The sequence below is a fragment of the Anser anser genome (genome assembly GCF_964211835.1).
Source record: "Anser anser genome assembly, chromosome: Z".
Lineage (NCBI taxonomy): Eukaryota > Metazoa > Chordata > Aves > Anseriformes > Anatidae > Anser > Anser anser.
In genome coordinates this window covers 73,109,026-73,180,741 of record NC_139723.1, presented here as the reverse complement: position 1 = coordinate 73,180,741, position 71,716 = coordinate 73,109,026, and the positions used below count along the sequence as shown (strand labels likewise).

General features: G+C 40.6%; 2 protein-coding genes across 5 annotated transcripts; one reads left to right on the top strand and one right to left on the bottom strand.

Moving 5' to 3' along the window:
- The first annotated feature begins 7,870 nt into the window (after window positions 1–7,870).
- On the top strand, window positions 7,871–31,626 carry C7 (complement C7). 2 transcript variants are annotated; one of them, XM_083819076.1, is made up of 18 exons: window positions 7,871–8,092; window positions 8,410–8,465; window positions 9,177–9,252; window positions 10,233–10,374; window positions 11,104–11,245; window positions 12,068–12,206; window positions 13,151–13,285; window positions 14,226–14,469; window positions 15,593–15,706; window positions 16,343–16,509; window positions 17,496–17,724; window positions 18,336–18,507; window positions 18,885–18,972; window positions 20,304–20,436; window positions 21,109–21,300; window positions 24,338–24,434; window positions 29,106–29,290; window positions 30,977–31,626. In XM_083819076.1, exons 1-18 carry the CDS (start codon window positions 8,087–8,089, stop codon window positions 31,162–31,164), a joined length of 2,505 nt encoding a protein of 834 aa, XP_083675202.1. In that variant the 5' UTR covers window positions 7,871–8,086; the 3' UTR covers window positions 31,165–31,626. The 2 variants fall into 2 exon arrangements, with proteins under 2 accessions (XP_083675202.1, XP_083675203.1); XM_083819077.1 differs by having other exon boundaries at window positions 7,878–8,092; window positions 30,980–31,626.
- A 12,710-nt stretch (window positions 31,627–44,336) lies between these two features.
- Window positions 44,337–71,303, bottom strand: C6 (complement C6). 3 transcript variants are annotated; one of them, XM_083818421.1, is made up of 19 exons: window positions 71,213–71,303; window positions 70,890–71,066; window positions 69,466–69,623; window positions 68,567–68,723; window positions 66,003–66,147; window positions 65,136–65,277; window positions 64,078–64,216; window positions 61,235–61,435; window positions 57,153–57,393; window positions 55,984–56,106; window positions 54,883–55,049; window positions 54,436–54,661; window positions 52,011–52,182; window positions 51,001–51,112; window positions 50,305–50,437; window positions 49,134–49,325; window positions 48,687–48,777; window positions 47,521–47,762; window positions 44,337–45,588 (listed from the first exon to the last, which is right to left on the bottom strand). In XM_083818421.1, exons 3-19 carry the CDS (start codon window positions 69,621–69,623, stop codon window positions 45,407–45,409), a joined length of 2,823 nt encoding a protein of 940 aa, XP_083674547.1. In that variant the 5' UTR covers window positions 70,890–71,066; window positions 71,213–71,303; the 3' UTR covers window positions 44,337–45,406. The 3 variants fall into 3 exon arrangements, with proteins under 3 accessions (XP_083674547.1, XP_083674549.1, XP_083674548.1); XM_083818423.1 differs by having other exon boundaries at window positions 70,890–70,988; window positions 71,213–71,301; XM_083818422.1 differs by having other exon boundaries at window positions 70,890–71,103; window positions 71,213–71,299.
- Between the last annotated feature and the right edge of the window lie 413 nt (window positions 71,304–71,716).

Here is a 71,716-nt window from a genome sequence, read left to right as displayed (position 1 = left end):
TGTCTCTGTTCACATCAGAAATGTCATAAGTTTAATCACGCTCATAATGGCTTTTTAACCAAATAACCAAAAAAAAAATGGGTTTACAGGTTAATTAAGAGCAAATACTATCTCCAGGAATGCAGATTCTTCCAAAAATATTTAGTTATACGGTCTTCACTACCAGATGAAAATTTTCCAAGTTACATTTGATGCAGAGACAGGTCTAAATCAACTTATTATATACCAATCAAAAATGGTACATAACAATAATTGCATGGCTTGATAAGTAGAAATTGTCTGAGAATTTTATATCTGGATTAAACAAAGTACAACATTAACACTAGCACAAAAGAAAATACATATCCACCTACCAAAAAAAGGAAAAATAAAAATCACAGCAGCACATTGACCCTGTGCTTCAGTGCTGCTCCTTTGAACACAGCTGTGAGTACAGAGAGAAAAAAGAATAATTTGCAAAAGAACATCATATTCATTTTAAGGATTTATACATTGGTTGTGGAAGAGATAACAAATGTTATTGAGCACAGCTGAATGTCACTGGAGCCCAGGTGAATCTCTGCAACTATATTAGTCCTTTGTTATCACTGCTATGTGTTTTCATTTATTGCAGTCTGATGATTGTTTTATATGCTCCCACCCCAGAATCAGGGAAGGCAGAAGTCAACCACATTTCGGTTTGGTGCTGATAGCATAATGCTCTACATCCCCATTGCCTCACTGAAAGTTTGCAAAAGCTTGCATTGGCTGTCAAACTTTCCTTCCAGCTAGAAGGTGTCTACAAAAGCTCATTCCAGGAAGTTTCACAGTAGCAATTAGGGTTAGCTACTGATTTGTGGAGTAAGCTGACAAAATTATAATGAATTTCAGATGATCCAAAAAACACTGTAGTTCAAAAAGACATCCTAATAAGATCTGTTTCTTTGAAGTCCTGCCTTAATTTTCTTTCCTAACTCTCTTCTACAAGAAAGGAATCTTTGTTCTGCTTATTGAAAAATGTTTTTTAGGTTTTAATTTCAAGATGCTCAGAAATTTTCAGAGGGAGGCTGATGGATTTTGATGAAAGATTTCTGTTCAAAGTTTGCTGCTTGAAGCATTTTACCCTTCCAACTAGTTACAGTAATAATTCTAAACTATTTAATACACATGTGCCAATGAATTAGAAAGAAACAGAAATATAAAATCCTGGGCAAGGTTGCTAATAGCTGATGTTTGACATTCTACTTGCCCTACAAAGAACAATCAGACAGTATTTTGAAAAGCGCTAAGACATCAGACTAAAAGAGACTTTCTGGATCATCAGCGCTAAATACTGCTGTCTCAGGCAGTCATATAAAATGATGGAAAAATTACAAATTTATTAAACTATGAATTAAATTCACACTTAATGTAGAAGAATACAAGAAAAAAACTTAAATCAGTGGATATTTATGAAACATTGAATTTGTCTGCTATTGAGGATAAATTGCTTAGAACTGACTCTACAGTCCTCTGGGTGATTTAATCTCTGAGACACGCCTTTTTTTGCTCTTCTTTGTCACTATTATCACAAATGCAGTAGTACTTCCACTTTAGCCTGTTTCATGTGACTTTTTCTGTATTAGCTTATTTAAAGTGCTAAAATCATGAGACCTCTGTGATTCATGAAATACACCTATTTTATATATGTGTGAGCCTCTGTTTCTGGGCAGGTTTGCGAGAGCATATGGATCTGTTGCAGTCATAGTACTTCTGGTTCTGAACACAGTTGACAGGTGAGTTCTCAGAAGAGTTTGTGCAGAAGCCATGATCCCTGTGAGCTCAGTGGGCATGGTTTTCAGGTTGAGAGGGACTCATGGTGGACCTCAATTGTCTAAATTGGAGACACACAGGTTTGATAGATGGACCACTTGTTGGGTAAGGAATTGGCCGGATGGTTGCATTTAAAGAGTTGTAGTCAATGGCTCAGTGTCCAGGTGGAGACCAGTGATGAGTGGTGTTCCTCAGGAGTCAGTATTGGGACCAGTGCTGTTTAAAGCCTTTGTTGTAACAACGGCAGTAGGATCAAGTGCACCCTCTGCAAGTTTCCTGACAACACCAAGCTGTGTGGTGCAGTCGATATGCCGGAGGGAAGGGATGCCATCCAGAGGGACCTGGGCAGGCTTGAGAGGTGGGCCTAGGTGAACCTCATGGAGTTCTGCAAGGCCAAGTGCAAGATCCTGCACCTGGGCTGGGGCAATCCTAAGCACAAATACAGGCTGGGTGGGGAGTGGATTGAGAGCAGCTCTGAGAAGGAATTGGTGATGCTAATTGATGAGAAGGTCAACATGACCTGGTTTTGTGCACTTGCAGCCCAGAAAGCCAACTGTGTCCTGGGCTGCATCAAAAGCAACATGGCCAGCAGGGTGAGGAAGGTGATTCTGTACCTATGCTCTTCTCTGCTCTCGTGAGACCCCACCTGGAGTCCTGCACCCAGCTCTGGGGCCCCCAGTATAAGAAGGGAAGAGAAGTATTAGAACAAGTCCAGATGAGAGCCACAAGGATGATCAGAGGGCTGGAGCACCTCTCCTATGAAGACAGGCTGAGGGAGTTGGGGTTGTTCAGCCTGCAGAAGGCTCTGAGGAGACGTTACAGAAGCCTTCCGGTACCTAAAGGGGGCCTGCAGGAAAGCTGGGGAGGGACTGTCAGAATTGTAGCAATAGGACAAGGGGGAGTGGATTTAAACTAAAAGAGGGTAGATGTACAGTAAGTATTAGGAGGAAATTCTTCACTCTGAGGGTGGTGAGGCCCTGACACAGGCTCCCCAGAGAAGCTGTGGATGCCCCATCCCTGGAGGTGTTCAAGGCCAGGCTGGATGGGGCTTTGGGCAACCTGGTCTAGTGGGAGGTGTCCCTGCCCATGGCAGGGGGGTGGAACTGGGTGATATTTAAGGTGCCTTCCAACCCAAACCATTCTGTGATAATGCTGCTTCCAACCTTCAGTGATGGAAGTCATTGAAAATTTCACTCATATTTCCTACCAACACTTCAGTCGCAGTTATCTCCAAAGGCTGATGCGTGAAACCTTAGCATTTTTTCAGCATGAAAGAGGGATGTCTTAGGGAGCCAAGTATCCGTAACTGTAGGAGAGAGAAATACATGTTCGGCCTCAATCAACAACTAAATCAGGCTTATCTATGCATCTGGTCACTTGATAAGGTGGATTCCACCCTCATGTCCAGCAGAGTACCATGAAGCAATGAGCTGCAGGGTGGTCTATAGACACTAGCCTAGGATTAACAGCAACCAGAATAATTTGTGTGAGGTCATGGATTGCAAGCACTTGAGCAGATGCAGTGTCTGGCTGGATCTGCAAGCAGAAGGTTCTCCTTCTGTCCTCCCTTCTCTCTCACACTTTCCACTTCTTTTCTCCTCTCTCTCTCCTCCCTGGCTGTACATTGCCATCCTCTTTCTGGCTCTGTTGCCCACAAGACCTTCATGGCAGATGATCTAACCCATTAAAATAGCAGAAAACCATCCACATTATTTGCTGGATTTATTTGTAATAAATTAAACTTTGGTCCTCCACAGACAGGACCAAAAATGTGCCAAACCTAGCACCAGATGTGCAGAAGAAACACATGGTGATGACTGAAAATGACAGCAGGAAAAGAGGTGGAAATGTGAAATAGTAACTCACCATTTGGGGCAGTTTCAAGCTGTTAAATTTGTTCACCATGTCTTGTATTTTAACATCAGAACATAACTCTAGAGAATAGTAATGATTCGTTTGCCCAGTAAAGACCTCTGTGTACCCGCAGGCTGAAATGTCTGTGCTCTAGATAAGTTTGATTTATTACTTAACTGCTGCTAAAGCCCTCTGAATTTTGAATTATAATGACATGAGCTCTTCTCTTCTGACCCAGTTTGTTCAAACCAGAAGTCTCACAGCCCTTGTTTGTGTGGCATAGTCTCTGCAGCATATGCATTCCGGTATCTAAGGCAATATCTTTCTACAAGGTCCCTTGAGAGAGGATCATTTGTATTACAGTTAGCACAGCATTAGTGCTATTTGACATATTTTATAGAGACACATCCCAAGGCATTGTCATTAATCCTTGAAATATGACAAATACTTTAAAAGCAAACTAGGCAATTAAAACACTTAAAAAAAAAAAAGTTAGATGGCATTAGCAAACAGAAACAAATCCAAAAACTCTTCGAGTCAATTTCACCATTTAAAACCATAATGGCTAGATGTTCTTTCTCCACTCGGTTGTCACTGGATCCTTGGCTTTGCAGCAATCACGGAGCACAGACTGTCTTTGGGGCCGTAATGCATAATGAACTTGGACAATGAAGACACAAGACTATTTAAAGCTTGGTAAACTATTGAGTAACCTTAGCATCAATCCTATAAAAGGCTGGAAGCCTACAGGGAAATATCGCTGATATAATTATATTCTGGCTGACCTTAGTGTGAAGTAAAATACAGACAATAGCATTTCATGCTGTCTCCAGACCAGGCAGGATATCATTAGCCCAGCAAGTGAAGCATTGCATTAATCATTCTTGTGCTAGAATGTGGTGCAAGACAAGAAATGCTTTGCCTTATGGCTAACCCTTTGTGCCTCTCAAGCTACTCCTCCTTTACTTCTCCCAAACTTCCTTTTTAAGCCTGAAGCCAGTTCATTTCTGAATAGACAGTAGAAATGTTTAGCAAGAACTGAAAGTTGCTATGATAAACATACTTTTACTGAAAAAATGTTAATAAAGGAGTAAAACATTGCTGTTTTCACTAACAGTACAGAAAAATCAGCCTTATCTACTCTGAAAGTTACACTGTTCCTCACTAGCGTGCACGCTGGGGGAGTAATTGGTGACATCCCCCAGTCAGACCTGTGAGTAATATTTTCTCTTATTGTAGAAGTACCTACCAGTCATAGCCTGGGACGGTGCTAGGTGCTGAATAGTCCCTCATCACAAAGTGATAATGCAAGATTATCCCACAACTGCACAGAGGCTTATACTGCAATACGATGCAAAAGTAGAAAGCTATCTAAAAGGTTCAGAGCCTAAGTGCTGAGTAGAAAAAGGTTCCTGTAAGTACCCTATGAAATGGAAGAAGAATCAACCATTCACAGTCCCTCAGTAGAGGAGACTGAATAGCAATCCACTGCAAACCGGCCACAGGAGCCATGGGCTTGCAGTCCTAGGAGGGACACAAGTTTGCCTCTGCCTCCTACTGCTCTGCACCTTGCCAGCTCAGTCTCTTTGATTTCATTACTGCTGAAGCCACAGTCAGTAAAAAAGTAGGATCCTGCTTCCAAATGTAGGAAGGTAACATCTTTGGGTTGACGTACCTTAAAATGTATGATAACAGGACTACATTGTACAGTAGAATACAGCATCTGCAAAGCAACATTTTTGTTGGGCCTAAATGATTCTTGCAAGAAGACATTCCATCAGTATTAACTCATTTGAAAAAGATATTCATTATCAATAGCTTTACTACCCATTAATTAAGATCAGACCCCCACCACACACACATTCTTGGCTAGTTGTATTTGGCCTCTATTTGTTTATTTGCATGTGTTGTCTGTGAGCTAATTACAGCATATCTTTATCTTGAAGGTTGTTATAGCTAATGATGCATTTACAGAAACTGAAATTTCTAGAAGTGATGAAAGCATATGAATCACATGAAAGACGTTCATAGTTACTAAATGTGAAAAGTACAGTGGAGGTGCCTACTGCTCTAGAAACCTGCCCATATCCTCCCACACTCCCTGCCACTCATAGGCATCCCGCATCAGGACAGACCTCTGGATGGCATTCCTAAGTAGTTGTTTAACCTTAAACAGAATCTGAAGCGCATTCAGGAGACATAACTATAACAACATGTTGGTCTGAGTATCCCAAGGATATTCAAAATCTTGAAGAAATATCGTAACTAGCTCAGAGGGTAAGAGGGGAGCGAAGGAGAAAGGAAGAGTGAACAAGTAGGAAAAAATATGTCCCCCTGTCCCCTCCACAGATTGGCTCCCTGAAGAAAAATGGCAATAGGCGTAATTGTTAATAGTTTCTGAGATACGGTTTCCAAAGTATAGAGTCGGCGACAGTGCTGAGTACAGATACCAGGTTAGTCTCATGACAGCAATTTCATCATATCATAAGCCAGTGTTACACCGCACAGTACCATAATGTTCTTAAACCAGGGCCCGGAAAGGATAAACAGCATCACAGTAACGTGCTACATAACTCAATTTGGAAAAGAGGCACAGCAGACCTGAGATTAAAGCAATCAACATTGTGACTAGCAGCTATTAAGCAGGTCTGATACTTATACCAATTTTAGTTTAACACACTCTGGTCAGATCTGTCATTATCTCAACCCTTCGTGCCCCACATTGGGCGCCAAAAAGTACTGTTGTGGTTTAACCCCGCCAGCAGCTAAACACCACACAGCTGTTCGCTCACCCTTCCCCCTCCTTTGCTGGGATGGGGGAGAGAAACAGGAAAATGAAGCCTGTAGGTTGAGATAGAGACAGTTTATTAGGACAGGAAAATAATAATAATAATAATGATAATAGTACTACTAATAATAATGTGTATGAAACAAGTGATGCACAATGCAGTTGCTCACCACCCACTGACCAATGCCCAGCCTATCCCCAAGCAGCCGGCCCCCCCACCCCGGCCAGCCACCCCTATATATTGTTTAGCATGACGTCAGATGGTATGGAATATCCCTTTGGCCAGTTGGGGTCTGCTGTTCTAGGTCCTCTCCCGGCTCCTGCTGCACCCCCAGCCTGCCCACTGGCAGGGCAGAGCAAGAAGCTGAAAAGTCCTTGGCTTAGTGTAAGCGCTGCTCTGCAACAATTAAAACATCAGCATGTTATCAACACTCTTCTCATCCTAATCCAAAACATAGCACTCTAGCAGCTACTAGGAGGAAAATTGACTCTATCCTAGCTGAAACCAAGACACAAGAACAATCTTTGTCTTAGCTAATGGGCTCTGTGGTTGCTAACTTCTGAGAAATAGGCACAGGCATACCTGACCTGGATGGAGTAGCATGACCCAAGATCTAGGCACTTTCTTAAGCAGACTGTGCCAAAAGAGTACAGGATTTAAAATTCACCATATAGTGATGCTGTGACATGAAGCACTTGTTTTTCTGAGGACTGTTCTAAACTGTTCAAAATAGATACAGTGCCTAAGATGTAGTATCTGAAGAGATTTCAGAACTTGGAGCTGCTTTTCCACAAGGGTTTGTTTTTCCACAAGGCTTTGACAGGATACATTCATGGAAATTTCCCCAGCTGTAGTGTTTTCTTGCTCTTACTGGAATGGATCAGCTCTGGAAAGTGAAAAAAAGTCAAAAGAAAAAAATAAGAGGGCATGGCAGAGTGGGGAAAGAGAAAGTGAAATGCTCTTACTTTTGTAAGAGCATCTCCCAAAAAAGCCAGCTGTTGATGTAGAATTGAAACCAGTGTCTGCGTGTGGTCTCAGGATCCTTTTCACAGCAGAACCACACTAAAAATAGGCTAAAACTTGCATTCAGATCCGTAAGTTGATTTTCAGTGTGAGAATTGATGCAAAAAAATCAACCCAACTGCACAAATTGAGACAGAAGATTTGCGGTCACAATTAACCCTTGGAAACATCAGCTTAAATATAGAGCAGCTCTGCCTATCGAAGATAGGGACACAGCTGTGGTCCAGAGTATGTGGCACTGGGATTGGCCTGGGATATCTGAAAAGTCTTGTTCAGAGGAAAGAAGGAGTGACAGAGAAGACAAGGAAAAGATGTTCTTCCAGTAACTGCTCCTCACAACTTTGTGCCAGGCCCATTCAGCCTAGCCAAGCCTTGATTTATATGTTTTAAAAACACTGAGCAGCTCCAAAAGTTGGCTGTGTCCCTGGAGAGGACTAGCTGGGTCAAGATAAAAATTCCTCAGCAGTGTTCAGCCTTTTGGAGAAAAGAAAAGCTATTCTGCTTTTCTGCAAGGCAGAGTGAGAAGAGAGATACAGTAGCAGGCAGACTGACTGACTCCTTCAGCTGCTGAATTGAGTGGAAGTGCATTTTCCCTGGTAATTGCTGGATGTCTGAGTATTTCATCTAACATGAAGGTAAGACAATTGCTTACTTAATTTGTACTGATGAAGTGAATATGGCAAATGCAATGAAATATTAATTTGTATGGAGAAATACTTGGCTGAAAATGTAATTGGGCAGAATTGCAAGAAAGAAGAAAACTGAAAAACAATACCTTGCACAACACAGATGAGGAAAGTCAGTGCACCAATCTCCTTTTTTTCCTTTAACCTGAGTAGTGTAAAGATTGCAGAAAGTTTGAATAGCTGCATGAGCTATAAAAAGCAGAAAAAACAACAATCAAACAAAAAAACAGTAAGTTTAGTTTGCTTTTGCTCCTCTTTTTTTTCAGGTGCTGGGGATTTTTGTGTTGCTGGAAGTTACAGGCTTCTTTCCCATTTTTTCCAGGTGAATATTTCTTTAGAAAATTACTGAACATTAGGCATGGATAATTTAACAGACAGTTCTGGTGCATGTCATGGGACAGGGCATAAAGGGAATTTCAGATGTATTTCCTGGGAGAGAAGACACTGTTTGGTGTCAGCATTGCCCATGGCATCAGTGATGACAAGAGTGCAGAATTACGTTGTCCCTTACCCCTGTCCAGTGGAGGAATAACATGCACAGCAGTAGCATGAGCCTGTGAAACACAGGGTTGCCCCAAGCCAGCCCTCATTCCAGGGGCAGGTTGCACCCCAACGTTTTGAGAGCTGCCTGGAAAATTCATCTGCACCCCATGACGTACACAGCCCCTGACCACTGCCTGGCCATCTCCAGATGTGGTCTGGCCCCTCTCTGCTTTGCAATGTGGAGCTCATCTCTGAAGGTGTCCATATGGACTCAAGAGTCCCTACTGACTGTCAGGCCAGGTGAACATGCCTAGTCTTTTCTGTTGTTCACTGACCAGAAAGTCCAGGTGGGAAGCGATTTTGTTCTTGCACTTTAAAAGCAAATCCCAGTGGTTTTTAGAGGGAGCCTGATGCCTGTAATTTATGTTGAAGGTCTGCTTTGCTGTTTTGGAAAGTTTTGCACTAATGCTTATGAATGGAAATCACTGACAATCTCCCTGTTTTGCTTTTATACTGAAAAACAAAAACAAAAAACAACTTACTGGAGCAGCCCTTCCTATCCAGTCCATTGCCGCTGGAATTCTTTTGGCCCTTGGTCCGAGTGTGATGGCTGTACTCACAAACAGGTATAGATGGCCGCACCTTTATGTATGCATGATTTTGCAAGCATATGCTCACCCCTTCTCTTCCACGCCCCCCCCCCCCCCCAAGACATTAAGAAACTGCCATGTCTTTAAACCCAAATCAACTGTCAAACAAAAGCACCTGAAGTGCCTCTTCCCAGAAGAACAAAAAAGTTGCTGGGCCCTAGAGAAGGAAAATCCTCCAGTCTGTCCCCTCTATGTTCTCTTTCAGAGCTATGATATTCATGTTGTAAAATAACTTGCACTGTTTTTATTTTGGTGATAGCTCCAAAAAGCTCAGCTGAACTGTCCAGTAAACTGAGACTTTCCTCAGCTGATGTTGGTTTGTACCACTTCCACTCATTTTTCATCAGAGGTGTCATATCTCAGAGCAAGAAAATTTTGTTACAAAATATTGTCCTCAATGAAAAACAAGTTGATGATTTTTAAATGCAACTCTACTGATGTGCAAGACACTTTTGCCTTTGTTTTTCTTTCTCATTTACTTTGATGTTGCATCAATTAGTGAGGGATCGGTCAAAATTAAAAATGTGCCATGATACTGTATTTATTCTTTTTAGAAGCAAAAAGTAGCCCAGTTGATATTATGTTTTATCATCTTCCATAATGATATTATCACTTTGAAGAACTTAAGAAAATTTATATCAGGCATGACTGGTCCTATCAAAAATGTAAAATAAAACTGAAATTTGTCAGCAGCTTCCTCTTTGTTTCAGCTATGTATTAGACTGTTGAACAAACCAGCCAAGTTTATGTATCAAGACCTTACGGTTGTGAGTTTGGACCACTAACCTGTGAGTTAGTTACCATATTGTAGTAATACAAACTGTGATTATTCTTAGAAAAAAATAGTGAATGCCTCATTACCTTTCAGCAGTAGAGCAGCAGCATTGTCTTGACACTATTAAATTATTTCTTCTTCGCATTTAGATTTTCTAAGATCTCCTTTGATTTGCATTCAGATTCGGAGACGGACAGTAGCAGTTTATGGGCAGTATGGGGGAAATCCCTGCTCTGGCGACGCTTTTGAAATAAGACCCTGCACCCCCACAAGGGGATGCCCAACAGAGGATGGCTGTGGTGATCGGTTCAGGTGCTTTTCAGGTACTAAGATCTTTTTCACGATTTTCTGGTCCTTAAATTTAAGAAGATAACCTTGTTGTCTTTTACATTTATAAACGGGCAATACCATTTGAAAACCCTTGACCTACATATAAATTTGATTCAGCAAGAATTTTCCTTTTTTTCGGCCATAGATGTGCGTGTTTTTAATTTTTAATTTACTGCTATGCCCCAGAGTACTCTTTATTATTATTATTATTGTTATTGTTATTGTTATTTTTATTGTTATTGTTACTGTTATTGTTATTATTAGCAGGTAATTAAGGAATGCAACCTTAGATAAGATTGTTCAAAGCTGTTCTAGATTATATCCAAACATCCTGGAAACTACCTGGGTCCTGAAAACTGAGGGACTCAAAAACAGTGCTAGAATCCAAACAACTTAGGTCACTTGCACACACACACACATACACCAAGAAAAAAACAATTACGTCAGTAGGTAGACATATATCACAGAAGAATATGATGTTTTGGAGCTATAAGAGAGGTAATCAAAGTTAATCACATGTGATCCCTCAAGGCTAATTATGCACTACTTCTTTATGTCTACATTTACTGCTGTTTCACAAGCCCTTCTGGGCACAGACTGTTCACTGTGTGAGTAGACAAGCTAGCATCATAGATAACTGGGATTTTTGCTTTGATTTTAGGTGATTTATTTTAAATGAACATACATTTCTCCTTTCCCCATGCATTTTTGTTTTCATTTAGGTCAGTGCATTAGCAGATCTCTTGTATGCAATGGAGATCAGGATTGTGAAGAAGATGGCACTGATGAAGATCGATGTGAAGAGAAGACGACTATATGTGATATTGATAAAACACCTCCAAATGCAGAGCTTACAGGAACAGGGTAATGTTCTGTGCAGAGCTCAGCAGTACTGGTGCCAAATGCATTCAAGTTTTGGTTGTATTTACAAGCTCTGCCTGTACAGATAGACTTCCTGGGCCTATGGTAAAGCATCCAATATGCAAAAGTGTGCAGTACAGCTAATTCCACCATACCAGTGGCTCAGTGTGGCTTGGATGTACCTGCTGTTTGATTTGAAGCACAGAATAAAGCTTCCTATCCCACTATTTAAACACACATCTTCTAAGATGTGAAACAAAGCATAAACCAATAGCACATAACCATCAGCATGGAATAAAATGAGCCAACAATACCCATTCTTTCTGCTTATTGCTCTTGCATTTGGTACGGTGGATCCATATGGATTTCTACTCATTCATCCCATCTGCAATCGAGCAAAATAATTATCTCAATTTTCTTTATCGTATTTGTATCACTTGGAATGTGATATAATTCAGATACAATACCAAAAGATTTTGGAATGCATGTCCTGTTTTTTTCAGTTTTGCATTAATTGCTGGAAAAAAGTAATAAAATCACTTGTGTTAGGTGTGAATGTCTTAATGTTAACAGATACTGACATGTGTTTGTTTGTGTTGACAAACCAAGAACATTTTGTTTTCCGTATTCTAACACGTTATGCACATTGCAGTTCTTCAGATAAAAGGGGTCATCCCGTTGATATTCCCTTTTTGTAGATAAATAAGCTTTCAATCTTAACTGCAGATACAGCATTCAGTTACAATGGCTTGGTAATTTCTACCTCCTGTACAATGATTTGCTACCTCTCTGTCTTAATGATCTTTCATGTTTTTCCTCTCATAGCTTTGATGCCATTACTGGAGAGACTAGGGGAAGAGTCATTCATACAAAAAACTTTGGAGGACAATGCAGAAAGGTCTTCAGCAATGACAGGAGAGAATACTACAGGCTGAGTGAAAGCGTTCTTGCATATACTTTCCAGGTATGTTTCCATTAAGCACACGTTTGTATCTAAAGTAATGATTATAAGTCAGAGAATGATGCAAAGCTTGTAGGGTGTTTTGGCAGGTATGCTTCCCTAAATAAAGCTGAATGATGCCTATTCCCTCTCTGTAGAGACTCTCATAACTGTGGCTGCTCTTCATCTCTCACAAAATTAAAGGCAAATAGAAGGATCCTGTGGCACTGTATACAGCTGTCAGCTGGCTGGAGTTGTATCAAACAAACACCACTGCCACTAGCACAAAATGTCAGTGCCACCATAGTGTTTAGGGCCATATGTCACCAGATGCTCTGTGAAAGTTGTGTCAGCTCATGTTGAGAGAATCTGGTATATTAAAAGCTAAAATAAATAAATTAGAATGTATAATTATTGTGAAGGTGTTTACGTAAGCTTATTATTTTGAAAGAGACTGATTTATATCTTGCTAAAATGGAAAGAAAGAAAAAGTAATTTCTTGGATGTGATTTCTAATTCTTTCGCGATTATACTGAATGTAAAATCATCTCCTTAGAATAAGTATTGGTCTGAATCAACCTAAGAAATGTGATGGGCACCTGGCTTTGAAATGCTTCATGGAGATCTTCCATTGATCTCCATCAAGTCATTGTCTCAGAGATTTGGTTTGTCTCCCCCTTATCAAAAGCATGCCAAACAATCCTTAAAGTACTTTATTTTGTAGCATAAGTATGTTTTATATATATATATATGTATATATATATGCATATATATATGTAATGTTCTTTCCAATAGATTTCACTACTTTCTGTGAAATCTGAAATGGATTCAACCTGAAAAACAGATTTTTTTTTTTATTTTTATTTTTTTATGTCAGGAAGGACTCACTCTATTCTGTAAGTTATCATTTTTAACACGAAGCTTTTTCATGAAGCCCTTTATACAGAATTCTATCTTCAATCTTCTAGGTTAAAATTCAGAATGATTTCAGTTATGAGTTTTTCAACAGTAGTTGGTCTTATATGAAGCACGTAGTGAGGCATGAAACATCAAACAGTGGACACTATCATACACAAAATGAAAATAAGAAGCACGGGCAAAAGGTATGTATAAGTTTTCACAATAGCTTATTATTTCGCATAAAAGTTTTCGTCACTTTTCTCAGGCACTTTTCTAGTGAGATGTATTTATTTATTCTATCCAGATATTTTTGGCACTAAGTGCATGACAGAAAAAAAATCCCATATAACCTTTACAAAGAAATCACTGGTTTGGTTACCAATTGAGATGAGTTGGCTGCTGTTTTTTATTTCTCCATTTTACCTTCTTAGTAGTGATTTATTTATTTACTAGTTGTTTACCTCCCTATTTGAGAAAGAAAAACATCGTCTTCTTGTCATAATTAATTGACTTTTTTCCACTTTCTTCTAACAGTTTACTGCACTTTTTTTCTACTACCTTTGTCACTATCTTGGAGTGACAAAAATAAGTAATTCTGTGATTAAAACTAAGTTATTTTATAATACCATAAGAGAGAAATCTAGTGTCTTAGGCAGCCAGGAATCACAGCATTTACGCCTTTGACTTACTTAAAAAGAAGCATTAGATAAATAATTTCCAACTGACTCTCCATTAAGAAGTATAACTTCTATCCTACAGGAAATAAACTCAAGCAACAAACATATAAATTTTATGGCATCCAAGCTGACAGAGAACAAGCTTGCTTTACTGCACTAACAATGAAATATTTTGAGAATTAGTGTAACAAAATTCAAAAGCAACTGTGAGAGTCTGAGTGTAGGCATATAGGATTTTATAATTCAGCAGCATCCTCAGAATGGCTACAGGCCCTTATGAAAAGGGCTTCTCTAGACAAAATCAGGGTGCAAAGAACACTTCTCTGGAGCCTCCAATTTGCTTTCAACAACTCTGTCAAGCTGAGTAGTTTTGGTTAGCAGCCAATATCACGTGCACATCATCTGGCTGCTTGAAACCATCCCGTTAGTGAAATGGAGCATGACTGATTTCTTTTCCTTCCCCCAGAGTAGGCAGCTGATGGTTATTGAGAACAGTGTGGAAGTTGCTCAGTTTATTAACAACCGCCCAGACTTTCTCACTCTTGCGGAGCCATTCTGGAAGGAACTTGCCAACCTTCCAGTTGTCTACGATTACAATGCCTACCGAAGATTTATTGAGTATTTTGGGACTCATTTCTTGCAGTCTGGATCTCTAGGAGGACATTACAAACTTATATTTTATATGGATACTGACAAAATGAAAGCAGAAGGTAGAGTATTTGTTATCAGAAACAAACTGAACAAACAAGAATAAAAATTTCTTTGTGTGTTCTTCCGGCTAATATCTAAACTCTAGTAAGAAATTTCTACTTGTCACTACATTCTCCTCACAGGCAAAAGAAAGATTGCTAAAAGTGGTCAAACTAAAATGTTTAGTTACAGATCTGCATCTGTGACCTGCAGTGCTCTGGGTAGTAAAGATTTGCTAGTTGGTTCAGGACCTCACAAGGCTAGTGCCAATCTGAATTTCAAGTAATTTTAAAGCCTAAAAGTTACTTAGAGATTGGGTAAAACTGCATAAAGTAGAATAAATTACAAACAGAGCAAACACCAGAGTGACACATATGATTGTACTCAGTGGGGAGCAGTGCTGTAGGATTCGGGATTGCTGAGAAAAAGAATGAAAGAAGCAATAAACTTTTTCCAAGTACACTTTCCATCTGTCAGCTTCCATGCATATAGGCTTTAGCAACACATGGACCTTCTCACAGGACCTGCTTTTTAGCTGCCTTCTAACTTTTTTCTTTCTAAACCACATCTGTAGTCAACAAGAAACTCAGAAATGAACCCAACATACTTTACATGTGCAATATTGTTAATAGATGGATTATCTATCTAGATTAATGGATGGATTATTAAATAGATGGATTAACATGTCCAGAGAAGGGCTATGAAGCTGGTGAAGGGCCTGGAACACAAGTCCTGTGAGGAGCGGCTGAGGGAACTGGGATTGTTTAGTCTGGAGAAGAGGAGGCTCAGGGGAGACCTTATTGCTCTCTACAACTACCTGACAGGAAGGTGTGGGGAGCTGGGGGTCGGCCTCTTCTCGCAGGTAACTAGTGATAGGACTAGATGGAATGGCCTGAAATTGTGCCAGGGGAGGTTCAGTTTGGAAATTAGGAGACATTTCTTCTCAGAATGAGCAGTCAGGCATTGGGACGGGTTGCCCAGGGAGGTGGTGGAGTCCCGTCCCTGGGGGTGTTCAAGGAAAGGTTGGACGTGGTGCTTAGGGACGTGGTTTAGTGGGTGATGTTGGTGATGGGGGGACGGTTGGACCAGATGATCCTGAAGGTCTTTCCAACCTTAATGATTCTATGATTCTATGATCTGCAGCTCTGAGCACAACGGACATGTACCAGTGCACCTCATCAGGTTGGAATTTATTCATTGTGAAGAAGAAGAAAACAGAGTGCTCCAAGCTGGATGAAATGCTACGGATTTCTTCAGGTAAATGCTCCATAGTGACTTATATAGTTGTCATGTCTAGAGCTTCCATGTCCTTCAAAACAAATGTCAAAATGAGGAGCAGGTATTGATAGCTTTGTTGAACTGTATCTTAGGGTAGATTTAGATTAAATATTAGGAATAAATTCTTTACTGTGAGGATGGTGAGGCACTAGACCAAGTCACCCAAAGAAGCTGTGGATGCCCCATCCCTGGAAGTGTTCAAGGCCAGGGTGGATGGGGCTTTGGAGGTGTCCCTGCACATGGCAGGGGGTTGGAATTCAATGATCTTTAAGGTCTCTTCCAACCCAAACCACTCTGTGATACTATCATTCTATGTATCTGTGATTTTAACAAGTTGAACCCAGACACCAAGTGCCAAGATTGAAAGCTTTCCCAGCTCCCATCAAACGTAGCTAATGCTTTCCCAATAGTGATTACTTTCTGGACACATGGAAAAACAGGCACCCCTTGGATATATTATCCATGTAGGAGCACTTGATCCAGGCACAGATGTTTCATCTGCAATGACGTGTCCTTTCACTACTCGTTAATACATATTTTGTGTGTATTGTTTCTACTTCCATTTGTGAATATAGCAATGCTGGTATTTTCTGTATTTCTCATCCCAATCTCCAGGAAGCAGCAGCAATAAGATTAAAGGAGACCCTTACGTAGAAGGAGGAAGCCCAAGTGCTGTTGCTGGCCTTAGTTATCTAGAACTGGATAATCCTGCTGGGAACAGTAAGAAATATTCCTTTTGGGCCAGATCAGTGACAGACTATCCCAAAGTAATTAAACAAAAGGTAAGGATATTTTGCTGGAGCAGAGATGAGCAGATGGGATAACCTCAAGGGGAGAAATGATTAAGTTATAGCTGGCGATTAGTCAGGCTGTAGTCTGCAATCGTTTTGTATTCAGGTCACTTTATAAAGAAAAAATCACAGGACAAAAATTCATGAAGCTAATATAAAGTGATCAGCTGAATCATAAATCTAGCCCTTGGCAAGTCAATACCTACAATTTTACAAACCTTAAGTGACTTTAGTGGAGTTCTGCTTAAGAATAGAGGGTTACCCTAACGTTGGAGAAAGCCCCTTTTCTGAAATATATATTGGCAGGTCTGTGTGGCTTCCACTAAGCTTGCCAACTTCTCTCTATGCTTTTTATCTCTCTCCCTTTTCTCTGCATGCAGAAGTTTGGCATACTGGGTATTCTGTGAGCCAGACATTTCAAAGTTGAGCATGATCATATTCACTGCTACCTTGTTTAAGTCCCTTTTGCGAGCTGCCCAAAACTGAAGAATGTTATAAAACCAAAAGAATTGTCAAATAGTTTTCAATGAAATGTAGAAACACAGAATATCATAAATCATGCAATAGAAATGCAAAAGTGTTTTTGGTTATTGCTGCCTTTAATCACTGGTCAATGAAATTACAATCTCTAGCTTTTTATACTGAAAATAGCTTCAGTGAGGATAAGTGTTATTGTGCATTGGTGGTCTGTGTTAAGACACACATTTATCTCAGCTGTAGTCACATATCTCATTTTTTTAAACCTGTCAAAGCATTAGCTTTAAGAGATGCTGTTAAGCAAATCCAACTTTCCAGAAAAAAAACTAATATTAAATATTAACATAAGAATTTAGCCAGTTAGTTAGGAAATTAGAGCATCTTTCAAGCCCCATGTGCAGGAACGTACATCACAAATTATCTCATATGAAAAGCACATTTATGAACACTTATATCCCCAATATAACTACTTAATATAAATGTTTCTCTACTGTATGTAGCTAACACCATTATACGAGCTGGTAAAGGAAGTGCCCTGCTCCTCAGTCAAAAAGCATTACCTAAAACAAGCCATTGAAGAATATATGGCTGAAAATGATCCCTGCAAGTGTCGGCCATGCCAGAATGGGGGTGAGGCGGCTGTGGATGGAACTCAGTGCGTGTGTTACTGCAAACCTTACACCTTTGGAGCAGCTTGTGAGAAGGGAACTCTTGTGCAAGATCAGGCAGGTCAGCACTCATTAACCTTGTGTGTATTCAGAAGTGGCGTGTGTGTGCTCTTCTGCTTCTGGAGTCTCTTTGTCCAGCTGCAAAAACCGAACAAGTGGCTGATGTTGGGCAGTGGCTGCTGCCCAACACACAGCACGGGGATGGTCTTCTTGTTGAGTCTGAGTCCTGTTTATTACATCCAAGCAGTACTTCACAAAGAACCCTTTGTGTTATTATTGTTAAATACAGTGGACAATATTAACAACTCATAAGGCAACCTTCAAAAAATATATATGTAAATATATACACACTAAATGACTGGGTATTGATAACTTCAGAAATTTTTGTTCTCTGATTTTTACTTAGTTGTAGCTGGTAGTTAATTCTGTGGTTTCTTAAATGGGTAAGTCATATAGACTCCATGGAATTATTCTTAAGAAAAAGGTGAATTTGGGAGAAATTAGATAGTTGCAATGTGGACCTCTCTGTATGGTCGCATTTTAGCTCATCGTTAGCTTTGAAAAGTAGATGGCAGGGTTTTTTTGTTTGTTTGTTTTGTTTTGTTTTTTAAGGACAACAATCCTACAGAGTGGTTAATGTGAAATACTCAAATATTCTCAAATGTAACGTAGGTGTTGTTGATGGACACTGGAGCTGCTGGTCTTCCTGGAGCTCTTGTTCAGGGGAAAGGAAATCAAGGAGTCGAACTTGCAACAACCCCTCCCCAAGTGGTGGAGGGAAGGCCTGCATAGGAGAGCACCATGAAAGCAGACCCTGTGAAGATGAAGAGTTGCAGCATTTGCGGTAGGCAGAAAAGGAACAGTCGGATAATGAATACAGGAAGAATTTTTAAAGTAATCCAAAGGAGCACATAAGCTGTTGAATTCAGGGATTTGAATTCAAGGGCACTTCTTGAGCTTTCACATTTAAGTTGAAACAAAATGAAATTTAGAAGCTCTGATTCTGATACAAAGTAAGACTATAAAATGGGGTAAAAAAACAGTAAACTTGGCACCTTTCTGTTTAGTACTCTCTCAGATAGCTTGTCAGTGCCTGATTTAAATATAATCATGATGTAAATGGGACATATAATAGTCTTGAAAATGGGCTTTGGGAAGTGTAGTATTTTGGGAGGAAGAGAGACTAAATTAAACTTAATTGTATTTTTGTTTTCTTTATAGCTTTATTGAACCACACTGTTTTGATACATCCATAACTCCAACAGAATTCTGTTCACCTCCTCCTCTCTTGGCAAATGGATTTATTCAAGTAAGCTATTTCTCTTTCTCTATTTTTTGTCCTATTCCTATCAGCAGTGTCTCAACTGCAGTTAATATAGAGATTTGCTTGTAGACCTGTATTTATCTTGTTAAGCTTTATATCAGAGCTACTGTATAGCAGCCTTCTCAGCATTGTTCCCTGGCTGACTTTTACAAGACTTTGTATTAAGAATAAAAGAAAATCAAGAAGTCAGAAGAAAATCTTTGCTTTTCTGGATCTGGATCTTTTTCTGGATTCCTTTTCTTTTTGGCTATAGAAAAAAAAATCTATTTGTCCTATACACATTAAAAAAAAAAAAGTGCTACATAAATTACATATTAAAGTACACAAAACTGGAGAAAAAGCAGCACAGAGAATAAACTGTCCAAGGTCATCCAGCAAATCCCTAGCAAAATTATAAACAGATTTTAGCAATCTTTAGTTTGCATCCTGTGAATCACCATTGAATTTTCTTATTCTTTCTTGTAACTATGATCTGGCAGGGTATTTGGGCTGACTAAGTTGGGCCTACTTACCAAGGGAAACAAAATTCTTCAGGGTATAAATTATGTCTTCTCTATTTCTCCTCAATAAATAGATAGAAGGATTAGTTACAAATCCATCAGTTGTCACTGCACAACTGCAAACTGAGGCAAGGTCCTAAATTTTGTGTTCTCTCTTTTGCTCGTATTCTTTTCTGTAATTGATAGTTGCCTCCCATATGAATATTTTTGGTTCAAAAACTAAAGATAAAACGCTGCGCTTTTAGGTGTAGTCTCAATTTTTCATAAGATTTCTCCTTAGAACAGAAGGTCATATAAAATGACAAAAGACTTGTGTCTTTAAGTTCAGTTCTTCTGAGTGACCATATCATATTAACCTTTAGGGAGCAGATAACATGCCATCCTAAAAATTAGCAAAGCCCTATACACTGTACTGATCCCTCTTGCATGGCTGTTCAAGAGCTTATGTTCCTCCCTTAGTGCTTGATAACAGTGCTTGATTTGCAGTCAACTTATGGACTACCAAGACAGCACCATTCCATCACTGCCAGACCTCTGGCACAGGTACCCTTGACCTTAGCCCTCCCTTCGCTAAGTTAAGGTAACCAGAATATTCTATATTCTGCTAATCTTTTGGTAACACCTCCATTTTGATCACATTTTCTGACTATCAATAACCAGCACTGCCCACAGTATTCCAGACACTCTCAGCAGTACACTGTGAAGTGACATTAATCCTTCTCACTGCCCTCAGCATCCCAGTATCAAAGGGAGTTCAACACTGCTGGTGATTCTTAGATTATATATTTAATATTTAATCTATTTCTTTTCTTCCAGAATGCTGAAAACTCATACCCTGTTGGGAAAAGCATTGTTTACGCTTGCAGACATGGATATTCTCTTGTCGGTGATCCTGTTGCTAAGTGTGGCAGTAATTTAGAGTGGCAAGTTGGAGAAAGATATTGCCAGGGTATGTTGGATTCCCATTTTGAAATACAACTTAATTCCAGTGAAACGTCTCAGAATGTCTGCTTTCACCTGTATTTCCCAGATCCTTAGGCAGAACTGGGTCTATGTTGACTTTTATTTTGAAGCCACATTTTGTTATATTGAAATAGAAACGTCCATACAGTCAAGTTTTAAAGAAGTGAAAAGACAGGAAGTGGAACAAGGAGACTAAATTCCAGTCCAGGGTTTACTTTCTGTGGGAACAGCCTTTGTTGCTTAATTCAATCCTGTGGCTATACCCAAGAACAATTGGTATTGTCTATTTGTAAAGCAAACCGAGTAAAATGTCCAGTGGGCAGTACTGGGCAACCACAAAGTTCTCAAATAACCTTGTAGCCTATCCCTACTAGGCTGTTACTCACTTGTATGAACCACTAGTAGGAGCATGGATCCTAAGAACAGAGAATCTCTGTATGAGCTAGGGCCAGACCTGCAGGCAGTAGAAGGAGATATTATCACTCCATCCTTGGCATGATGAGTTGATAGCCTGAGTTAACATGATCAATATATTTCTACGGGAACATCAGCTAATCTTACTGTTCAATTTGTTAAGAAATTAAGGAGAAAATAAGACGTGACCACTTTCTGCAACCCACTGGTTCACTGTGACTGTCTCAAATTCTTCATTCCTCAGAAACTTCTTGTCTCCTACCTGTCCTGGAGGATGGCTTGCAAGGAGACCCATGGAAACCTTCATATGAGATTGGTGAGAAAATAACTCTGTCCTGTATACAAGGCATGCGCTTAGAAGGAGCACACTCCATTCTGTGTGAGCCCAGTCTCAAGTGGTCTCCTGACATGAAAACTATTCAGTGTGTAAAAACAGGTAAGCCATTGCAATCCTCCAAATGCAGCTCAAGATTTTACTTTCCTGGACAGACTACTGGTAATACAGAAGTGACACAGCACTATAGCTGATATAGTGATAGAGAAATTGCATTTTTATTGCCCACAGGACGTACAGAAAACGAGTGCATGCTTTCTGTGGGCTCCTCAAACAAGATGCCTTAAGACATTTTTTCTGAGGTTTCCTTATGGCTTTTTGATTCCCACTCATACTTGTAACAAGCATTATCATCAACAATATTTGAAGACATAACTTGGGATAAATGTTGCCTATTCTGCCACCCAAATATACTTGACTTTCCACCAAAGTTGTGTAATGCCACCACCACATGAACTGCACCTTACAGATACTATTTCTCTATCTGGAAGCTGTTCAGTGCACCACAGCATCTCATGACAGAGAAGTGACGGGGCCTGATGGCTTCTTTTGCCTGCTTGACAGTCCCACAGCTGATATGGAGTAAATTGCCAGGAACTGGAAGCAAGGAGGAAATGGTTCTTCTGGTTCATGATAACAGATATTGAAGCTGTCAACAGTCACTGGCAGTCTGTGGCAGAGAGGGAAACAGCGTATAGCATAAAGCAGCTTTGTCTCAGTTCATCTTTTCCAGCTGTGGAGGGCAGACAAGACTTTCTCTTTTGCAGTCCTGTGATGCTGGTCAGTGATGCAGAAGCATCCAAGCAGCATGCTGCTTCAAGCCAGCTACATCCTCTCCCCAGGTTTCAGATGCTGTCACATCCCTGCTGAGACCCTTGCTTGGAGGCAACTAACAGCCACTGCTGTTTTCAGATAGATTAGTCAAGGGAGGTGATCCTGCCCCTCTACTCAGCCCTGGTGAGGCCCCACCTGGAGTATTGTGTCCAGTTCTGGGCTCCCCAGCACAAGAGGGACATAGAACCACTGGAGCAAGTCCAGAGGAGGGCTACGAAGATGATGAGAGGACTGGAGCACCTGTCTTATGAGGACAGCCTGAGAGAGCTGGGCCTGTTTAGCCTGGAGGAGACTGAGGGGAGACCTCATTAATGTGTATAAGTATATGAGGGGAGGGTGTTGAGAGGATGGAGCCGGTCTCTTCGTTTGTGCCCAGTGACAGGACAAGAGGCAACAGGCACAAAGTGAAGCACAGGATGTTCCGGCTGAATACGAGAGGGCACTTCTTTACTGTGAGGGTGACAGAGCACTGGAACAGGTTGCCCAGAGAGGTTGTGGAGTCTCCTTCTCTGGAGACATTCAAAACCCACCTGGATGCCATCCTGCACAATGTGCTCTAGGTGATCATTCTAGGCAGGGGGGTTGGACGAGATCATCTTCAGAGGTCTCTTCCAACCCTGGCTGTTCAGATTAGGCATAACTCCTACGTTTCATGTCTGTCCTCTCTTTAGCAGCCAATTGCTGCCCAAAGCGGCCTGATCTGAGGCAAAAGGCAGGTGACAATCAGGCTTAGACTACAAAGTTGTAGCAGCCCAGTCTCAGTCATCTGCTGATTCCCACCTGTTGCTGATTCCCAGTCCTAGTCATCTTTTTCTGTATCACATCCACATGCACACCAAGAGTAAGGATTTCAGAAGGAATAACACACCTGTACATAACACAGCTCACTGTTGCTGAAGTACAAAAGTACTGGAGCTAAAGTACGACTGTTGACAATTCCCAACACGTTAGGCTTAGCCTTAGTGACCCTGTTTGTTTGTTTGTTATATCACATACTCAAATTTCAGTAACAATTAGTTTCAATTGCTTCCATCCTTAGAAAACCATGTGCCTTGCTTAGGGGAGCATTACCTTTGTACAATATTTAAAAAAAAAAAAAAAAAAGGAAATTAGAATCTAAAACAATTAGATTAGAATAACAATTAAATTAATCATTTAAAAGAACAAGGGATATGAGATAAAAAGGGCAAAAATTAAGATGATCTGTGTATATGCAGCCATGGTGGTACACATATATTTGACCGTACTGAAATAAGGTGGATGGGAGTATTTAGTCAGTAATAGTGTTGGTAACAGTCAACTATACAACAAAGAGCCCCAGATCTGGAGACAAGGAAGTAATTTCTGGTGAAAATTTTCCCTCTGCAGGCAAACAGGGTTATGTCTGCTATCTGTACTGCAAAGCACTACAGCTTTATTTTTAGTTCTCTGGCGATTTCTGCTTGTCTATTTTGCTTGGTAAGTCTTAATCCTTACAAGAGATTTATTTAAAAAAATAAAAGCAACAATGTTCAGGGATATTAAACTTCAATGGTAAAGTAGAAAACTAGAGTCACCTAATCTAAAACACAAATCAGGATAAACCTTCCTCTGAAAGTGTGTCCGTACGGATTTAATAGAGTCATGCCATTACTTGCTATAGAAGCCTCTAGAGGAACGTGCAGCAAAGGCCTATTTCATCTTAAAGCTTGGAATAAAACTCAGCAGTCACAGAACATACATGTGTACAGTACTCCTTCCTTCTCCCCCCCTCCACTCCCCCCCCGCCCCCCCCATTCACCCCAATCATTATTGCTTTTGTTTTTTAAGTTATTGCAAATTAAGAACTACATGGTGGAACTTTCTGTTTTCATTACCAACAGTGCATAACAATTTTAAGGCTAACTATTTCTACATGGGGCTTTGGAGCCATAGCTTTTCTGGTGACAGTAGTAAAGCCAGTAACTCTGAAACCTAATGATAAAGCTGTTGGCAGCACTGTTAAGTTTAGCAGAAACAGACAGCTGCACAGAAATGAGATGAATGTTAAAGCTTGAACATTGTGCCTGTCTCCTTCTATCTGACTCTTGACCCATGGATAATTTATCATTCAGTAAGTTTGTAAAGCGTATCGTATCTTTTTAATAGTTATAATTCCTTCTGTGCAGTACATACTTTTAATGAACATGCAGGATGTGACTTTATGTCACAGCTGTATAATCCAGTGTCTTTGATGCTCAACTGATAGGATAATTTCAGAGTAGACCTTTAACAGCCCTTGTTTTTCCTGACCCTTAATAGCATTGTCTGTGCTCTTCTACTTCAGAACCCAGTGTGAAAACAGAAGTGACAGAGCCTAAATGTCAGCCATGGGAGAAAGTGCAGCAGTCACAATGTGTGTGCAAAATGCCCTATGAGTGTGGGTAAGTTCAGGCTGAATTTGGCAAAGGCTTTCTCACTTTATTCAAGACCAATTAAATTTCTTAAATTTTCAGTCTATGACAGATTGGAAAGCTTTACTCATGAGAAGCAGGCATTATACTTTGTTTGCTTTACAGCTCAGTCAATGTCCTGCTCATTACTTACCTGCCTTGTCAGAGCTGTCATTGGGTTTTACTGATGATGGAATTTGGTTAGATGACAGAAGGTGAAGGGATAATTTCAGCTCCACTTGATCTGTGAAATAGATGGAAAAGGATAAGATGATATTTTGAAGATTTAGAAGATGGAGGAAAACTTAGAACAGAGACCCTTGGGACATAAACCATCAAAGCAGTAAGCTGGTGAAATACAGATTTCTTTTCCCTGCTGAGAGACTGGAGTGTTATGAACGGCAAAATAATCTAATCTCCCATTTACACAGCAGTTTGCACAGACCAGTCATGTTACCTTTCCTGACCTCATAACTTGCAGACCAGACTATATTTTTTCCTATTTGATCAAAGCCTATATTCAGTAATAAACAATGCAGGATAAAGGTATGGAAATGAGTCACTCTCTCAGTTCTTCGCTAAGTATTAAGGGTACAGGACCAAAACAGAAGAGTAACATGAAGAGGCCTAAGAGCACCTGGCGCTGATGGCCAGATGTGCCAAAGAGCTCAGCACTCCAACATTTGGGCTGGTTTTCACAGACCAGATAAAGTTTCCTATGAAGTCACCACTGAGTTCTGGACATGACATCTGGCCAGTTTATGTCACAGCAGGAGCTAAGCAGTTTGAAAAATTCAGTACAGCATTCTCATGTAGCAGGTGGAAGAAATTTTGTAGTCCTCTCCAGATTTCAAGGTTACAGAACTTCTCATTGGAGTACACGCACTTTCCATCAGCCATATAGTTCAAGGGTGCCCTGCATGGTTACTCAGGTTCTAAGCCAAAATGGGCTTAGATTCTAAGCTGATTCTAGATTCTAATTAGACTCTAATTCTAAGCCACAATTTGAACATCTCAAAATTAATATTGGTCAGCTTTGTTCAGGTTTTGTAGATCCACTGGGCACTATCCTAGAATTTGAGGCCATTGTCTTGCCTAAGTGCCAGGTTTGTAATAAATCTGTCAAGAGTCTATTTCTATATTTAAAATATTTAGGTATTTAATGAACCAGGTCCTACTCTTTTTGTCTCAATACTGATTAAAGTGAGGCAACAACCCCCTTTCAGGTTCATGGGTGCAGTGATGTTAGTTGCATAGAAATTGAGGGGAGTCCACAATGCTGGGGAAGGCCTTGAGTAGAGTCACAATTACTTTGAAATTAAATTAATTACGTTCAGTTATGCATTTAGGCTTCAGTTAAAATTATTCTACTGGCTCCTGTTTCTATTTTTTTTTAATTACATTCAAAATGGCAGGAAGATAGATAGCAGTCATTTTTGTTACCTGATGCTGTCTTTTCACTGTCTTGAAATAACACATCTAATAATAGAAGGATAAATCATTGTCTGTCAAAGCAGACCAATCTACCAGCCTATTAATGCTGTAGGACTAAGGCATGTAAGTAGATCTTGGTCCTTCCTCAGAACACACGTTTTACACTGCTGTGGTGGTGACTTTCAGCAGCAGCCTCTGCTCAGGAGGTGAGAAGTTCACACAGGAAGGCAGAAGCACCATGGCTTCAGATCCATCATACATCCTTTCAGTTTTCAAGAGACCAGCAACAGAGACTTCTAGGTACAAGAACCCCACAAGAAGCTGTTGAGGGCTCTGTCATCCTTCATGACATGGTGATGACATCTGTCTTCCCCAGTTATAGCCAGGGAACGATCCCAAACAATGGAGCTGCTGAATTACTAAAGCAGTTCCTGGCAGTGCTTTGGCAAGGGCCAGCTCCCAGATAATTCCCAGGCACAGCTCAGGAGTTATGAGGGTCAGAGACCATTCCTAACATGCAATCTAATGTGGTCTCCTCCTTCTGTGGACAGTGAGTTAGCAGTATGGACACCAGCTGTTCTACTCTGTATGAATTGGCCCTATGGCCAGGAAAGGGTCAGAGCACAGTTAGTGTATTAGTATGGATGAAGACACGGAGGCTAAAGACCAGCTCCACACTGAAGCATGGGATTCAATAATTTTTCAATACTCCATCTTTTTATACACATTTATTTGTGTAGCACACATGTCTCTATTAGGGGTTCTCAGCCTGTGTTGGATTAAAAATTATGGTCTTGAATACAATTTTTAGAAGTTAAAATAACTTACAGTTCAATTTCTCACTTTTTTGTTTCACTGAAATTTGCCTGCCTCTCATAGCAGGTGAAAGGGAGAGACATTGTTTGTTGACTTACAGTTATTTTATTTCTCATAATATGCACTTTATTAAATGCTTGTTCTTACTCAAGCTTTTTATTTTTTTTCCTCTTTCTCTTCTCCCAGGTAAAAGGTATTGAATTTTTCAGATTCCCTTTGCACGAGGACCCTTCCTTGTCTCTAATAACTTTTATTGTGCTACTATTGTTCCCCTGTAATATCCTTCCTCAACAAGGACTGGAAAATATTAAATACTCTTATGAGTACAGATTCTCTATCCTTTTTCTTAGGCATCTAAACATGTCGATTTCCACTAACATGTCGATTTCCCCAGGTGACCCAGCCATAGCAAAAATGTACACCAGTCTCAAGACAGCTAGAGCTAGACAAAATAGAAAACACACTCCCTGCATTACTTCCACAGCAAATAGACCTTCTGAGGTTCAACCAGCTGGTTACTTTGGCCTCCCTCCCCTCTGCTGGATGTCACAAAAGTGGTGCAAAGCAGAGACATTAACACACTCCTATCTTTTCAGCTAAATTAACTTGCCTTGTAAACTAGCTTTTGTCCTTAAGGCTCAGATATTGAGATTTATCATTGTAAGGCAAATAAAGAAGGCCTCTGAGCAATTTTAGATGTGATAAACAACTTTACAGATTAGATGCTTCCCCTGAATCACACTATGTTCTTCCAAATCTAAGCGGGTATTTCAAAATCAAGATTTTCCTATACCTCTGTCTGCAAAGATAACTTTCACATCATAAATCAGTGCACCACTATCTCATAGGCTGTGCTACTAGACAAGAAAATGATGTAATGGAGACAGATGTATGGGCTCCTTTATTAGCTGCTTGGTGCTACATATCCATTGGTCTGTCCTCTTGCTGTGCCTCAGAATAAGAGTTAACCTTATTCCTTATGTTAACAGAAGAGCAGTAAGGAAAATGTAGGCAATAAATTTTTATTAGGGATTCAGCAGCTCATATTTTGACTAAGCACCACAGTTAAGAGACCCACTGCAAGTGAGGACACTAACTTCTTAAGGAATATAATACAGTTAGTAATACTTGAAGACATATTCAGTTGCAGGTAAATGCAACAGTCAAAGTTCTCAGGATCAGCTGATAAACTGTACCAAATTTTAAATATCTTAAAGATGCAGTACATTACAGATAATTTAAGCTTTTCATAAATCCAACCTCTTCAAGACATTTCAGAATCACCTCTCTAAGAAGGATTTTTCTAAAGAAAAAAAAAAAAAAGAAAAAGGAAAAAAGAAGTAAAGAAGAAGAAAGGAAAAAAAAAAAAGATGAGGAAGAAGGAAAAAAAAAAGAAAAAAAGGAGAAAAAAAGAAAAAATACCTCAATGCTTGACCATCAACTGAACAAAGTTGTAGTGAGGACTTTCCTACCAGAGCTTCCCTCTCCCAAATTCCTCTTCCCCTGTCTGATGAGCCACTTGCACATGACCTGTTACCCTTCCCATCATGAAGCCTTGTGGAGCTTGTTAGGGCTATTTGCCCATTCATTATCAGCCTCTCATCCCCGCTAAACCACCTGTTTTGCTGAGGTTGACCCTCAGAACCAACCTGTTAGGTACTTAATTTTTCTGTGGGAGTGTTTGTGAGCTCAGACAGAGGAGCTGTGCTGAATGCGAGAGGTGTCTTTGGTTCTGCATCTAAAGCTCTCCATCTCCTAGGAGTATCTCTGCTCTCTGGTACCCTGTGCAATGCCTTACCTCTGGCTGTGCCACACAGCCAGGACAGCATGGGAAGGCCACCTCTGAGGAGGCAGGGCTTTGTTCACCCCACACAGACGTCATGGAGTGAATTAAGAGCAAGTGGAGAAGCTTGGGTTTTGAGATTACAAAAAAAAAAAAAAAAAAAAAAAAAAAAAAGGGCTTTTTCCCCCCTCCTACGCTTACAGCATGAAACACAAATAATAACTATTTCCTGGAATTGTCCCTGAAGCAAATACTATCTAAGGTTGTCCAAGAATCGTTATTACCACTTTTACAAGTATGTATATTAGAGACTAACCGAGATCTGAACTCATTTAAACAAGAAGTCTCTCCCTCAGTACCACTGAGGTTAATGGCAAAATACCCAGTGATGTTCCTGTCCTTGGACAGGTGCTGTGTCTGCTGAGGAGCAGCAACCTGTGGAAAAGAAAAAAGTCTGAATTATTCATGCATCTAAGTCTCCAGTTCATCTCTGCACTCTCAGGATTTACTTCAGTGAATAGGGAAAACAGAATCAGACACTGAATGTTTTCCATCCTCTCAGCTCTTTCTAAGACACACCAAGATAAAACACATTTAAATGTATTTTTGTGTGTGTTTTTTGTTTTCAGTCCTTCCCTGGACATCTGTGCCACAGATCAAAGAACCAAGAGAAACATACCTTTAACTGTTTGCAAGATGTATGCCTTGGAGTGCACGGGCAGAAAATATTCTCTTACTAGCTCAGACAACTGCAAAACTCCTCAGGCCACTGAGAAATCATGTGGATCATGCCATTCATGGGAAAGATGTGATGGTAAGATTCTTCATGATTGTAAGTGAAATTGTTTATACAAACAAAATGAAATCTTTATCCCCAGTTACACACTACGGTAGCTCTGTGCTGGGACGGCATTTCCAACCCTCCCAGCAGCACCAGGTGCACACAAACTGCTGAGCTGGTTCGAACCATCAGCCCAGTATTTGGTGGCTAAATATGGCAGAAAGACATGGGAAACCCTGCAGGAGACTGTAATGGGATGAGCTGTCTTTGGGAAAAGCTTATTTCTGCTCCCTTGTGAGTAGGTTACCCAATGTGATGTGCTTCAGTAAGCTTGGGGTGAAACCCTTGCCATACTTTTTTCACCGACTCCACCCATTTTAAATTCTGTGGCATGGTGGAGAGGGGAAAGGAGGAGGAGAACAACACAACACCAAATCCCACATTTCCATTTCGATGGGTGTATTTTTTAATATGTTATCAACCCTTAATGACCAGAGAAGGTTTCATAGGTCAGTCTGGAATCTTCCTTCAGCTGTTTTCCTCCTTGTTCTGTTTTTTAGTGTTCATCCCTTATCCCCTTTGCTTCTGCTAGCTCAAGGCTACCAGTCTCACTGTTTTCTTCAAGGTTTCCTTGTTTTCTTCAGCTTAAGACTACAGTCTCATTCTGTACTGTCTAGAAAAGCCACTTGCTTTTGTTTGTACTTCACCGTATATCTCCAGTTTCTCATATTGTGAACAAAGGTGAAGGAATATTCCCTCAGAGAAAAAAGGCCCAGACTTTTGCAATCTGTCTTTAGTGGAACTTCTTAAATTCCCTGATCTAATTTCCCTGAGTGTCCTCCATTACACTGCATTTAATGGAGGGTTGGCAGAAATGGGAAGATAAAGGACTAAATTCGGTTTTCAGAAGTGCCTCAGATAGAAGGCAAAGTTATTGTCATATTTTGACAATAAAAAAGATCACTTGATAGGAGTTTGTCTATTTTGTCTACCAACGGACATTGAACGGACAATAATAGTAGTAATAATGATGATAATAATAATAATAATAATAGGTAATAGATAATAATAATAATAGATTTTCAAAATAGGCAGGAGCCTCAGCAGAGACGAACAGAACATACGTGGTGTTGTTAAACATACAACACCAAAACAAAGACATAACTATGAAAGATAAATCTCAGACCTTCTTATCTGGTTGTTTAGCTGTTGTCACCAATAGAGCTACACATTTATTTCTAGGAGCAGATCCTTTGATCATAGTGAATTACCTACATGTAAATAAAAATAGAAGTGGTAAGTACGTTCATGACCGTTTTGTTACTTTCCAAGGACAGACCTCTCATCTTACATGTCACCTGGAATGTGAAGCAGTAGGTACGTGAACAGGTGCTAGCAGATTTCAAGCAGAAACATCAGAGATACCTTTGAGAGCAGGATCTCAGGCACCTTGGTGAAGCTTTTCCCACAAGCACAACCAGACTTTCTGAGCAGAGGAAGCCCCAGTAGGTGCACTGCGTTCCTAGGACAGCCAGCACCACTTGTTCTTGCTTCTACTTTTTCCACGGAACCTGAATGTTAGCTAAAGTTAGTTCTCGTTAGGAGAATGACCCTCCACACGTCTCTGTTACTTCTGCAGTTTTGCTAGGAATGTTTTGGTCTGTTTTCCGTTGAGTGGGATGCCATCCCGAGTGCTTTTCCCTCTCTTTCTTTACTCAGCAGAGTCCAACAGCTGTGTTTGCGACGAAGATGCACCGTGTGAAGAGGGAGGCATCCAGATCTGTGCTGAAGTGAGCGGCTCCACTGCCCATCGGACCATGACGGAGTGCGAAGCTGGGCGGTTCAGGTGCCGCGGGGAGACCGTCACCCTTGTCAGCATAAGGCCTTGCAATGTGCAGAGCAAATAAGATGTGTTGTGGTTCGTTTTGTGTGTTGCCATGGGATATGTCAAAATGTGTCAGCTCTTGGGCAGGACATACTTCAAACCTTGCTCTATCAAATGTAAGCTCTGCCGTGAAGTTTACTGCAGCCAAAGAGACCGTGTGCATTGGCTCCAGTTGGCTCTGGCCTGAGGCTCTTCACCAGGCAGAGCTGCACTCACTGCTACTGCTGACCAAGGGCTTTTGGCTTAGGCCCCTGATTTAGCACTGTCAGGTTTTCTTTGCATTCCTGTCACAATTTAAAAATGTTCCTGAACTACAGTTGCCAAAGTAGTGATGGATTACAGTGTCTAACATTGTAAATACATTTTTCTGAAAGCCACACAACCATATGCATGTACTGATTATATTTAGATTCTCAGAAGAAGAATAGCCTTTACAAAACAAGATGTATGATTCCTCACTTTTAATAAAGTAACTTCTTCCTAATGTGCCTTACTCAGTTGAGCAAAAAGCATGCATGGCATTGAAACTGTCGTTGAGCCTGAAGCTTTTAAAGGTCAAAACAATGTGCATTAACAGTAAAGTCAGCTTAAAGTAATGAGAATTCCTATGCTTTCAGCCTCTTGTACACAGAAACACTTCATGAAAAATCACCATTTTACACTGTCATAGCTAACACTGTGAGCTACATTTGTAAGCGCAGATAACTGCATTGCATGTCACATACATTTACGTTTGTGCCCAAACTCGTTTGCTCACAGACCATTGCACATGGAAGTCTTCCACCACAGCTTTCCACAACTTTCTCAAAGGGAAACACATCCTCACCAGAATGGAGACACTCTGCATATAGTTCCCCTGGAGATAACCTTTGACAATCTCCTAAGATTGTTCCTAAATAAGAGGAGTCTTTTACACTCTTTCCTTATACATCTAAGCACGCTGTCTAGCATAATGAGGCAACGACTTCTTGGTTCACATAGGGTGTACCTTGCAAGCTGAGGTTCTCATCCCGGCAGTATGATCCCCTCCTGACTATTGTCAGATGCAAATAATGACTAAGGGCTGGATAGCAAATGATCAAGCCAGTGCAGTACTACCACCAAGAAGCTTTTATGCTTTGCAATTAACAGATTTTACTTCTTACTATTAATAAATGCCTACCAGATAAAATCTCTCTCTCAGGTTTTATGTTTGTACCTGTACCTTTCTCACATAAACCCTACCCTGAATCATAAAAGCTTGCTTTCTGTGGTAGTGAGAATTAAGCCAGAGCAAAAATGGTCTGCTTTCCTGTGGAGACTTCTGCTTCCAAGGGCAGTTTTGGTGGAGGACAAGGCTTCTACAGCAGTGACCAAGAGGACCTCCTGTCCTTTATGCTCTCTGGAACTTAATGGCTTTTGTTTTTTTTTAGAAAATTATACATTTTGCAGACAGCTTACAGATGAAAATAAATAGCATAAAAGCCAAGTTAATCAGTTATTTTCTCTGAATTACTTGCTGAATATGAAGGAGAAGAATTTTGGGGGAGCTGCTGAATGCTTGCCCCCCCGTTTACTACCAGCTTTCTTTTTCACGGTTCCTGGCCTTTTTCTTGTGCCAGCAAGCACAGCACGTGATTTGACAATGAGCCCACTAGGTGGCAACAGCCTCCATACTTGCTGGAGGCAAAGAAAATCATCTGGAAAATTCTAAATAGAGAGCACTGAAAAGTGACTTGGTGATTCACGTCTTCAAAGAAGAAAATGTAGAAAACCAGCATAGGGTGTCAAGAAATCTTTAGAATCATACAATCACAGAATGGTTTGGGTTGGAAAGGGCCTTAAAGATCACCCAGATCCAACTCTCTGCCATGGGCAGGGACACCTCCCACCAGACCAGGTTGCCCAAAGCCCCATCCAGCCTGGCCTTGAGCACTGCCAGGGATGGGGCATCCACAGCTTCTCTGGGCAGCCTGTGCCAGGGCCTCTGAATTCCTGATTAAGAAACAGTTAAAAAAATAGTAAGGTTGCGTGATACTCATCTTGACACAACCAGCCGGAACAATTCTTCACATCCATGAAATGAAGTAGTCCAAGATAAGATAAACGAAATATTGATGAAGACTGCATTTTAAATCCTTCATCTAGTCCTTTACATCTCACTGTTTACCTGACACATCTAAATCTTTACAGGGCTCTTTTGCCCCTCACTTTTCTTTCTTATTATTCACTCTGTCTCTTCCCTTCCTGCTCCTCACCCCAGCCAGCTCCTTCCCCGTAACCACCTTGTAGGCCCTTTCCCTCCCAGCCTCCTGTCCGTGGGTGTCCAGCACAACTCTGTTCCCCTTTGTGCCATGACCCCACAGTCCTCTCCCCTGGGTTCCCATCGCATTCTGCTTTCAGTCTTGTATTTGCCCAGGTCAGAAAGTACTTCATCCCTCCTGAGAACACCTTACAGCATTTTAGAATGGACATAAAGCCTTTTAAAAAACAGAACAAAACAACAACAATAAAATCCAGCTGACTGCCTAATACTGCTCGGAAGGGAAGAAGAAGTAAGGTAAGTAGGTAGTTTTCTTCAAAGAAACATGACCAAAGAGGAAAACTGATTTCGTGTAGGACCAGTGTCTGGGAGGACTATCTGTCTAATTGTTTGTTTGTTCATCCCCACGGTGTGTACACACAGCTGCTGGCAACACTTTGGCCCTGTCAGTACAGAAGGATCCCCAGTCAGTGCTGCTCCCCTCTTCATCATCATGATGCTGCATTAAACTAACAAGCAGCTGGAGGATGTTTTCTCTGGCTGAGAGAGAAGAGTCACATGAATTAGTGTCAGGCGAGAAGAATAAGTAAAGAGGGGACAGTGGTTGCAGGGAGACAGCCAGCCTTGCAAAATTACCTGAGGGAGATTGCTAACACCTAGACTAAATGGCCACATGCTTCTCTGGGGCAAGCCTTTGCCCTGTCACTGTGTCCAGGACACTCGGGAGGAATCTGGTGTAGATCACCCGAGCTTTGGGTAGCTGGACTGTGAGCAGAAATAGAGAGCTGTATGGTACTTCAGTGGCTGTCAACAGGCCTTTATGGGACCTGGGCTCTTTTATCTGCTGGCAGCATCGTTCTGTCTCGCTCTCACATTTCCCAGTCTATGAGGCCAGATTCAATGAGACCTACATTGCACAGACATCACAAGGGGGAACATCTTGATGTTAGTGTTCATGCAGCAGAGTAAATATCTGCCCCTGTTATCAATGACATGAGCTCCTCCAGGGATGCATAGAGGGACCAACAGTTTCATACATCGTGTGAAGGTTCTGATGGAAAAAAATTACAGCAAGCTGGCAAATTTTTGCAGATATCATTCAACAAAGAAAAGAACACCTATAAGAAGCTGTTGAGAGACAGAAATCTATGGGGAGACTCATCAGTGCTGTGGCAGATGTAACTTAGGTTTAGGTGAGGTGAACTTACCCATACTGATGAGTCAGACTCACGTGTCTGTCTGAGGCCAGTGACTTGGAAGATATCGTTAGAAGACGCTCAGTAAAAATGTTTGTCTGATGCAGAGCCACAGGTACAAAGACAGTAGAGGGACTTTTACTAAACAATAACACTGAAAATTTCCTCCTAGCTGATGATATTTGAAAAACAGTACCAGCATGCAGAGCGAAAATCAGCTTTGGTAGCCTCATTGCAAAGAACCAGTCCCCTGAGCAGCAATAATACCAAATCCGAGTTTTCTAGGAATTTATTTCTTTGCATAGGTTCCCAGATAAATAAGAACTATTCTGCACTGCATCCTTTCCCTTGGGAAATACGCAGGAGAGATCTTGCTCTGTCCAGCTGTCCATTTTCACGAAAGCTATTAAGGAGCCAATGCCTTTGAGACCTCTAGCCTTCAGTTACACATTGCTAAAAGGTAGACAAGGGATTCAAACACTGTTGAAGGGACAACACAGGTAGACAGACCACTGCCCAAATGGCCTTGTGACAGGCTCCCTTTCTGAAAAATGAGAAGCTGGAAAAGGAGGAATAAAATGCCCCAGAAGCAGAGGTGGGAAGGCTACAGTGGGACTGCACAGAGCAGTAGTGGCCCTGGAGACAGATTAAGCATAAGAGGAGTAGGTGATTTCAGGTGAGGAGGGAATTCAGTGGGAAAACTCCATTTGTTTCTTAACCGCAGCTGGTGTAACATCATGCAGGTGTATTTCCAAGCAGGAAATGGAGTATTTCCTGCAGGACAGACAAGTAATTAGCAAAAAGGAAAGAATAAAGTTCTTCTGATGTGCTCTTCTGTTTCTAATCTGGGAGCAAAAAATTAATGTCTGAAGAATGGCAAATACTTTGCCTTTCTATATAGTGACACTGGAGGAGTTTCCACATTCCCCCTCATATTCCAGCCTGTCTGCATGGAAAAGATTTGGGATGAATGTGCACATGGAGATGAACAAAAGGAAAGCAAGTTATGTCCAACAACCTGCTGTTGCTGAACTAATAATGGTGGCACTAAACATAAGTGCTACCACTTGCAAAACCCTTTTTCGCTGGAGACTGCATATCCCCAGAGTGCTCTCACAGCTCCCAGAGCTTGCCCCTTGCAGCTATAGGCCTCCTCTAGCTCTCAGGGTGAGGTGAATGGAGCAGGAAGCTGCTGTTTCCAGAGCACTTCCCTGCACTGCAGCCCGGCCAGGAACTGCCCAGGTGACAATGGATAAGCAGTTTAGTGCCTGACTAAAGCAAAACATCACTAATTAAAAAAAAAAATGATGAAAAACATAACATGAAAACATTAAAAAGCTGATGTTAATAGCTTGTGCGAGTAATACTATTTCGCACCGCTGATAATCTTTTCAGATTGCCTCTAAAAAGCCTCTCTTCTCTCCTGTTCTGTTTATGTCTTCCCTAGACAGCTTTGGTCAAGTGCACTTCTGCTATTCCACTCCTTTTTCCAAAGGGCTTAACTTGAAAATTAACTCTTACAAGTTCATAACGTGAGGAGAAACATTTGCAATTTGTGGAAAGATCTCTAAACCCGATGATCTTGCCCATCGATCTCCAACCTGGGAGCTGTTGCATTGCTTCTTTGTTGTTTCTCTCTCCAACCCCAACAGAAGCTTAATCATTAACCTCCTGCCCTGGTCTTGTTACCACCTAAACCCATTGCATTGCCATATTCATTATGTTATTGCAGATCAGTTCTGTTTCCATTGCACTGTGGCCCCACTGCATTACTCACCATGACAAGCCACCACTGTAATAGCAGAGGCATTAATGTATACGGCAGAAGATTCAGAAATATAAACTGCAATTTATTTGTTGCTCTCTGTACTGCAAAACACAGAGGAGATGTCTCTGACCAGCAGAAGTGGTGCTGGCACCACAGCTCTTCCTGCTAAACTCAGGGGACGTGTTAGCTGCTCAGGGCTCACCCTGCCGGTCTGCAAATACTGCTTTTGAGCAGGGTGATAATTTAAACTGACTGGATCACTAGCTTCTGGTAAAGCAAAATCCTGCTTTTCTATCTTACTGTTGACAGTAATTACACTGAGACTCTTAAAGTGATTGCAGTATTCACTCCCTGAGTATGCACCCAATGTGTGACATCAGCTGACCTTACTCATAATATTGCCTTTATTCGTATGCAGGTAACCAACACGCAAGCACTCTACCTGTGCAATTAGTCTAGGCACATGTAGCAGCAAAGGCTTCTGCAAACCCTCCACTAACAGAAAAAGACACCAAATGCTGGATTTCTTGACTGAGAATGAATTAGTTTGGATCATCTCCCAGGACATGTAGATGCTGACTTCTCCCCCAAGATAGGTTTGTCACCTTTATTTCAGTACATGCCAATGCTCCTAGCACACAAATGCTGGATATTGTGTTTCAGCATGAAGCTCCCACCAAGATGCAATAATGCTGCGTCTAATCCTTCAGACACTGGCTGAGCATGAGGAATAGGCATTTTGACTCTCAATGGAAAACTTTGGGGACATAATCTACAGAGTAGCTGGAGTTTTATTATTCTTTCTTTTTCCTCCTTTTTATTTTTTATTTTTTTTACCAGATTTTATGGCAGCTCATCAATAAAAACCTTTTCCAAGAAGCCCAAATCCCCAGAAGTCACAAAGATGGCTTCAGGTTGTACATACCTAGTCTCCCTGCTCTTTAAGCTGTCTAGACAGAAGATAGCCTGATCTGGGGACCATCTAGCTTTGCTAGGGTAATACAGTGGCTGAGCAAATAAGTACTGGGGAGATCAGGATGGATTAACCTGAGCACAGGGCAGTGTTCTGAGACTTAAGCCAGCATTCAGGAGGAAAGAGGTAGCTCAAAAAAAAAAAAAAAAAAGAGAGCCAGAGTAACAGCCAGTACTGTATCAAGCAAGGACTGATTGCTTGTACAAAATTGTACAAAATTGCTGCTGCACTCAAGACATTGCTCACTATTTACAAGTCTTGATAATTTTAGAAATTGAGAACATGTATCATAATACTAAAAAAAACAAGCCAAAATCCTACACTGAATTCTTACACACAGGGGCAAGAACAATGAATTTGTCACTCACAGAGTGGTGAGGCACTGGCACAGGCTGCCCAGAGAGGCTGTAGATGCCCCTTCGCTGGAGGTGTTCAAGGCCAGGCTGGATGGGGCCTTGGCCAACCTGATCTACTGGGTGGTGTCCCTGCCCATGGCAGGGGTGTTGGAACTAGGTGATTTTTAAGGTCCCTTCCAACCCAAGCCATTCTGTGAGTACTTTGACAGAGTTGCTCTGTTGTGCATGCCCACAAACACAGGCTAACTGCAACCTAAAAGGAGACTGCAATTTCCATGGCTCGAACAGTGGTGGGAGCACATGGTGGTGTTGGCCACTGCTAAAGCGCTTCTAGTCCCTCCTAAAAGCCTACGTTTTTATGCATGTGTGAAGATACATGCCTGTACACACCAAGCACAACCATTAAGCCAAGAAGGAATGAAGCTGCTACCCAGCTTTTTCTTGGCAGAGCTCTGCACATCATGTCAGCCAAGAAAAATTTCACATTTACAGGAAAACCCACTGCCGTTCTCACCCTGTTACACAGTAAATAGCAGTGTTGCACAATGAATGTTGACACAGCAACTTGCAGAGGAATTTCACAGACAAAACAACCCTGTATTCAGAGATGATAACAAAATAAACAGGGATTTCACATGTATTTATGCAGAAATTACGCCCTAACAAAATAAACCAAGTATATGAGATAATTATCATAAATCATCGTATATCACCCCACATCGTCCTTTGCAGATTTAAGTTAAGAGAGTCTGAAGGAACACATAAAACATTGCTTGAGGTTTCAGCCAATACTTGAAAGAGATCTCAGTTTCTCAAAATTTCCCATCCTCATTGAGAGATCCCAGGCGACTGAAACACTACTGTTAGGTTTCATTTATATTTCAAAACCTGGAATATTTCTCTGGCCCTGAACACTGACCCCTTGGGCTGTTCTATCTATCTAACTCTCTATCCCTAGTGCACAATAGAGAGTTTCAAAACAGATACAGGCGTGCAAATAAAGTAAATCAAGTCTAGGAATTCCTGGGAAAGAGCAAATAACCAGTGTTTATACCAGTAAATAAAACAGGTCAGGCTTCATTTTACAGCCCCAGAGGCAAAGGGGTATGGGTCAGTTCACATCCAGTCATCTAACCTTCTGCCACAAAAACAGTTGTCCTGCTGGAAAGAGCCCTTGGTCCATCTGAGTTATTGCACTGGGCCCAAGTGCAGTTTGGGGGAGGGATAGCTAGCACAGGCCAAAACCACATTAAATAATTCAACAGGAAGGATAATCATGTGCCCTTTCCTGAATCCCATGACCTGGTGGTCTTTAGTTTAGCAGCAGAGACACAACCAGACTGTTTGAGAGAGGACAGAAACATGTTCAGTCAGCTGCAGCATATTATGGTGACCCTACACTGCTGCTTCTAAGGGCCCAGAACTAAAAATGCTCCACTTGCAAAACATCCTGAGCAATGAAAGTTAACAAATATTACGTGAGCAATAAAATCTTAACTGCTTTATAAAGAAACAGTTCTGAAATAGTTCCAGAAAAATAGCTTGTTGCTAAGGTCCGTCTCTGGAGTGCCATTTGCTAGGTCATTTTTATTTCTTGGATGGCCACAGTTAATTGTAACTTCAGTGAATACAAAGATGGGCCACCAAATTTAGCTTTGAAAATATCAGAACTAAATCAAGGCATTTGAAAGTCATATCTAACATATTTCCCAGTTGTAGCAGGTGTCATACCTGCAGGGTTGTTTCCTGCCAAACCTCAATGAAGATTTTAGCTTTTTTCATAGCCCAATTCATGTCAATGTCTCAGTTACAGGGACCAGGACACAGAAAGCAGAGTTATCAGTCATCTAGGTGTTTTCAGCTAAATGCTGGTAAAGTGGCTTCATTCTCTTCTCTTATGGGACTTTGACAAGGATGCAAGTAATGCAAATATCTCCAGAGCTGTCACTGTGAAAGGAGAAAAACCTAAAATGAAGAGAAAAAAACCTCACTCCACAAACAATCATAAAATGTGAGTGCTCGTCTCCCTCCTGAAATCTAAAGCATACTCATCAAAATCAGCAGCCCAACTGCTGTGTGTCATGGTTCTTGTCCCTGTTCCTGTTTCAGTCCTTGGATGTATTTTTTAGCAAAGATGTTTTTTTTCTGGTGCATGGCCCTGGTGAACCAAGTCCATCATGCTGTATAATTTTCTGTAATGCAATCTAGCACTACCCAGCACACATTCACGTCTGAAATCATGTCACCCCCCTGCAAAAATGGTTCACTTTTAATGAACTTTTTGTTTTGCATCATCTGCAGCAGGGCTTCTGTTTATTTTATTTTGTTTTATTTTATTATATATTTAATTTTAATGTTTTCTTTAATTTTATTATTTATTTAATTTTAATTTTTTATTTTATTTTATTTTATTTATTTATTTTTATTTATCTCATGCAGTAATAGTCTAAGGGAATGGAAACACTTTAATTTCCCCTTGTGTTCCTACCACCAGTCTTCAGCTGTAGTCATGCAGATACATTATGATCCAACCTTCTTTTCCAAATTTACACTTATCCCTTGAGCATACCTGCAAGGCATAAGGAAGTGGGAGGCAACAAACATAGTACCTGCTGCTCTCATGGGCGGGGATAATCGATGAGATCCAGTGAGGCAAGTCTTGCAATCCCCACAGTGTCTGGTGGCACATTCAGGGACTTATTTCTGGAGAAACTGTGACAATGGCACCTATGTACTTACCTGTACTTATAACCTAATTGTATTGCAACATCAATGTTAAACATGGAAATTAGGGGGAAAATATCAAATGGTTTTAACCAGCTTATATTTACATAAACAAAAAACATAGCTTGTTCCGCTATACATTCCATTTCTCTCCAGCTGAACTGATTTCCAGGAACAGATCTTGTAATTTCTGCTGTTATTTGCAGCTCTGTCCCTATAGACCAATGACCTGAAGCTACGGCTTGGCTGCTTTGCAGTGCTGTTTCAAAAAGCCTTTCTGAGGTACTAGTAAACAGTGGGTGGGCTGAGGAAACAACAGATAATCAGTTTTATTTTTTCCCTGAGTGTTTTTTTAAGAAAGGGTCATGTTGACCAGGGCCCGAGGTCTCCAAGACAGCATTTGATAGGACCCACTTGTTTGTTAAGGATCTGAAATTCCTGGTTGGTGCCCCATTATCAGCAATCACGTGTTGTTTTCAATTTGTCTGAAGAGTAACATATCACGACAGAAAATGAATCTCTCTTATCAGCTGCACTATTTACACCATGCTCACAGAAGGATCTACTAAAAGGGGAAGAATTTTTATTATTTTTTGTCAAGCTCTTGGCAGCACAGACCAGTAAAGGGAGAAAGTCCCCAGAAACTAGGTTTTGATCCCCCATACAGAAAACAGCACCAGAATTTTGCACTTGCTGACATGTTTATGACTTTGAGCTAAATGTGTCCTTATGTACTTTGGTGCCAGGGTGCAGTGAGGGCCAGGGGTTTCCTGGGGCCTTCTGAGGCTCCCTGGGGTAGCAGAGCAGGGCCTACCACCGACCAGGCCCTGGGCACCTCCGTGGGGACAGGGATGGCCAAGAACAAGTTGTCAACCCAAGGGTGGGGGTCCCAGTCAGCAAGGGATGTGGCCAGGCAGGGCAGGCACTGACGGTAGCCCTGTGAAGGCCAAAATGGGCTCCTGGGACAGGGGCAGGGTGGGGGAGGCCTGTGTGGGGTTGGCCTGGGACATAAGTGTTGTTGGTGCTCTCAGGCCCTGACACCTGAGATGTCCTTTATGCCCTGTTAGAGGATTTGATTTGTCACCTGAATATTATTCTAGGTGAAAGCCTGGAAGTTATGGAAGAAACAACTTCCAAAATCAAAATGGGAATGTTACAATATCTCTCTACAGTATTTTCTTGATTTCCTATGAGCTCGTTTGTGTCCCATTAAAGACTTCTTCACCCTCAACTTAGCACATAGCTGGGCTCTAGGAAGAAAAAAGTAAAGGCAATGAAGCTTCATGTATAAAGTAATGTTCTTTATGTATCGAACTCAAAGCATTTTCAATTATTCCTGAGAAGTGTCAATATGGATGGTTCTGATCTACAAGATCAAACAATGCAGTGCTAGAAATTAAATATTAGGATTTTATTTATATATATATATATATTAAATACACACACATGCAGAATTTTAAAAATAGAAGAGGTAGGTTTAATTTAGTCTGCTTTTAGACATCTATAACAACAACAAAACTGTATCTGGCCTAGTCACATCCCACTTCTTTACAGTCAACTCAGGAAGACAGGCACCTTTAGGGCATGACTCACCTGGCCTGTTTTTAGGAGTCTGCTTAAGACAACAGAAATCATGCCTTCTAAGGGTTGTTTTCTCTATTCCCCTGACTAAAAGGACGGCCAAATATGACTACCATAGAATCTGACATACACCTTTAGAGGCATCTCACTCCCAGAAATCAAGGAAGATCAGCTTACCCAAACCCCTCAACAATAGAAGTCTTCAGACCTACCCACACAAAAACCCTCAGAGCCATTAGAGCTGTCTGAAAGACCCTTTTTTAATAAACTCACCCCTCTGAGCAGAGAGTTTGTTAAATACACTTAAGTTTTAAGTGACAGACAATATTATTAGTAGCATCTTTATCCCATAAAATGTCATCAGAGCTGAATCAGTTCTGTCACAGATGCACCCGAAGCAGCTGTTTTCTGACACAGCTACCTAAAGCCTACTACTCAGGGCTCTCTGAGCAGAAAATGTGATGGACCTTTTCTCCCAAATATGTTGAACTGGAGCTATCATGAACACCACACCTTATGCTGCTGTTGGAGGTGCATTCCTGAGTGTCAGCTGAGGAGCATGTTGGATGGCAGTGAGGTCTGCAGGAATCCAGCAGGAACAAGCACCTGATATCACCTCCTGTTTATCACTCAGTGGGAAAATGGCACTAGGAAAAGCATTGTTACTCAATCTACTGTGTGGCTTCATGCACTTAACTTTCCATGCACATGTATCTTGCATATGTGTTTGATAGTCACCATTTGTTTTGTACCAAATTCTTAAGAGATACCTACCTCTCATATAACAGCTGAAATAAAGACAGCAGGACTCAAACATTTAGTGCCTTTTTTTTTTCTCTTGTAGCTGTAATAGGAAACAGAAACTGCAATAAATATGCAAAGGCTCTCTCTTAAAAGTTATCCAGGTACAACTGAAACCTGCACCTACCCCACCTTCAACTCCATGGAAGCAAACTCTGGATTACCCCTTTCTGGAGATGCATAAGGACAAACTTGAACAATCTATCTATCTATCTATCTATGTATCTATCTATATTCAGTTCTATTCTATATTTGGTCAAATTTTGCATTCTACATTACAATTGCAATGACTATTTATACAAAAGCCCAAAACAGCAGCTGCTAATTGTCCAGCCATTGAATCATGCGTCAGCTGTTGAGCTGTGGTAAGTGTATTCTATGTACACTCCACATACTGTTGTGCTAGAGAAAAATTAGATATGCTGGGACGTTGTATGGAACTTCTTGCGTCAGTGAAAAGGCTTATTATATTCATTTTGGATAATGCCTCCCTCTTTGACATTAAGAACAAACAGACAAGATTTTTCTGTGCAGTGGAGAAGCTGTATTACTGAAACAGCTGTCCTTTGAGAATTGGTAAGGTCCATGTGACCCTGGTTACCCTGACAGATTCAGTTCAGGTGTTGCTTCATCTTCTCCAATTATAATTTATGACCCAAGGCAACAATCCATCAAACCAGATAATGTTACTTGGAGCTTAAAATGGCAGAAGAGGGTAGGCATTTCCTACCACCAGTGAACAGGAAAGCTCTATCATTACTGAATATGTTATCACAGCAGCAGAAGAAAGCTTATTCCAATAAGAAAAGATGTATGTTACAGGAAACATTCAAAAGCTGCAGTCTTTGATGTGAGGGTTGGGGACCCCTGTCACAGAACATAGCAATGAGTCTCAAGTCATTGCAAGTGCCATCCTGACCCCACTGAAACCAACAGCAAAACTCCCACTAATTTCAGCAAGCTGAAAATTTCCTTCGGATTCAGATTATGGCTGAATCACCACCTTAGTAGTGATCAGCAGATGATGTCTCCACTCTGTGCAATAATGCTCAGCTGTAAAACAGAAACTGTGGGAGTTATCCCAATCAGCAAGAGATAACAATGCAAGTCTTAATATGAACGCTCACACAGCACACAACCACTCTGAGACTAGAGGTGTCAGAGAAACAGGGGCAGTCAGGGAGCCATCATTTGCCTTCTGTTTGCCAGGAAATAATTTTATCTGGCAATTTGTTATGGTGAGAAGCATCAGGGAATAAAAATCCCCCCATTGCAGCAAACACTGCTAGACAGTCACACTGAAGTCATAGTCCTGTAATGAAAAGCCAGTACTGAGGTTAGAAGGCCATGAGCAAGAAATCTTCAGTGCTTGTTGAGGGTGAGGAAGTCATTCTGAGTGATTATTTCCCTACAAGATGTGAACAGCAATATGAAATAAGGGTACAAAAACCAGAAGCCAGGGACAATCAAATTTGCAACCCTCCCCCAGACCATTGCCATCATATTAGTATAAATCTTCCATTGGAAAAAAAAAAAAAAAAGAAGTACAGAACTACAAGAGCAAACCTATCTTTTTATTAAAATCATTTTTAGTACATTTTAAGCAAGAAAATGTAATGCTTCATTGTATTTAGCTGAAGGATTCATTGCTTCTCTTCCTTGAGCTCCATCCAGTTGAAATTAACTACTGTAGATTTAGGGAGATTGGCAGCATCCCAAATGCAGGGGTATAATACCTCCTTGAAGGGGAAATAATCATTTCATATACAGCCCACTCCCTGCTTCCAAGTGACTCTGCCCAGCTTCTGGATAGGTGTGACAGTTATGCATAAGGCACATTATTCATGGATGGACACTGGATGCTTTCCCTGCCCCCCCCCCCCCACAGATTTTCATTGTTTTTCTGACTGCTGGTGGAAAAAAACTGACTTTCAGCTTTCCCCTGCTTGGAAGGCAGGTTTCTAATCCTCTGTTTTGTAAAATCCTGAGCCTAGGGCTCAAAACCAACAAACAAACCCAGAAAGCAAACCCTTCCTCCCTTCAGTTACACCAATTAAAAAAAAATATCTCATACTTTTGAAGAAGACTTCGCACAATCACTGTGTATTAGTGGTTTTCAGTATTTCGTATTGCTCCCTGAATTTGCATGGTGAGTGCCCATACGTGTAGCCTCTGTCAAGAACTTGTTAGGTGTCAGAGGGAATGTGCAATGATGCTGAAGTGCCTGATTTGCCCAACGGGCGCTCAGCCAGCAAGATGACCAGGGTGCAGAGCAGTCACCAGTGCAGAGAGGGAGCAACAAATGGCTGAGGAAAGGAAAAGTCTAATCCAGCACCAGGGAAATGAGAGGCAGCACTCGCCTTCCTCTGTGCCCATCTCTCACTTGCCTCCCTCTGCACATGCAGAGTTACTGACAGTGAGAGCAGTATCCCCATATCTCAAACCCCACATCATCTTCATGAAATAAAAAACCCACTGCCACCATTTTCCCACTAAATGAGCTCTATTTTTTTTGCATCCTTTTTGATCCATTTGTCCTTTCATAACCAGTCAAGTTTTCCCCAACGTGGCTCAGCCCATTTGTAGTGGGATGTTGGTGGTGGCCACCAGGAGAGACGTCGGTTTACCCCAGGCAGCTCCTCTCCTCCAGCACCTCCAGTTTGATGCCAGAACACTTCATGGCTGCCAGCATGCAATAACCAACTGTCCTCCTTCTCCCTGTTGACTCCATCTGGATGCAGTGAAGCCGTCTGTCTTCTTTGGGACACTGGTAAGGCATCAGGCAGGAGCACTGGCTCTGCGTCTCTGGGAATGAATGTGTTGGAGATTTAGCTGCAAACGTCATAACTAAAAACATTTTGTAGTGTGACAACATTTCAAAAACCAACAGGGAAAAATGCTATTGCAGATTGTTGATACCTTAGTTGGAGGGCCTATAGTGCATGCACTAGGTGATAGGGTATTAGGAATAGAGACAAAAGAAGTTTTAAATACCAGGTTTTGCAGCAGCGGCCTATACAGGAGCAGAAATGAACTATCTAACTATTTTTATCCACTGGTTTTCCCTGACCTTTCTTCTAAACAAAAAGATATTAAGTTGACTTTCTGTTCCCAATTATCTTTGCACACAATGTTGCTGTGAAATGGAGTCTTAAGGTCCGTATTGTGTCAGCTCCTATTTCATTACAGCTCCCTTTATGAATGTTAAGCTACCTGCTGCTGGCCTGTGGTAAACTCAGTCCTGCCGGTTATTTCATTACCCATTTCTGATCTAATCAGATTCTGACTCTTTATATTCTTTCCCAGAAATTCCCTAGGCAGGAAACCAACTTTCTGCCTTTCCTCTCTGAAAACATATGAAAAACATGCATTTCCCTCAGTTTAGCTGCTTTCATATAGTTCCACAGTATTTTCTGCCTCTATGTTGATACTAACTACTCATTCTCAGGAACACCAAAACTTCCTTTTGCTGAATGTTTGTGCATATTCATGGGAAAGAAGACTTTTGTGAAGACAGTGAGGAGGAGAGTCCAATTCAAACCCCTTGAGTACCCCAATGAAAACTTATTTAATGTATTTTTTCTCCTGGTACTCTTGCTCACCATCATTTTTGCTTGCTGAACAGCGCTTCTCTGTGAGTCTTTGAAAAAAAAAAAAACAAAACTGAGGTGATGCCACAGGATCCAGCCTTAAGCCAATTTCACAGTGGGAACAGATATAGACTTTTTACAGGCTCTGGAAGAAATAAGCCCAATGCTTTTTTAAATTATAGCCACCTACCCAAGAGCCCAATGCGTCTGGAGGCTCCACCACACTGTGCCCCTTGAGTGGCACGCCTGGTCCTGACCCCTGCTTCAGCCCCACAAGGAGCAATACTTTGTGTAGTACCTTTAAGCCACCTACTTCAAATCCTGTGCTGCATAAGTCATTTTGCAAAATGGGATTTTAAGATTGCTTCCCACCGCTGTTGCTTGTTTTTTCATGAGCAGACAAGGTGTGATAGGGATCGTGTTTGTCTCTGGAAGCAAGTGGAGGAATGAGCGTGGCTGCCACTCAGACTTTTCCTGGCAAGTGTGTGATATGCGTGGAGCCAGCCAGCACCTCAGACATTTACAGGAAAACCCACTGCTCTTATCACCCGGTTACAAAGTAAATAGCAAAGTTGCACAACAGTGTTTATAAAATAATCCTTTTAGGGGTTTCACCAAACAGCTTAGCTAGTTCATTAAAACTCCTAATAAACACAGCTTTCATGTATGGGTATTCATAATTTTTACCATTAAAAACCCATTAAGCCTGATGGCCCCTGTCTTGCTAAGTAGTTTTATGATTTAATTTTATAATTTAATTACATGGTATAGAGGGTGTGGCTCAGGTTTACTCCTGAAGCACAAGCTGATGATTTCAGTAGCCTCACAGGGAATAGGTGATAATATTGCTGATTACATCTCTGTGATTGCAGATTAAGTTCCCTTAATCTTCAAGTTCCTTTTGTCCCTTACTGATAGGAAGTGGCAACACTACACCACTTGTGCCTAAGGGAAAAGGCACATACCTGAGTGTAAAACATGTTAGCAGGGACACGGGACTGACCACACTTCCACACTCCCCTCACCATAAATTGCTGAAATAGACCGCAATGCCTGTATATTCTGTTCTTAGAGCAGTGAAGGAGCCAGCATGTTTTATTTTCAGTGCCTAAGGGCTGGGATAAATGCCATCATTCAGAAGCCATACCTGGACAGTACTCCCAGTCATAGCAGGTGTCATAGCCGCAGGGCACTTTCTTCATGCTGTTTGTGGAGAGCTTTGCCCTTTCAATAGCCCAGTGTATGTTGGTATTACCAAGGCAAGGGCCAGTATGCAAGAAATGAAATGACTGCTCTCCAAGGCACATTTCAGCTGAATATTGGCAGCTGGACTTCGTCATGTTCTGTTCAGAAACAGCATGTAGTACACAGATGTCTTCTGAGTAGTGGCTACCCCAAGGAAAAAGAAAAATTATTTTAGTAGGCTATGGAACAAGTCCATGCTTCTAAATACTCCACCAGCATAAGATGAAACACAGAAAAGACATGGCCAGGCTGGATATCTGTCTAAAGACCTAAGGCTGTCCTAGCTACTGCAGTATCTGGACCTTGGGAAGCCCATGATACAGCACAGTGCTGCAAGCTGAGGAAGTTTTGTTCCCATCCGAGAGATAGGAAGTGAAAGACATTCCTGCGCAAGAAAACAGGAGATGCTGTTGCCTCCTCAAGGCACAGGATACTTGCACAGACCCTATGATCTCAGCCTGATAGTAGCCCAGCTCATATTCAATACATGCTCTTCTTTCCATCTCCAGCCCCACATGACCTCCACTCTGGCCAGCAATTTACTAAAAATCCTCCAGGATAATCCTCTATTAACTTAAAGTCTCAAAGGTCTGTGCAGGTTGTGTTCTGTGAGAGACAGTAAATCCAAGTCTTATGTGTTTTATATGATTTTGAAGTCTGAAATATGCAATGTATTTTGCAGCATGTTCACCTGAAAAATGTGAATTTAAAGTACAAGGAGTAAGACCCATTATAGGGAGGTGATGACAATGCCTAGGAAACTGGAGGAAAAAAAGGAAGAAAAGAAAGAGTGGGGATTTCCAGTAGCAGGTGACAGTGGCAGCAGAGTAGAAGGACAGACCATGGTGTGCCATTTGGTTAATGTCATTGTTCATTTATTTCATAGACCTATAAAGAAGGCTGTAATTTGAATATAGAGGCATAACTGGCTAGTATCTGCACAGAGACCAGTAACCTTGAGTTTGCTGTTGCCTTTCGCTACTTTTTGTTTTGTGCTCACAATGGACTCTCTGTCTGTCACTGGGGAAACGGTGACTTTTATATTTCTAATGAAAGCACTTAACTTACCCACAGTCCTCTTCTGGAGACATACAAACACATTCAGATCCAACCTGTTTTTGACCTGGATCGCAAAACCCTCTAATCTTAGTTTGTTCATCTGAAACAAGGGAGAGTTCTTGTAACTAACAACAAAGTGAAACAAAGCTCTTTGCAAGAATCACTGCAAAAACTTGTACAAGTTTCAACAGAATGAATTCTCCTACTTTACTTTCACAAAGCCATGTTAATACAGCTGTTTTTTTCCCCAATAACAGTGTCAGCATCTCAGCTCCACGATTAAAGTGTACAATACATTGCAACCAAGAATTTTGAAAAAAGTAAAAGCAAAATTAATGAACAGTTGCCATACATCTAAAAAACAGTCAGTTGCTTCCTAGTTCTAGCTAGCTATAATACACCATTATGTGGATACCAGCACTATAGGAACAGTAATGCATTTGCAGAGATACTAACCTTTTTCACAGGTAATATGTCTCAAAACAGGTGGCATCCACGACAGGTCTTTTCCACAAGTGTACTGTTGTTGACCAGTGACTATAAACCCAGCTTGGCAGCTTAGCCTCATGGTTTCACCAATGTCATAGTGTTGCTTAAATGGGGAAATTGTGACACTGTCAGATATTGGTGGCCTGAGGCATACTGCGGCTGTAATAAACAAGAAAAAACATATCTTGTTTTCATGGTGTAGGGATATTTACAGCAAGTCATAATGCCTCAGCTGAAGAGCCATGAAGGCACTCACAATAACACTTAACAGCTGACTGACATTCCAAACTAATATTTGTCATAATTAAGTCTAGAAATTTTCAGTGCACTGTCATGTCAATGTATTTTGTAAAAATACTTTTCAATCAATAACTGAATAATTACAATGAACTTCTAATGTATGCCAGTAAGAGTAATTTAATTTTAAAGTTTGTTAAAAATAAGGCTGACATTTACAGTGTATTTTAAACTTTCTTTTATAAATGAAGTTATAAACAAAATAATTAAAATGAATGGCATTAGAAAACTCAAAAGTATATTCAGGGAAATTATTTTGATAAAATGAACACTAAATAATCAAATTACACTGAGTTCCAGCAAGCTGTTGGAATCTTTTCATTTAACAAGATCAGCTCAGTTCTGATCCATAACTGTTGACTGGACTGTAAATACTTCAAGGCATTGATTTATTGTGGGGATTTTCAAGGCAGTGTAAGGGTGACTTAGAGACATCATCCATTTAATATAAAAAGTGGTAGTAAGATTCCTCCAAGAACACTTTCTTCAGCATAACTGTCAAACTTAAAGATTATCTATGGAAGTCTGGAAACAAGAGATGGGTCCTCTCAAAGATACTTAAAGCTAGATGAGAGAAGGACCTTGCAACATCTGAGTGTTTTCTGAAGCAGTTAACATTGCAATATTCTTACAAGGCACATAACAGCAACACTTTTGAATTGAAAGAGGAATGATGTACTGACTCAGCAGGTTTTTGCCAAGTCTAGTGTGAATGATTAAAATACCTTCTTAAAATGCTACCTCTTCAGATATCATTACAGATTCTTTTGTTAAAACAAATTTTGTGTATTTTTCTTCCACCTGTTTTGCTGCAGGGCCAAATTACTTTTCTATTTCTTACGTTGGCATTCGACTACTTGTTGTGTCCAGGTTTGATCAGGCAGACACCGGAGGAACTGATAGCCACTGAGGACATGACCACTCACACAGGCTATTTCAGCTTCTTCCCCGACATCATACTGGTTCTTTTCATTCTACCAGAACAAACAAACAAAGTAAAAAGCCTACAGTAATTAAAAATAAAAAATAAAAATCTGCAGTAATAAAAATAGACATTGCCAAAAGAAACAACGACAAAGGCCTGATGTTATTCAATTGAAATAAGTGCTTGCTTTTCCCTCTCTGAAACAGGAGTCATCCATTCACCTAAAGAACATTTGTCTGGCTACACTAATTAATGCCATGGTTACAAAATAAGTATTCATAGACCACTGTTTGAAATGGATTTCGCCTTGCCTTTGGTTCAGTTGATAGTGGACCCTGGTGAACTGCAGTCCCACAACACACCATGTACACAACATGCTCACTAGCACACTATGTAGCTTGGGTATTGGCCATTCCTAGCAAAGAAACTATAAAACTATATATTATATATATATATATAAAATAAATAAAATAAAGTAAAACAAATAAAATAAAAACTATAATATATATATAATATATATTATATATAATATATAATATTATATATAATATATAGAGCTATATATATATAGCTCTGCAACTACTGCATTTTCCTTCCATCTTTCATTCTTACCCTTATAAATCCATTTTCTGGTGGGTCTGGCTTGGAGCATCCAGACTCAGGTTCACCAGGTATGATATCCTCTTCTCTTCTTGCCTCATCATCATTAATACAGGGAGCCCCTCTGAAAAGTAAAAAATTGGTGTTAAGGATACATTTTAAGCAGTCACCAAGAAGCAATGGCAGAATGTCAGAAGCTTTGGACAGGAATGCTCAGAGTATTTTCCCTGTAAAAACAACAACTACAAAGCAGATAGCATGGTCATAACCCAGCTGCTGCTATCAGACAGTGGTTAAAGGAGGCTGGTTTCTATCAGTGTGGGGCTGTAAAGCTTGGTGTCTGAGATGAGTAAAAAAGAACCACACAGTCCATTGCTTTTCATCCACTCCTGTCTGCTCCAGAACCTCCTCTGTAGTCATTACAGCAAGGATGATGCTGACTCATTTTCTCATTCTGCTTTTTTTGTTCCAAGTAGAGAAGATGAACCTGTATAAAGTCTTGTTCTTGAAGAGATAAGAAATTCAGCGACTTTTGGGGCTAGAGATATGATTTCAAGTAGAGAACTTGCAAAACTGGTACATCAGACACAATCAAAGCAGGAATATGAAAAGTTTGGTAGTTTCAGTGGAATTCTCTGAGGCATTGAGTTCAGACCTAAACTTCTAAGAGAAGAGGATGTGGTATTTAAAAAAAAAAAAAACACTGCAAACTCCTGTGAGTGGAAGTAGATGAATTCTCCATGGCTTTGGACAGGAAGTCATACAAAACAGCTTAAGAGAGCTACAGTCATACTTTAGTATGTAATTGATCAGCCATTTTCTATGAATAAGCAATTAATAAATCCAAACTTGAAGCAAATTGCAATGATTTTCAGACATTTCCTTCTCTCAGCTCCTTCCACAGATGTTCAGACAGGAGATCTGCCTGTCTCCTTTCTCCTTAGTAGTCACAAAGCTGCCCTGGAGGGCTCTGTAACTCTGCCTCATGACTACAGAGGTCTTTTGATCTAGCATCTCCTTACTTGTCCATGAACACAGAGACATGACAGTCCTCCTCTTCTTCCTGTTCACCCTTGCAGGGCTTTCCACCGTTCATCGGGGATGGGTTATTACACTCCCGGGTCCTTCTTCTCTTGAAGGAAGTGTCACATGGGCTCCATTCAGACCAGCAACTCCAGCGGCCATCTACAGCAACTGCAAGAAATAAAAGAAAATCCCGTCTTTTGAGAAATCTGTATCATACTTCTTAGGTCACATATGAGAGGGTAAATTCATGATATCCATTTCCAGAGGATTCAGCCAAATTCCAGGTGTTTCATAAGAGCCTAAAACACACCTTCCCTTTCAGTTTTGTGTGCAAATCACATTTAAACCCAGAAGCAGCTTGTTTTCTACTTCTATTGCACACAGAGATGTTTGAGTTTTAATGGTACCAACTATTGTTTTAGATAACTCGTGAAATGATGAGCTATCAAATTAAATGTGAGTTCTAACACCAAGTCTAAACCCAAGTCTACCTCCCACACAAGCTAAATTAAAACACTACTGTCTTTTTTTACCCACCAGGGTATTTTGTCTGTGCCATCATGAAGGATTATATAAGGACTTTTATTTACATGTCATTTCTTTTCTGCATAATATATATTATCTACATTCATATCTATAGCTGCATACCTTAAATTGTTATTTTCTTTCTGAGGTCTATAGTTGCCTGAATCACTTTTCCTTCTGCCCTCTTTTGGTTCTGTATTACAATAATAATAATAACAGTAACAATAGTAGTAATAATATACTGAAAGTCTCTTCTCTTTTCTATATGTATGTCATTAGTGTCAAAATCATTCAAAAACTGCTTTTGTGTGAAATTGTTCTTTGTTATTTTTGAGAATAATGATTATGATCCCTATCCTTAAGACATTTTAAACTGATTTTTCCTCCCACACTGTAATAAAAAATTCTTATATCCATCAGCTATTTTGTCTTAAGCATAATAAGCTATAGGAAAACTAAGGAATGAGTTTATTAATGTGTGCATCAATTATCTTTGATCTCATTTTCATTCTTATTGCTAAACAACTAATTTCCTACTATCTTATTAATGTAGCTAAGGAATATTTTACCATGTCTTGTAATTTCTTCCATGAGCTGTGCCTATTCATTATGATTTATTTTTTTTTTCTAATTTAATTCTTTATTTTTATACTTTCTGATCATCACCATAGGACAAGAAGTGCCATGGATTTAGTAAGGGAAGCTTATATCAGATTTATCTTTGACAAAATTGCCAGGGGATTTTCAGGTAAAAGGTATGATGGGAATTTATGATATCATGTGTGTTTTGGAAAAATATGATAAGGATATAAAAAGTTAACATCAAGGACCTGTCCCAGAGTGCAGCTGTGACCAGCTCTTCCCCACCTGGCTGATGCTTCCCTGGCCAAAGACTTCCTGGGCTTTTAGAGGGAAAATGAACAAACCAATGCTTATCCTAATATCTTGCTAAACTCCAGCTGTCTTCTGTGTGTGCTATCCAACAGATAACATCATTGTGGTTTTAGGTTGTGCATGTCCCGCCTACAGAGTCTGAGCACTGTGAAAACAGCAGCCCAGACAGGAGCAGGACAGTCTGTTTTAGGGCTAATCTTTCAGCATTTTGTAATGGTCTCAGCTCTGTTGGCAACAGCTTCTCAGTTATTCTAAATTCAGGACTACATAACATTGTATTAAGAAAAACAATTTTTGATAGGTACTGGAAACGTGATTTGGAAATAACATGGCAGAGAAAGATTCAGGTATTAGACAGCTAATTGCATGAAACATTTCTATGCTACATTTATTAATCTGTGCATCCATAGATGCATTTATTATTTTGCAAATAATTGCATGTATAAATTTATAAACACATTTCTAAAATCATTCAGGTTTTGATCACCTCCTTGGTCCTGCTGGCTGCACTATTCCTGACACAAGCCAGGATGCCATTGGCCTTTTTGGCCACCTGAGCACACTGCCAGCTCATGTTCAGGTGAGCATTGACCAACACCCCCAGAGCCTTTTCCTCTGCACAGCTTTCCAGACACTCTGCCCCAAGCCTGTAGCACTGCATGGGGTTGTTGTGGCCAAAGTGCAGGATCCGGCACTTAGCCATGTTGAACCTCATCCCACTGGCCTCTGCCCATCGACCCAACCTGTCCAGGTCCCTCTGCAGGGCCTCCCTACCCTCCGGCAGATCAACACTTCCCCCAGCTTGGTGTCATCTGCAAACTTACTGAGGGTGTGCTCAATTCCCTCACCCAAATCATCAATAAGGGTATTAAGGAGGATGGGTCCCAACACTGGCCCCTGGAGAACACCACCGGTGACCAGTTGCCAGCTGGATTTCACTTTGTTCACCACCTCTCTCTGGGCCTGACCAGACACGTATCATGACAGTATCACTCCACACACCTGAATCATAACCCGGAGCACGGATCTCACAGTTATTGCCGTAGGTGCCAGCCTGGCACACACAGAGGCACTCCGTCCCGGAAAGCACGGGCTTGCCATTGTTGGGGCATGGGGCACACTGGCACGGGTCAAACCTGGCTGCGTATTCCCTCAGGGCTCTCCTGAGGTTGCGACGCCTGGTCACGGCACACGGCACGTTCTTCACCAGGTCCACAATGGATGACACCTGTAAAACAGCTATCCAGTTAGCACTTACCTTCAGTTTAGCTATGTGCCATACCTTGTATTCTATACATGACAAAGGAAAGCGCACACTGTTTTTTATATCATGCTCAGATGTGTGTGCACATATAATTTATATCACACACACCACCATCCTGATTTAAAAGACAGGAAACATCTGCATAGCTCTTTGTAAAATCAATGTTTTTCTTACCCTTCTCTTACCTCAAAGTCAATCACTATGGGATTGTCCTTTGTTGATTCCAGCCATGTTGCAAAGACTGGGTGCCCTGGAAAAGATCCCTTTTTCTCCCAGGCCAGAGCTGCAGCGAATTCTGACCTGCCACCTTTGACCAGAGAGATGGACTGTTCAGCTGACTCCAGAATGGAACCTGAAAGGAGATTTCAGCACAGAACTGTGAGAAAAAGGCCTTCAGAGACAGTGGATGTAACATCAACATTACAACAAAAAATGTTAGAAAGGATAGAAAGGAATATACTATCTTTAATTTTATAAAGTTATCCTTGGAAGAAAGGAGTCTAAGCTCAGAAAAACAATCCTTATTCTGTTCAGTGGTGTGCCATAGTTTGCCAAAGAAGGATGTGCAAGACTCTCACCACAGAGATATAACTATACAGAAGACTTGTGGAAATTGCATGGGATACAGAAGGCTCCTCTAGGCAGGCTCTTTAGTCCCAGGAGTAAATGTCTGAGTAACTGGACTTGATCATAGAAAGAGCGTAAAAGCAGTGGAGGTGAGGAAATCCCTGTTTTTAGTGATGCAGAACGTGACTCTTCCCATTTTTGCAGAAATTATACCAGCTGTCTGCAGTTTGAGACACATTGCTGAGGGTTTTCTGCACCTAGATGTCTGCCTGGCATGAGGAAGGTGGGAGGGAAAGGTCAGGGAGCATTATTACTGCCCAACTCTCTCAGCAGCCCTGAGCAACCCCTAGAGAGGATCAGGGACTTGGCTGCGATCACATTTCTAGTTGTGCCCATTGCCCACTTTGGCACACCTGGCTCTGGGGCCATGGCGGATGTTTGTCAGATCCATGACTGCTGGGAAGAGCCAGTGACACTGGATCTCAAGTGACAGTGCTCCAGAGCAGAGGATGAGCACTCCTACGTCATAATTTCTTTTGCTAGCAAGTAGATGTTTCTGATGCTTGCTTCAGGGAAACAGTGAAATGCTGGTTTCTCTGACTGTGGTAGAAGAGCATTGCTAGTTCAAAGCTGGGAGGTCACCTGGGGTGCCTTGCTGAGGGGGGTGGTATCTCTCAGGGTAACTAACAGGATAACAGCCCTGTTATCAGCAGAGTCACCTTCATGTTTCACAGTCATCTTGTTTGTAACGCATTTGGTATTGACTTTCTTCTTCTTTTTGAAGAGCACACGCCGCGATGTTTCTGTTCGGATACATTCCATTGATTCATCCTCTGTCAGACCTAGAAATACCAGAGCAGCAGCTGCATCACCCTGTGTTACATGACCACATCATGCCCTAAGGCTCCTGCATCAAGGTGAGCCACCCCAGATCTCCCTGCTCACTGGTTTCTTTCTGACTTCTGTTCTTCACTCAAGCTCCTCAGCCACCACTGATCCCACTGCCAGTGGCTTTTCTGCTCCTCATCTCCCTAGTCCCATCAGGCTCTGACCATGTTCACCCTCTTCCAAAGTCCTCCTCCCATTCCTGTCTGGGTATTTCTCCCATGTAACCTCTTCTGTGGTATCTGACACTCCTTCCTGCTACTGGTACACCGTGGAACAATCCTTTGTTGTTCACAGCCCAACCACACTCTCCCAAGGTGCTGCTTTGCAGAAGTCAGAGGTGGTGGGAACAACAAACCTTTCTCTGAGGTCATGGCAAAAGGCTGTACCTGTTCCTGCAGCACTTTGGGCATACGGCACTAACCGGTCTAGAAGGAGACATCACTGCTGCAGGTACCCACTTCCTAGGTGCAAACAGCATTATACTGATTCATACCACATTGTTCAGGTATCCTCCCGTATCTATACAAGTTACAGTGATGGTGTTAATTTTCACAGCTTTTAAGCTTAGATTTCCACTTCTATAGTGTTCTTTTTTCATTTTGGCATGGGAACAGTTTCAGACTCTTTTTTAATCAATATCAATAATTTTACTGACTGCAGCTCAGAAGATAGTACTTATACCTCTTGGACCTCTGTCCCATACTGGGGTATGTTGGAATACCTCTTCCTAGTGTCACAGGACCTTGATCTGAAGGTCTTAAGAGATGTCCCTGAACACAGTGGTGTTTACCAAGTAAGGAAAATCTTGAACTTTTCAAAATAAAACATGGGATATGATTTTTTTCTTGCTTTGTATTTGGGCAGTGTGGATAATTCCTGTGCCTGTGAAAGCCTAAAGGATTTTTGTTGAGTTTACTATGTGGTGTAAGCCCTAAAACCAAGCAGTGATAAGAAAAGCTGGTAAACATATCATGATATTTTCTTGTTGAGGATTACACACCTGAGTTCTTCAATTCATCTGAACTGTACTGGTAAAGAATGTCATAGGAACCACCCATCTTCCCAGCGGTGTAGTAATGAGTGCCAAAGTCATCAAATATTCTGCTGTATAAAGCATAGTTGTACTCCAGGGGCAGGTGGTTAAGTGCTTTTAGAAAGACATCTGAAAGCTGCAGATCTGACTCTTTCATTGTGAAGCTTGCAACAGAGATGACTTTATGGACTCTAACAAAATTGGAATTCTAGAAATAAAAAAAAAAAAAAAAGAGAGAGTCTTAATAGGTAGTTAACTGCAGAAAGTAGAGTGGCCAAGAGTATGTCTTGAACTACACTGAAAGAATTATTTCATCCTGTCTGTTGTGCTGCTTTAATCATGAGTAAATGAACACAAGATAGCCATTGAGTTCCCAAGAGCCCTGTGAAGTTCTTGAAGACAATGCTCATTACTACTTTACGGTGTGGGAGTATATTGGATTCCAACATAAGAATTCCTAAGCACTAGAAGACATAACCTTCCAACACAAGAATTCTTAAGGACTAGAAAAACAGAAAGTAAAATGATTCCTGCTATAACAAATACACCTGAAATTGGTAAGACACCCATAAAGCTAGGAGGAAAGGCTGCAGCTTATAAACATCTGTGGGCTGTTTGAAACTAATCCTGAGTAGGTATTTTGTGTAGTGCCTCACTGTCATGAAGTCTCAGACACTATTTATCAGTCTGCTAAAACTACAACCACAGGAATAAAGATCTCGTTCAGTTTAAGTGTCAGGCTGTTAACAGGCAAGGGCTGGAGAGTGATATGAGAAGAAAAAAAGCAAAAGCAAAAGTTCAGAAACTGGAAATGTAACCTCTTACATTGAGCAATGTCATGTTTAGAGACAGTTAATTCCTTTTTTTTTTTTTTCAATGCTAAAAGTTGTCAATGTGGGAGTTTAACTAAAAAGAGAGGAGAGAAATAGAATACTGAATGAAGAAATATATAAAGTAGCAAAGAGGACCAATTAAAAAAAAAAAAAAGCTGAAGCAAAGAGATCAAGAGCAAAAGGAGTGACAGGAAACTGGAGCAAATGAGTAACATGCAGACAGAAAAAATCATTATAAAAAAAAGATGCGTGAGTTCTTCTGCTGAATTTTGCTGTGGGTACATTGTTTCTGCTCCCCTTCAGTCTTCAAGCTGGTTTGGCTTAGCAGACACAAGGTAGCATCTAGATAAGGACTTTCTCCAGCCAGGACTCATCAACAAAACACATGAGCTGGATCTCAGCTCCCAGCTGTGCACAGCTCTGCACTGTTCATTTCAGTGCTTTCATTTGCACACTGGAAGATAAGCTAAGGGTGCTCAGCTTTTTGCTGCAGTGAGAATAAGAATGGAAGAAATAGGGTATGTAACAGTCCCCAGGCTGTACTCAGCTCCTAAAATACCTTGTAGTAATACCATTTATAGAAAAAGGACTTCCTTTGGGTTCTGATCCTGATTTTTCAGCCATGGTGGCTAGCATTTCAATTATGATGAACAAAATTACAGGCCAGTTTGGCAAATACTGATTCTAAATGCTCAGTTGGATAAAATGCTTCTGCATACCAAATAAGAATTTTTGCTTGACATACATCTCACATTTATATTTTCTGCTACTAAAAGTACCTTAAGCGCATTTCTTACTAGCAATTTACCTTATCCCATGATTTCTATATTAAATCCCCGAGACTTGAACAAACTTGGAAGCTCTTACTTACAGAAGAAATTCAGGAAACTGGATTCCAATGTCTTCGGTTATTTCTGGGCACACATCTAAACGTACTGGTAGCCTCTGGTGTCTGTGGCTATCTTGACCCATTAATACCAGCTATTAATACAAACTATAGTGCTGTAGATCAGAGCTGATCATTTCCAGAGATGGTCAGCCAAAAAAACTGATCTAAATCAAGTGTAAACACTTAGATAGTTCATTTATTCTATAAAAACTACTCCAATGAAAAAAAAAAAAAAAAAAAAAGCAGCCAAACGCAAGCTGAGATGGGCTGGTGTTGAAATCAGTAGTTTTAATTAATTGGAAAATTTCTAACAAAGTAGAGTTTCACCAGAATATACTGGCTAATTAAGTGATGTTTAATTCCAAGTATTGTAAGCACAGTTGCCATGGAATTATGCCTGTCCATGCCTGACATCCCCAAGGATGGAGAAGACTTCACACCTTTCAGCCCTCAGTTTTTGAATTGTGGTTCGAGCCATCCAACTCAATTAACTGCAGCCAAGAATACTAGGAACTTGAGCTAAGGCTCTGGGCACAAAGCCTGGTTCAAGGTCCATGGTGACTTTGACTGACTGCAGTGCACATGCTATCAGGCAGGTGCTGATGTGCCAGTTTCTGAGCTCTCTCCCCAATCTCGAAGCAACATGGAGTTCAACAAATTAGACAGCATAGGAATTCGGTAACAAAAAAGTGAAGAAAATAATGTATAAAAATAACAACATGCAGCAGGAAGGGCAAGATTAATAAAGTAGTTCATAGTGAAGCATGTAACATGATATTCCAGCCTCACTGTAAAAGTCTTTCTGTACAGTAGGAAGTAGAGAAGAGTGAGAACTGGTCACCTGGGCTCCCTCCACAGCTCCATTAAGACACTATTCAGTGAACACACGTTCATGTAGAAATCCACCCAGTTTCTCTTCATTGATACAAAAGGAGGGAGATGCAGATCTCTGTAGAACTGCTGTTGTCTACAGATATGCAAGATGGACCACCCTAGATGGTTACCTTAACATAAGCAGAAGACCTCAGAGAGATCATGGCAAAGTGGCATACTAGAGGACCTATAAAGGTCAGCTTAGCAAAAGAATTATGGAAAACAAATATAAATTTTAAAGCACTGTTTTCATATTTCATCCATTCTAACATGGAAAAATTGAAGATCTTCCAAGTCACTTGGGCTTGAGACCCTGAGATGCTCATGTGAAGACCATATACACACGGTTTAAAATATAGGTCTGAATTTGACCTCCCAAAGCCCAAGTTCTCACTCCTTTTAAGTGGTTTATTTAATCTATTTAAGTGAACAATGTAAATTTATAAACTGGTCTCACATACATATAGATATCTACTGGTATATACACCTATAAATAAACTGTATACAGACAGGTACAGGTAAAAACAGAGGTAAAAACATACTGTATCCTGTATAATACAGTAGAGAACATGAGGAGTACCCAAGATAAAACTCTTGCCATGGACATACTAAGGTGGGATTTTAACCTGTTACGTCTAGAGCCAACAGCTCTAAGCTATCAGATATTTCATGTGGGTCTCTGAAATTGCATGGCAATAGTCAAAACCAACGTAAGTCCAAGAAATCTTCCTCATGAAAGTTTTATTGAAATGAACATCTGATAATTTCTGAACTCATCTAGTTCTGATGGGTTCTTCAAAAAGAAGACACTACCAAAATAAACTTACCAGTTCTACAAAAGACCAGCTTGATCTGTATATAGGTGTCTACATGGGAATGAAAGCAAACAGGTTTCCAGTAGCCAGAACTTTAGTACAGATGAATTCAAACTAGAAATAATGAACTTTTTAAGCAGTCAGGTTTACTAATTAGGACAAGTTAGCAAGGTTCACAATAAAGCTTCTGTCATAGGAAGAAAATTTAGACTGGTATTTTTGTAAAAGATGCCTTCTAATTTTATTACAACTCTTGGATTTCAACAGACCTTAATTGTGGTCTGTTCTATGGCCTTTGCCAGGCAGAATTGTAAACAAAATAATACTTGATCCTTTACTGACATTAAACTCTATAAGTACGTGCATCTAATATGCCACAGTGTTCCTCTGCATTAAAGGGGCAGAATTTTATGGGAGAGGGTTGTCTATTCTTAGAAACTTTTATCTTGGTATGTTATTTCTGAGACTATTTTTTGACGTATTTTGTTTTCTGACCTTCCTTATGTTTTATTCTAGCAGTTTTGTAAAATGTAATGCCAGTGCCTTGATAATGGACAGTGACCTTTGGTAGCTCAGTTCTCTAAAACATGCAGGTGGAAACTCAAAGAAATGAAGAAATTGAAGGCAACATTCAATTACCTTTTCTTGTGAGGCTTTTATGGCTTTCTTGAAGGAGGAAGATGATGTGACTTGAACCCGTTTCTTTCTTGAGAATAGTATTGGGATGCTAAATCTTTTTCGAGCTTCATGAGAGGATGAACTACTTCGCTGATCACCATCACTCAGGTGAGTTAAATCTCTGTAGAAATGTGATTTTACATCATCCTCTTCATTTGTTACCTGGAGATTCAGTAAAGCAAAATGGATTTGCCCAAATAACAACTTGCAACAAACCAACCTACTAAACAATGAATTCTTGACATTTTCTGGAAGAAACATGCCTGATGTTTTTTAGACTTGCCAATAAGCTAAAAGCTGTCCTTAAAGGGAAAAAAAATAATAAATTGAGTTAATAGGTGAGATACTTAAAGGATAAGTAGATTTATGAATAGGTACATTATAAGGGAAGAAAAAAAAAAAAAGGTAAGCGTGGATCACTTTCTTTCAAAAGATTTTTCACAAAATTCCCCAGCTTCCCTGATCTGAACCTTAGGAATAATTTTCAACAAATATTTCATCACACTTTTCAAAGACTCTCAGAGCTGCACATTACATTGATACCAGGAGTAAGTCCCATTCCCATGGCTTTTGTGTGTACAGCACAAAGAACTTGGTGCCTTTTTTTCCTTTCTTCTTCATTGCCTGCTAGATGAATGAAAACATTTAATCCAGGGGGGAGTTCTAGAGCATACCTGCAGTGTGAGCACCCATATTGCACGATGAGCTAGGGGTAGGGGAAGGGGAACAGGAGATGAACCTGCCTGATAAACTTGGTAAGTCTCAGTGGTAATGTTGTGTAAAGCAGTATCACGAAGATGACTTCAGCATCAGTTCAAAAGTAACTGATTTCCCAAAACTTGGGCAAATCCCTCCCAAGATCTGTGGGTGTTAGAAAGATTAAATTTTTCCCTTTTAGGCTCACCTAATAGGGCTGCAAAGGACCCTGAGCACTGATGTCCATCCCCCTGATCCAGTTCTGTTCTTCAGGAAGTCACATGCTTTTGCATGAAAATGCAACGGAGTTGAAAACCTGAACCAGTGACCTTTCTATACCAAAGACTATTCTAAATGTTCAGAAATAGTGGTGCAAACCTAGTGAGAGTCACAAACACTGAACATTTTTGCTGATGGACATTAATAACAACATAAAGCACACAACTTTGAGGACATGTGGGCCAATGTACAAGGTCTGGCTGCAGCGGACTTCAGTTTGCCTACAGCAGCCCGTACAGTGCTGTGCTCTGCACCTGTAGCTAGAACAGCAGTGGTATCACACCAGTGTTGTGTCTGCTGCTGAGAAGACCCTCCCCAAAACCCCAGAGCCAGCAGGCTGGGGGTGGGCAGGAGGTGGGGAGGGGACATCACCAGGACAGATGACCTGAACCGACCAAGGGACATTCCATAGTGTGTGATGGCACACTCAGCAATAAAAGCTGTAGAAAAAGCAATAAAAGCTGGGAAAGGAGAACGAGAAGAGTGGGCTCTCATTAAGAAAGCATCTGTCCTCCTGAACAACCGTTATGTGTATTGAAGCCCTGCTTCCCAGTATATGGCTGAACATCAAATAGTTGTTTTCTCTCTCTTTGCTTCCACCTAGACTTTTCTTCTTTTTTTTTTCTCTCTCTCTCTCTTTTTTCTCCCCCTCTTCCTTTTCACTTTATTTAAAAATTATCCTTATCTTAACCCATGAGTTTTTTTTTTTTTCCATCATATTTTCAGCCTTCCCCCCCCCCCTTCTTTTGAGAAGGAGGAGTAAGGGAGTCATGTGGTAAAGTCTAATTGGACATCAGTGTGAAACAACCACAGCAAAACAAGACTTGCTTTCCTGACTGAATATTTCTGCATGTAGTAATTTTTCATCATCACTGAACAAAACAGAAGAATAGCCAAACTCATTAAATTTTCCACTGAAGAAAATGAATAAAAAGGATTTCCTTTGTTAAATTGCTTCCTTTAAAGTAATTCTAAAATCTGACAGCACTTGTGACAAAAATTAGCAGTTCAGATTTCACACATTACTTGAGCCTTTTTTCGTGTCCTGCATCTCTTCCTTCTCAACGCAGTAGCTACTTGCTTCAGACAGCCTGTCATATGTATGCAGCCAGATGTTGTGCACTAACCACATTATTCACATTATTTTCTAAATATCCGTGTCTAAAAATCTAAAATATATTATCTAAAAATCAGATTCAGGGATTTTCGAAAAAATATAAGCCAGCACCTTTTTGTCCTTGGCTTTTCCTGCAAAACCCCTTCCCAGACCATGTGTTTCTTGTCTTTCTGCCTGCCAAATTTTGTATCTGCCTCCTCTTCTCACTGCTTGTTGGAAGGGTTGGAAGGGCAACAGGCAGGATGGAGGGGCTGAAACAGCTCAAGGAAGAGCTTGTCCCAAGGCTGCAGATGACTGAAAGGGAAGCTGCAGCTGGGAGAGCTGTTGGTACAAGAAGGACACAGCAGTGATGCTGAAATGAGCTTTGGACTTGATCAAACCTCTGGCTGGGTTATGTCCGGGTTGGGATCAAGACCCTTGGTATCAAGTCACAACAGAGGCATGGCCATGAGAAGCAGGAGAGAAGCCTAAATCCATCACGTTCACTCAAATATATGGCGCAGTTGGTAAAAGCAGACCAGAAAGGCACAAGTAAGCCACCCAACACCATTCAATTCATCCCATTTCCACACATCACCATAAGCATGTTCAGGCCTTACCACATTGAGAAATCTTGCCTTAAAACATGCAGTACTTCTTAAGACTTCAGCACTTAACTTGGACTACAATTATGACAAGGGTTTTTCAGCTAGTATTTGCTGCTAGAGAGTACCTGAAAGCTGACATCCTTCAGGTTCGCAGGAATACGATATAATATCCTTGTCTCGTTACGCTTCACAGTTCTGCATTCTCCTCCATTGAATGAATTGCCAAGGACTTCCCCTCGGCTCTCTCCTGACAAAATGTGAAATCTAAAAAACAAAAAAAAAAAAAAAAAAAAAAAAACAATTAAACAATGTCAGGAAGACATAAACTTGGATTCTTCATTGGAATACAGCTATGTTGAAGATACTGTATGTTTGAATGAGAGGATGTGAGTGTAAAGGCAATGTTACTGTTTTGAAAGAAATTTATCTACACAAATTTCTAATTCACACTGACTTCACCTGAAAAAAACACACACCCAGGCTACAGTAGCAATTCTGTTTTATACTTTCCAGTAGTGCCTAACCTTCCAGATAACACCAATGTCAGTGTAAGACTTCCCTAGACAATTGCTCTTACTCAGGTAAAGAGGTCAAAAATGGCCTAGAAAAATGAACAAGCAGTTCTGCTTCAAGCGATGCTTCCAGAGTGCACTAAGTCCATTCAAAACCAGAAGACCTGGGACATGGTCCATGGCATCCCTGCCCATGACAGGAGGTTAGAAATAGATGATCTTTAAGGTCCCTTCCAACCATTCTGTGATTCTGTGTTTAAGTGTCCAACTGCTTTTTTTGGTAGGCTGGAAGATGTTATGGTTTGTGTTGTGAGTGGTTTGTCACGCACAGTCACACATCTGTAGAGGAACATCCACATTTCTGAAGTTCTTTGGCATAGCTGAGCTGGAATTTGCCAACACGTGATGTTCTGGTGCTGTGAGGGCAGGTAAGGTCCCTCAGACAGCAACATTCTCTGATGGCTCCTCAGCAGCAGTGCAGAATAGGACTGACAAATGCAGCTGACAAGTCCTAGCCTGACAGTTTGGTTGCATTTTTGTAATCTCTTGCTAGTTTTAATTTGAGACATTATGTGTTTGGAGATACTCTCACATGCAAATCTGGGTATTATCTAGTTTATGTAAATTACTCAGCAACAATTTCATGTTTATGAAAAGCAAAGCTGGCTTACCCATTGCCTATTAACTGCACACTGGGGATGCTTTCAAACCTTCTGCCACACACTGTCTTTTTCCTCCCACAATTTCTTTCATCAGAGTTGTCCCCACAGTCATTTTCTCCATTGCATTCCAGTTTTTTTGCAATGCAGCGACCTGCATCAGAGAAAAAGCAGCAGCAATAATCCTTATGCAAAGATTCATTGCATCTGAATGCAAAGAAAGGCAGTTTCTTTCCCTAGTAAAGGTGCAAACTTGCAGCAGAAATTAACAGCAAGGCAGTATAAAGTCTAGATTACTCCTATAAATGTAGTAGTTTCTATTCTGCCAGTTTGACTTGCTTTGAAGCCGCAACGGCTTAAGTTAAGTTTTAGCAAAAGGATATGATGATAAAGTTATAGAACCTAGTCAGGTATACTTAAACTGAAGCAAGCAAGAAACACCAACAAAATGTTTTGCAGTTTCAACAGAAATAGTGCAATTTTGGGTTCAGACAAAATGTATGAATATGTTTGTGTAAGAAAAAAATGTGCAAAAAAAATATCTCATTGGAAAAGTGATACTTTCTAGCTGCCATGGTTTTGCTGACAACCCAAGCTAAAGATTGCACTACCCTGAATTATTCCCTTTAGCTACAGAAGAAACTGCAAACATAAGCTCCTACTAACATATGTAAATACTCTAGTAAAGATTTCTCCCTGCCCCTTTCCCTGGAATTTGTGCAGGGAATACATAAGGAAAATCATGACCTTTTTTTTTATTATTATTTTTTATTTTTTCTTTTTTTCTTTTTTTTTCTTTTTTTTTTTTCTTTTTTCACCTCAAGCAGTGTTTTTTTACTATTGAACAATGCAGCAGTTAAGCTGTGAAGCCATCATTACCACTTTCACACTGGAATTTATTCTTGCAGTTGACCTCCACTATGTTGCAGAGTTTGGCTGGAAAGCAGGGGCGGGAATCCACCAGTTGCTCAGAGCAGGCCTGACCCCCAAACTGAGATGGTCGCAAGAGTGTTCGAACACGAAACTGGATGGCAGAAGAAAAGAAAACTTTTTTGGAAGGCAGAAGAAATGAAAGCTTTTTTTTTAAAAAAAAAAAAAAAAATTTGAGCTCTTTTGTAGCTGATTGGCCCCTCAGGCAGAGCCACATGTCTCTGTGATGCTGAAGCTTTGTTGAAATCAGAGACCTGGAGAAATTCATTGGTTGACTTTCCCTTACATCCTACCACATCCTCATCCCAGGTAAGGCAAGTAGGCACCTGAAATCCAAGAGCCTCAATGGCAGAGCACAAGTAATGAAGCTTTCGACAACATGAGCTACATCACAGCAGGAATCAAAAGTTCAATCCCAGCACATTCAGTCAAAGAGGTATGGTAGGAAGTGGGTGTGAACAGGCTAGTGGAGATTTTTTTCATGTTTTTATCGTCTCTGTTGAAACAGAAGTACCATGACAGTGGCATGTATCCCCATCCCAAAACTAGCTGGTTTGGCTTCCACTCATGGGACCTCTTGTCTGGGGAGAACTGGACAGGATAGAAACTGTTCTTGAGTTTCTATTGTTTCTATCTGGGAGCAAAATCTCAAGCTCATTTGGTTTTCTGTCCCCAAATCAGAACCCCACTTGCAGAATAATGATGCTGAAGGCTGCTAGAAAAATAATGACAGATATGTTTTCCATTTCACTTCAGTGGACTGCTGGTGAAACTGATCTGCATCTGACTGAACTGTTGTTTACCTAAAAAAGGGTAGGATTTTTTTCCCCATTTGATAACCAGTTCCTTTTTTTTTTCCCATTTGATAACCAGACTTATCAGACGTTTGATAACCAGACTTAACATCTACAGACTGTTTCTGTAGATGGACCCTGAAGTTAATCAATGCAGAATGACCTCCGAGAAATAGCAGTAACTCAGTGACTATGAATGGAGGGTGCATGGAGCAGCACCAGACCATCTAAAAGCAAGATAACCACTCCATTTGGGATCTATAGCACTCATTATATTCTTTGTGTGAGCTTTAACCTCTTCACCCCTCCCATTCACTGTGAGCCTGCTTACACTGGTCTTCATATTCATCTTGAGGTCACATTCTCTATTCTGATGGCTGTTTATATTTATAAAGGTCAGAAGCAGTGATCTTTATAGTTTGGATGAAAAAAACAGATTAGCTCATAAAAGCACCCTTTTTTTTTAAATAAAAAAAAGGCAGCAAATACTTTGCATCAATATTTAAAGTTAATAAAAATGAACAATTCTTTCACATATGTGTAGGTAAGAAACTCAACAATTTAACAAGAGGATACTGATCACAAAAATCAGTTTGAATGAGAGCAATATCTGTTTTCAGTAATTACGGTTTATTTGCTGTTTCCCACCATTTCTCCCCATTCTGCTGTCACTCTCCATCCTGGCTGCAGGATGGGAACCCCACAGGGTGGTCCACATCTCACATTTAGAACTGCTTCTTTATGAACATCCAACACTATGTCTTTCTTGTCCTCCACTGACATCAAGGTACGTATATATATGTGTAAAGATATACTTATGATACCTAACAGGCATTTTGCAATCGCTCTTCAGGTGTGGATTTCTGAAGCTGGGCAGGACCTTCAGAAGAGCTGTAGGCTATGTCTGCACGAACACTCAAAGCTACTCTTGTGGTAAACTTCAAGCTCAGATCCACCAGCCACATAAATACCCCAAACAAAATGTGCTCCACTCCCTATAACCTTATATTTGACAGGGCTTGGTTTCTTTAGGTCAAACCTACTTGAACCTGCCCTTTCACCCGTTCCCTCTCTGCCAGGGAAGACACACTTAACTCCTAACTCTACCATCAGGGAATAAACGCAGGCCCAGGGAGTTGGTCACTGGAGTATTTTGTTCTACAGATATTAAGCACACCCCCCTGGGTTTTGTGTAGGCTATAAGGCTTGGAAAAATGGTACTCTGGATTTCTTAACAGCAATCTCAGACAGATCCTGACCATCAGTGTAAGATACAGCATTTCTAGCCCGTACTGGTTAGGATTTGCCAGTTAACTCTTTTCAATGCATGATTTGATCCTGTTATTTTTCATCTTTAGAACATATAAGATGCTATGCTATGTTAAAGATCCCATGACTTGGTCCTGCTTAAACAGACATGTAAACTTTATCTTAATTTATCCTTCATGTAGGAAACTCATCTTTAATAATGACAACGGCACTTTTGAAGGAATTTCACATAAATGGATTTACACTACTGAGTTGCTCCTTTCTATTTTGATCTACTTATTTTAACTTGTTCCCTCCAGCTCCTACTATTATAATTTGTAACCAATTACCCATATTAACTTAAACTGTCATTTTGCAGATCCAATTTCCTTGAAGTCGAATATCTGAAAGAAAGAAGGTTCTTAAGCATAATCTCTTGTAATTAGCCCACATAATGCATTTTCTACCTACTTGTTTTTTAATGCATGGGTCACATTCTGACCAAGGTCCAAAGTCTCCAAGCTGACAGTTGATAGGACATGTTTGCTGGTTACAAGCACGAGATTCCATCTTCGTGCACAACTGGTCACAGAAGTTTTGGTTATAATATTCATCCATTCTTATTTGCCTAAAAAATGTAATTGAAAGAGTTACACCAGGAAGGAAACAGAATGTAAATGTTCTCGAACTGTGGATGAAGGCTGATAATGCTTTGAACCCAATGAAAACTTGAATGACAATAGGTAGTTGTGGAATGCTGATTGAAATAAAAAATTCAACAATGCCTTAAATTTGCAGAGCAGAAAACTTCAATTCATCCCGTCAGAGAATGGCAACAGAAAAAGCCAGGAATGAAAGGGGATTTCCAGCAAGTGTAGAGTATACCCCTGTACTGCATCTAGTTTTGTGCTGCTGAATATTTAGTCGACTTAACTGTCATTGCAAAATTGTTTGTACAAGGAGCAGCTTTCTGTAGGCTTGCCATGCTGGAGCTCTCTCCTCCCACAGCATTGCTCTGCACTGGACACCTGCCCTGTTTGTTCACAGGGGCTGGTTGCCCAATGCCCACTGCTGGCAAGGCCATCGTAGGACCTGGCTGATCTCACCTCACTATGTGTCTTGGCAGTAGTAGGTACATTTGGAGGCCCTGTAGGATTCTACAGGCAGTTTTGTATTTTTTAAGTCTTGCAGTTAAAATCCATTAATGTGCTAAACATTTAGATAAAACAACTTTTCTTTCCCAATATATTATGGAAGCTGGAGCTTCAGACACAGTCCATTCTCCCCCAAAGTGTTTTTTTTGTTTTGTTTTGTTTTGTTTTTAAGACATGAAGTAGAACCATAAAAGTAGTAAGACCATTTGGCCCTACCTGTGCCTTGTCTGTGTGCCATAATTGCAGGTTTTTGAACAGCTGGACCATGGCCCCCATGGGTAATGTTCACAGTAGCACCCTTGGCTGCTGCCAACCACCAGGCTCAGCAGGAACAGGTGCAATATCAAAGTCTTGTTCATTGTGGAGGTGTTCATCTACAGCACACGGACAGGTAACAAGAGCTCAGTAAACTGTAGCACTCACAGCTATGCCTGTATCTTAGTGACATGTCTGTTCTGACTTGCAGGGTCTATAAATCATTTTCACAGTACAAAGTTACTAAGCATTGTACCAGGAATGTGGTAACGCATGAGAAGGTATGAAATAAATTAGTGGTACGTGACGAGACAAGATGTCAAAGGCTAATCTTATCAAGGGTTTTTCATTTATTGAGTACTAATCACGACTGCATGTTAATTCTATTTAAGAAGTTGTTTATCAATCATATTGAATGTGACAGAGATCTGCTACTGCTCTTCATTTTTTCCAAGTATTCTCAAAAATATTTTATAGGAATTCAAATAAAAGCATGAGACTGTTTTTCCTACAGAGCATGTAAAACAACAGAAAGTTAAAACTAACTAGCCCCAACCTATTGCCCATAAACAATTTGTTTTCATGTGTCTATGATCCCCCTTTGCCTAACTGCTTTGCTGCAGTGAATCCTTCCTTCAGCTTTTTTATTGTTCTTAGTATAGAATAGCCTGTCGAAACTGCAAACCATCACTATTCAAACCTCATCCAGATTCTTCACCAACAGCTGAAGAGAGACCAGCTAGCCAATTTCTCACTCCAGTGGTCAATCAAAATTTATTTGGTGAGACAGAAGGTTATAGACAGTCTCCGGGAAGAAATAACATTTAGTAGACTTGAAAAATAGCTTTCCAGGCAAACCATTTATTCGCTGAAAAAATGCAAAAGCTTTTTCCCCTCATCCTGTCACTGAAACAACACTATATTTTATAGGATGTTACAGCAGAACATAATAATGTTGTTTTGTCTCAAAACAAACAAACAAACAAACAAAAATGGAACCATAAAAACAAATATATTTATTTTAAAGCAATATTCTGAAAGATTTCATTTTGAAAATGTTGAAAAGAAACATGCACTTATTTTCTACTTTAGTTTTTTTTTTTTTTTTTAACTGTATAACACATGCTCTTATGGCTTTTATAGCTTGCTAAGAAAAATAATTTTTGTGAAGTAAAGACGTAGCTTCCTCCTTTAGTAAAGAAAGCCAGTAAAACTCCACACAGCTGTAGCAGTGAGAACTCTGCACTTTTTATGCAGTCATTCAATGAAAAAGCTTCTCAGAGATTTAAGTATAATCAGCACAGTATAATGGAACTGAAGACAGAGAAATCAACAATCTTGCTAATGAACCAAGAGGAGAGCAGGTGGAAGATCTTTTTCCTTACCTGGGTTCCTGGCTCCTCACACCAACAGTGCCAACTTAGAAGAGAGATGAAGAAGCCCTACAAGACTCTCTCCAGTACTTTGTTCATTCCTTCACTGTGCTTTACATAAAAAACACCGTTTATTCTCATCTGTTAGCAAAGCTCCAGCCAATCAGTACATGAGAAATGTGTCAGCAACTATATAAAGGTAAGTGCACATAGAGGTGAATTTAACCTTTTAACGACAACAAACAAACAAACAAAACAAATCAAAACCTCAGAAGCTTCTCCATACTTTAACCTGCATGCATTGAAGCCATTTAAAAGTTTCCTTATCAACTTACTGTGAGACTGCTGGCTGCAATGCCAGACAACTTTGCAGCCTGGCGCAACTTCGGTGTGGTTTGCTGCAGGCTCTAAAATGAAAGGTTGGAGGTTTTGTTTGATTTGGTTACTCGTTAATGAGGGCAGATCCAGTCTGGTGATGGGAATGGTTGGCACAAAGCAGCCTCTCCACCATAGGTACCCTCAGCAGCAGGTGTTTTCTGGAGAATTGCAGGACTATCTCTCCTCACTCCTAGCTGCCCAACATGAGAAGAAATACAAATGTTTGCATTAGGCCACAATGGCTCAGTGCACTGCAGGTCTCCTTGCAGAGCCTGATAGAGGCGTACCACCTCTCTGCTCTCAGTTTGAAGGCAAAAGAGTGAGAATCTGTTAAGTTGGCACATGCTGGTAATTCATTATTGCTTTCAATAGGAAATGAGAGCCAGAATAGGCCAGGGTAAAAACACCTGTCTGACGCTGCACCCTCTCTTACGGGGGAAAAATGGTTTCAGAGAGAAAGC

What these genes read in the sequence shown, in the direction of transcription:
- C7 (XM_083819076.1), top strand. An exon ending in CCAAAGTAATTAAACAAAAG is followed by an intron (nt 16,510 to 17,495) that starts GTAAGGATATTT and finishes TACTGTATGTAG; the next exon opens with CTAACACCATTATACGAGCT. An exon ending in TATTCAGTGTGTAAAAACAG is followed by an intron (nt 21,301 to 24,337) that starts GTAAGCCATTGC and finishes CTTCTACTTCAG; the next exon opens with AACCCAGTGTGAAAACAGAA.
- C6 (XM_083818421.1), bottom strand. Translation starts at nt 69,623, where the DNA reads ATGAACACCTCCACAATGAACAAGACTTTGATATTGCACCTGTTCCTG. An exon ending in ACCCATGCATTAAAAAACAA is followed by an intron (nt 66,148 to 68,566) that starts GTAGGTAGAAAA and finishes TCTGCCATCCAG; the next exon opens with TTTCGTGTTCGAACACTCTT. An exon ending in GTCTCTGTGTTCATGGACAA is followed by an intron (nt 51,113 to 52,010) that starts GTAAGGAGATGC and finishes TTTACTTTTCAG; the next exon opens with AGGGGCTCCCTGTATTAATG.